This window comes from Phascolarctos cinereus, unplaced genomic scaffold (genome assembly GCF_003287225.1).
Source record: "Phascolarctos cinereus isolate Bilbo 61053 unplaced genomic scaffold, phaCin_HiC Scaffold_726;HRSCAF=1367, whole genome shotgun sequence".
Lineage (NCBI taxonomy): Eukaryota > Metazoa > Chordata > Mammalia > Diprotodontia > Phascolarctidae > Phascolarctos > Phascolarctos cinereus.
This window is the reverse complement of record NW_027556098.1, coordinates 51,995,194-52,067,282: the sequence shown is the minus strand read 5'-3', so window position 1 is coordinate 52,067,282 and position 72,089 is coordinate 51,995,194. Positions and strand designations below refer to the sequence as shown.

Sequence of the window (72,089 nt, the reverse complement as noted above, 5' to 3'; positions counted from 1 at the left end):
GTGAGGAAGGAGTGTGTTTTACCATTGAGAATTGATAGTGCAAAGACATAGCAATGAAAAGGGCCCTCTCTGGTTGGGTGCTGCCACTGTGGCTTATTACATTCCAAACTTTAGTTGGGACTCAGTTCTTCACTATTCAAACAAACTTCTTCAAGTCTTCTGGCAAGCCAGGCTAAGGATTAAGCTGCTCCATTTGTTAGTGATCATACTCTCACAGATACACAAACTCCCCCTATCCTCTATCAGTTCACAAGGGATCCAGTCCAATAAGCATTTCTTACATACCTGCTATGTGCCAGACATTGTGCTAAGTGCTGGGGATACAATCAATAAAAAGTAAGATGGTCCCTGCCCTCAAGGAATTTACAGTCTAAAAGAGGACGTGCAAAAGGAGGTAGGAAATGGGTGGGGTGAGAAATAGGGTGGGGAGTGCTGTACATCTTGAGTGAGGGCATCTTGTTCCATGAAGTTAACACCAGGCAGAGCAGCAGATGCAGAGTGGAAGGCATTGAGAAGAGTTTAGCATTTAGTACCCCACCCTCCAGCCCTCCAATCAGAGGGGAGAGGAGGCTGAGGGAGGTGGTGTCAGTCCAGGAACTGAGGATCTCCAGATTTCTGTAAGGTCCCCTCCAGTGCTGGATATAAACATTCCACAATTGCCCTTTGCTCACCCATACTCAGGAAAGACATTAAATAATAGCAGCCCATGGGCCTATGGCCCAGGCTCTGGTTCACATAAACCTATACATGTGCTTTAGCTGTTATATGCTCACATTTCAACACTTCTTCCAGGCAGAGGACAAAGTATCCAGCCCTCCCGAATTTAAATAACTTAAATTAATTACCTTAAAAAGGAGAACAAAGGAACTTATAACATCTATGGGTAATACCACTTTAGAACATAAGGTCATTTCTAAAACCTTTTAGATAAGGATGGTGGATGATTAACTTTAAATTTTAAAAAGATGAAAAATAATGGAACAACACACAAGAAAACTTGGCAAAGAGACACAACCAAGGAAAATCACTCCAAGGACCTTTAAGAAGGAAATTAGAAGGACAACAAGTAGATGAAAGAAGGCGAAAGTCTTTAAAGCAAACTCTCTTCACCATCAAGAATAGAGGAGCCACCACATTTGGACTCAAAAATTGAAGTGTTAGTTGTGGTTTTTGAGAAAGTAAAAACAACAACAATAGTTGTTTTTTTATGTGCAAAGCACTTCACGATTATTACCTCATTTGGTTCTCATAACAACTCTTGGAAGTTGGTGCTATTATTATCTCCCATTTTACAGACTGGGAAACTGAAGGAAGCAGAGATTTTTTTTTTAAAGTGACTTCACCAGAGCCATACAACTAATAAATGTCCTAGGTCAGATTTAAACTCAGCTTTTCCTGACTCCAGGCCCAGCATTCTATCCATAATTCCATCTAACCAGCATTGAAGAAAGCAAAGATGCTAAAAATGGCTGGATTGGTTCAAGTGCACACAGAAGATTCTGTGCTGGAACTAACAATTTTGAGGCTGAAAAAGGAGAAGATATTAAAGGCATGAAAGAATTCTTCCCCATTATTATTGTTAAAAAAAAAGCAACCATTAACAACTACTGACTCATATTCCTACCTTCCCACCTATTTAAAATTTTTTTGCAAAGACTGCATGAATTGAGGGCATCCTTGAGAAGTGCTTTTGAAAAATTGTATTTATGTAATATTTTAAGGTTTACAAAGCAATTTATTCATAATAACCCTGTTAAGTAAATAATCCAAGGATTATTAATTCCAGTTTACAGATGAGGACATTTGGGCTCAGGGTGGTTAAAAGACTTCTCTAGGATTACATAATAAGTGGACTAGGAGGGACAAGAACATAGATCTCCTGATAAAACACACCAGTGTTAGAAAACATAGAATTGGATATTGGATTAAATCCTTACAAGCTTCATAACTGTGGATAAGTCATTTAGCCTCAAAACTTCAGTTACCTCAACTGTAAAATAGCAGTAATGATATTTGCACTGCCTACATGTAGTACCCCCTCTGGAAACTATTCCCAATTTTCAGTCATGAGTAGAAGCCCATAGATAACACTTAGAGTTTCAAGGCATACTCTTTGTTGGCACTCCTAAAATTATAGCTCACATTCACCCACCAGTGAGCAAACCTTTAATAGTCTGTAGACCCAACTAGTTCAAAGCAAAGGCATTATGCAAATGGCAGAGTAAGAATAATAGCTATAAATCTCCCACAAACACCCAGAGTCAGTGGGAAGATGAGGCACAAACTTAAAGAATTCTGGCAGTAAGGCAGACACAAAGGAAATACATACAACCAAGGAAACTCACACCTCCATTATGGCAGGGCCCCAGTGGCTTTCTTCACCTAGTGGCTTTGGGTATTTTTATATTGTTACCCTCTGGGTATAGCATCTCTGCCAGAGAGTTCACACAGCTGAGCTCCCTGAGTCTGCTCTTTTTCACAGCTCAGTGCTTTACTGTTCAGAGCTAGCTGTCTCTTGAATTCACAGTTGGCTGTCTCATTCCTTGATGCTGTCTCTTGCTTAGAAACTCAATTGCATTTGTGCATCAATCTCTCCTTCAGAGGCTGGATGAGATGACTACTACAGGTTGGTTAGCTCCATTGCGAGATACCATGACTATTGGATGGAGAGAAGAGAAAAATCCTGTAGCCCACTGCTTCACTCTGTCATAGAAGTCATATTCCACAAAGGTGCTTCTGGCCTCAAATGCCTCCACTGTTCAATTGTCTTCAGGGCTTAGCAGTCAATTTTTAAAAGCCACTAAGCTACCTTTTAAATTTTTTTATTTATTTATTTTGACTTATCAACAATCACTTTCATGAGCTTTTGAGTTTTTAATTTTTCTACCCCTCCCTCTCCCCCTCCCCAAGATGGAATGCAATCTGATATAAGCTAGACATACACACTCCTATTAAACATATTTTCACATTAGTCATGCTGTAAGGAAGAATTAGAACCAATAGGAGGAACCACCAGAAAGAGGAAACAAAACAAAACAGAAGAAAAAAATAGCAAACAGTATGCTTCAATCTGTATAGTTCTTTCTTTGGATGTAGATAACATTTTCCATCATGGGACCTTTGGAGATGTTTTAGATCCTTGCATCTAAGAGAAGAGCTAAGTCTATCAGTGTTAGTCATAGCACAATGTGGCTGTTACTGTGTACAACTTTCTTCTGGTTCTGCTCACTTCAATGAGCATCAGTTCAGACAAGTCTTTCCAGGTGTTTCTGAAGTCTGCCTGCTCATCATTTCTTATAGCACAATAGTATATCATCACATTCATATACCACAGCCTGTTTAGCCATTCCCCAATTGATGGGCATCCTCTCAATTTCCAATTCTTTGCCACCACAAAAAGAGCTGCTATAAATATTTCTGTACATGGGGGTCCTTTTCCCATTTGTATGATCTCTTTGGGATATAGCCCTAGAAGTGCTATTGCTGGGTCAAAGGGTATGCACATTTTTATAGCCCTTTGGGCATAGTTCCCAATTGCTCTCCAAAATGGTTGGATCATTTCACAACTCCACCAAAAATGCATTAGTGTTCCAATTTTCCCATGTCTTCTCCAACACTTATCATTTTCCTGTTTTGTCATGTTGGCCAATCTGATAGGTGTGATGTGGTACCTCAGAGTTGTTTTGATTTGTATTTCTCTAATCAATAATGATCTAGAGCATTTTTTTATATGACTATAGATGACTTTAATTTCTTCCTCTGAGAACTGCCTGTTCATATCCTTTGACCATTTATCAGTTGGGGAATGACACTAAACTACATTTAAAAGCCACATAACCAATCTTTGGCCAGTCAATGCCAAATTCCCCTTCTAATTCAATCAGAGAAACATTTTTGCATTTGGTAAGGAATAACAGGGAGTGGACACAGCTCTGAATTTCATTAACTTAGATTCATTTCCTCTTTCTTCTGTCCCTTGATTTCTGCTATTACATCAAATGAGCTGGGGTAGGAGCAAACTGTCTTCCTATCTATCCCTTGCTACCCACCTAACAGAATTGTTGTGAGGAAAGCATTTTTAAATAGTAAAGCACTAGAAAAAATTAATTGCTGTTCCAACTCCACCATTAACGTGGCTAATATCTCCATTGGTACAAATTACGAAGTATCCATGCCTTCTTATTCTGTATTATCTCTTGCAAATTCTTCTACCAAAATACTAGAGGCCCTTCTCTCAGCCTCTTGACAATGGAGAGCATTGCTCTTGCTCTGTTATCAGCCCACTTCCTTTTTTATTTATACATCCCTTTGGTATCCTTTATGCTATTTCTCTTTCACAATTCTTCATCAGTAAGATGCTCCAGTCTACTCACACACCTACCATGTACCTGTTTACTTCTGAGTCATCCTCAATTTTAATTCTTTGGAGACTTTGACAGCCCATGATTTTCAGATATAGAGGATCACTGGGGGATGGTTGGTGCTAAAAAGATTAGCCTTTTTTCAGACCAATCCCTGGGCAGGATTATTTCCTTCTTTGTGTTTGCATCCCCAGTACCTACTGCAATGCCTAGCATAGAACAGGTGCTTAATAAATGCACAATGATTAACTGATTTTGAAATCCTATTGGAAAGGAGTAAGATCTAAAACAGCATATGTTGAGATATCTAAAATAACTCTAAAGATACAATCCCCTTCCCTTTTACCTCCTCCTAAAAAAACTTATTTGACTCCAAGCTATGTACTTCCTCATTATACCCAATGGAGGATGAGTAGAGATTTCTTTCCCATCATAGGAAGCTTAGACAAGGATTTTTCCCCTTGAGGCAACACCTCTAAAGAAGCCAAAGCCAGATTTGGAAAAAATGTGTGTTGTCTTTTTACATGCTTATTAAATGAATGGCTCATTCATGCCCATGAGAATGAATTCTGGTTGGAGATGGCATTATGGGACCCAGGCAGAGAGCTTGTTCCAAAGCACTAAGCAAATCACATTAGAAATCAAAGTTAATTTCTATTGGCTGGTTAGTATTTAATGTCCACATAAGATTAGATTAAATATTCAGATTAATGAAATCCTAACACCATAGAAATGAGCTGACCAGCATGTAGTTGAATGCAAACTACAAAAGCCTCATAGGCTGAGATTTATTTGCTGATCTAAAGAGCCCCATACCAGGGTTAAGTAGGGTTTAAAAGAGGCTCCTCTGCCTTGCAAGGAATTTTGTTTCACACTAACAACATAGCCCAGGTAAGTTACTATTTCACATTATTTATTTTTCAAGGGATTAACTATATTATTTCTTTTAGAGTCCAAAAAAGTATTAAAAAAAGCAATTATTTTCATGGCACAATGATTTTCTCTTTTCTCATGACAAACTCCTTTATACTATGTGCCTGGAAAAATAATTTTAAATAGTCTTTTAAAGATAATATTAAGTAACATTTATATGACACATAAGTGACTTTCATTTCCCTGTTCTTAATATAGAAATGAAATAATATATTTTCCTTTATATATAAGGACACTAGGACCATCTCACTCTCATTAGAGTAAGGCCTTGGAGATCAAAGCAAGAGTCGATCTGTGCTATTTCGCTGATGCTCTTGTGTCCAGTTACACAGAGAACTTGATTCCTGAATGCCCCAGTCTCAAATTCTATCTGAGCCACATTTTGTATGAAGTCTTCCCTAGCTGTAGATATCTTTGTGGGTTAAACCAAACCAAAACAAACAACCTAGCATCCAAACTCTGAAATTTCTGAGACTCGTCATCTGTTGGTGTGTCTTACAGTATTTAGAAGTTATGGTATTCCTAGGGATGAAACAGGCCTTTTTCTCATAGCTTTTCGAGAATGTTTCTAGGTGCTTTCTTTGCTTTTTATTTTCTGACTAGTCACTCTCTTCCCAGTTCTTTGCAATGCTAGCCACAAACCTCAGAGATTTCTCTGATAACATATCTTTTACTTCTAGCATTATGGTTATAAAATAACTGACCCCCGATACTTTGTTGCACTTGAAGTTGTGTTTTCTCAGAACTCATGCAGAACTTAAACAAGAGTGAAAGCAAGAGGTGTATAAAGCAGAATGATACAGAAAATTGTATAAAATATTCATTTACTGTCCCAAGACTGCCTTACCGCTTAAATGTGTTTATGCCTACATGCATGTAGGGATGCAAAATAAACTAGCTGCAGTAGTCAACCAATTCTTTTATTTTTCCCAGGATGACTATCACACTCTCCACATCAATTGTTCCAAACCTTCCCTCTCCTCATTGGACTTCCTGCACTAGCTGCCTCTTCTTCCCCTGTCTCTTTCAGTAGAGAACCTAGCTAGCATCCTATCTGAGAAATGGAGACCATCAGTGAAAACCACTTTATACCTCAAAACCCTTCATCATCCCTATTCTCAACTCCTTTGCTCCAGTCTCTGTAGTAACTGTTGAGCTTCTTTCCAAGTTTAACCCTCCATCACATTTACTTATAGGCACTTCCTCACTCCCTACAAGCATTAGTAGGCCTGTTATTTCACAAGACATCTAACATTTATTCTTCTGAGAAGAGCCTTTTGGGGAGTTACTTACATTTGTTGCTCCATTTCCTCACCTTCCCCTCTCTTATCAAACCTTTGCAATCTGGCTTCCATCCTTACCACTGTACTGACACTGCTCTCTCCAAGGTTACCAACAATCTTATGGCTGCTAAATCCAATTGCTTTTTCTCAGTCCTATCCTTCATTTTTCTGTAGCTTGACCATCCTTCCTGAACACTCTCCTCTTAGTTAAGAAGAGAAGTCATCTAATTGTTTTCTGTGCTGCATTCATGATTACATATCATATTACCTAGGTGCAGAGGTGGGGAACCTGCCTCCTCAAGGACACATGTGGCCTTCTAGGTCCTCAAGTTTGGCCCTTTGACTGAATCTATACTTCACAGAACAGATCCCCTTAATAAAAGAATTTGTTCTGTAAAACTTAGACTCAGTCAAAAGGCTACACCCAAGGACCTAGAAGGCCTCATGTGGACTCCAGATGGCAGGTTCCCCACCCGCTAGGGAAATGGGGAAGGTGATGGAGGTACTCTTGGTTGGCAGAGGGTACAGGAAAAATGAAGCTAAGTTTCAAGTGTTAGGCAGGAAGCAGGGACAGAGACATCCAAGAGCCCTGACCAGGATTCTTAAGGAGGACAGAAAATCACCCAGTGCCCTGAGGAGGGGCAGCCAATCAAAGAGTTCTGACCAAGACCGCCAAATCCTTCTGGTTCTCTGAACACAGATAAAAGTAGAAGCTGGTAGAAGGAACCCAGGAAAACAAAGTTAAGACCAAACAGAGCCTGACCATTCCATCTAAAAATATGGGAGTTTGCAGAACCTGACCCTTGTACTAAGTCACAATTTAGGAAATAAGCCTGGAAAAATGAATAAATACTGATGATAGAGAAATGTTTTTTAAAAAAGTGCTTACTAAGTGTTTTACATATATTATCTCATTTAAGATAATTTAAAACCATCTACAATCCTATCTTTCCTTTCACCTGCCTTTCCAGTCTAATTTCTGTAAAGCTCAGTTAGGCTACACACAGGGGCAACTGCTTTACACTTGGAGAGGTGTGGGAATGGGTAGCCACTTGTGGTGCTATATCTGAGGAAGCCACTAGGTGGCACTCCAAACCACCCAAATAATCTGTTCATAATACAAGCTGTTCAAAATCTTCGGTCCTCTGTAAAAGCCATTCAAGGAAGCTACTTGAACCCTTCATGACCCCTTATTTTTTCCTTTTAGTACCCCTCAGGTTTTTTCTGTAAGGGTATCCTTGGGCAGCTACGTGGCATAGTGGATAGAGTACTGAGTGTGGAGTCAGACTCATCATGAATTCAAATCTAGCCTCAGACATGCTCAGCTGAGTGACCCTGGGCAAGTCACTTAACCTGGTTTGCCTTAGTTTCCTCATTTGTAAAAGGAGCAGTTGAAGGAAATGATAAACCACTCTAATATCTTTTCCAAGCAAACCCCAAATGGGGTCACAAGGAGCTGGGCATGACTAAACAAAATCATTAATCCTTATTATAATTTGCTTGGCTTGTATTGCACCCATCCTACACAATCTTAATTCCTTTCCAACTTCAGTATGACCCAGAAGGTCCACTTACTTACTACAGATTGAAGAACATTTGTTGAAAAGAAATCAATCAACAAATATATATATCAAACTCCTGTTATATGCCAAGCACTGAATTAGGCACTGAAATACAAAACTAAAAATAGTCATTGCCTTTAGCAGCTCTCAGTTTAGCTGGGGGAAACAACATATATACATACATACATATAGATAGAAGGTAATTTTTGAGGGAAGGCACTAGCATTAGGAAAGATTCTATATAGAAGGTGATGTATGAGTTGAGCCTTGAAGAGAAGTAGGGATGTTAAGAGATGTAGGTGAGAATGGAGTACATTCCAAGGCCAGGGGACAGTCAGTACAAATGAATGGAGACAACATGTAGTACTGTGTATTAGAAACAGAAAGAGGGCCAGTCTGGCTAGACCACAGTGTGTGCAAAGGAGAGGAAGGTACAAAGCTAAGCTCCAACAAAATTTAAGTAAGTCATAGCGCACTTGCATTAGAAATTAAACTACCCCATCTCCCTTTACCCACTTTTCTGCCCTTGGCTTTTTACACGCAGAACTTGTGAAACCTTTGTAGGGAAGTGCACCAAGCATCCTACTGATATACAAGTCATAGGAGAAAAATCTGTTTCCCCACTATCTGCTCCCATTCTCTGTCTTCTCCTGGGATGATTTCTCTTCAAGATTCCTGGAAGATGTCCCCAGGATACTACTCCCAAAAGACTCCCCCTTTCCCCTTTCAGTATCACTCTTGTTCAGGCTGCAAAAGCAATTGCCTGCTCAGAACACATTAGCAGTATGAGTCCTAGAAGAGGCAGTGTGAAAGAGAGAGATGCAAAGCAATGCATCACACTTTTCAAAGTCCCACTGGGTGGGTGGGTGCGTGGAGGGACCTTTGAGGGAATAAGTCATTTCGACTATTGCAAATACCCAAATTAACTACAAAGGACATTTTAAGGAAGATGTTATCTGCATTCAGAGAAAGAACTAATAAACAAATGTATAGAATGATTTTTTGTATCTAATGGTAGCCATCTGTAGGGGATGAAGGGGAAGGGAAAAAAGGGTGAAAAAGAGAAATTTACGTGAAAATTTTATTATATATTTAAAAGGAATAGCAAGTTATATATAGCAGATTTGCAGTTTCATGTGCAATCATTTTCTTTTTTCATACTATGTTATGGAAATGGTTGTTTTGTTTCATAAATTAAAAATAAAAAAAAATATATTCTTTTTTTTTAAAGTCCCATTGGAGACTGTGAGCAATCACAACCCCAACAACTGCCTTTTAGGATAGCTAAACCTGTCTTTTCCCCATCTTTTGTCTCTAGTTTTTATGGAAAATACAGAAGGGAAACAGTGTGTATCTGGGTCTCCTAAGGGACTTTCACAACAGCTAATATATTCCATCTTACTCCTCATGATTCGATTCGTTTTCTGCACTAGTTAAAATAGACATTTAGGGGTGTGTTGTTGTTAAGTGTTTAACAACTAGTTCTCCAGGGGAAAATGGATGCACTTTTATGTTTAATCTGCATTGTTAACATATCCACCATCACTTTCTTAAGTCTAGAAAACCAACAGAATAATAAATCAAGCCCTGATTTGGAATATTCACTGATTTCCAAGGTACCAATGCTCACACTGAAAATTTTGGATTCTACCTCCTATCTCTTTGCTTTTCCTGAGTTTTTCCTTATGTCTGAAATGCTTTCCCTCTCACTTCTGCCTTGTAGAATATTTGCTGTTGTTGTTCATTCATTTCAGTCATGCCCAGTCTTTGTAACTCCATTTGGGGTTTTCTTAGCAAAGATATTGGAATAGTTTTGTCATTTCCTTCTCCAGCTCATTTTACAGATGAGGAAACTGAAGCAAACAAGGTTAAGTGACTTGCTTAGAGTTGCACAGTTAGTAAGTGTCTGAGGCCAGATTTGAACTCTTCCTGACTCAAGGCCTGGCAGTCTTTTTTTTTTAATTTGTTTATTTTGATTTATCAACAATCACTTCCATAAGCTTTTGACTTTTTAATTTTTCTTCCCCTCCCTCCCCAAGATGGCACACAATCTGATATAGGCTCTACTTATACATTCCTATTAAACGTGTTTTCACATTAGTCATGTTGTAAGGAAGAATTAGAACCAATAGAAAGAACCACAAGAAAGAGGAAATTAAACAAACAAAAAAAAGAGCAAATAGTATGCTTCCATCTGCATTCAAATTCCATAGTTCTTTCTCTGGATGTGGATAGCATTTTCCATCATGAGACTTTTGGAGACGTCTTAGATCCTTGCATTGCTGAAAAGGGCTAAGTCTATCAAAGTTAGTCATTGTACAGCATGGCTGTTACTGTGTAGAACATTCTCCTGGTTCAGCCCATACAAGTCTTTCCAGGTTTTTCTGAAGTCTGTCTGCTCAGCATTTCTTATAGCAAAATAGTATTCCATTACATTCATATGCCACAACTTGTTCAGCCATTCCCCAATTGAAGGGCATCCCCTCAATTTAATTCTTTGAAGGCCTGGCAGTCTTCAAAACACAGTTCAGGTGCTACCTCTTAGATGAGGGCCTTCCTTAATGCCCTAGTTATTAGTACTGACTTCCTCTTGAAATTGCTTCGTGTATACTTTAATTTTTTGTGTACATGTTGTATTCTCTCCCTTCTCCTCCCAACCCCTAGAAGACAAGCTCCTTGACAGCAGTGTTACTCGTTTTTGTTCTATGTCCCCAGTGTCTAGTACAGTTCTTTGTATTGTATTTGAATTGACTTGAAAAATGTTAGATTAGGTATGTCTGGATTCCATGAGGTAACCATTCTTCTCATTTGAGAGATTTAATGCTTTCCCTAACAGCTTCTGTAAAGTCAACGATAGAACTAAGGCATTCTACATATTGTACACTAGACTGTGAGTTATGCTCCTACCAGGGAAAAGAATGCATTTTCCTGTAACATAGTTTGGAAAATGTGTTTTGGTACCCTCTCCTCTATCTAAATGCAGAGTTCCTATCTAAGACAGTGGACCTCGTATGAAGGGAGAGGGAGATCATACTGGAGAAGAGAGGTCCTTGAATTTCAGATTAAAGAAAACAATGGCTTTTCCTAGATAATTATTACTAAGAGAAATATTGTGGAAGGAATGTTCTTTGGAAGAGAAGCACATAGGGCTACCTGTAGTCCTAAAGATCTCATTTAATAGGAGCATAGGAAAGAAAATCTTATGAGCGAGAAACATTTGTTCCTCATAGAGGTAGCAAATCTGTCCTTTGGTCACTCAAACCGAACTTACTGGATAGATGTTTAAGTCATCTTTGTATATTAATAGCTTGGAGATCACTTGGCTTAACCCCCTGATTTTACCAACAAGGAAACCAAGGTTCAGAGATATTAAATGACTTGACCAATACCATACACCTAGCTAATGGTAGAGTTAGGACCAGAACCCAGATCTCCTGATTCTCAATCTAGTACTATAATTATTTTTTCTGGTCTTTGGGCACCATAAATAAATTCACTTGCTGCAATTTAAATAGCTTATTTTCACATAGTTCATATCATACTCTCACTGTCCTTTTGCTTCCTATACTGCTTAACTAAAAGAATACCTTCACCTCCCCCCCCAAAAAAAAACTGATATAGATATGTGTCTGCTTGGAGTGGTTGAGGTATATTAGCTGAATGACTTCTTCATATACCTGCCAACTTTATGACCCATGATCTTCTTCAGGCTTTACACACAGCTTAAATCCTCATGATAAACAGACAGACAAAAGAAAGGAGAGCTTGTTAATTATAACTATTAAGGTAATTATAAAAGAGGTAATTATGCCCATTATCACCAATATTATTCAATATTATACTAGAAATACTAGCTATAGCAATAAAAGAAGAAAAAGAAATTAAGGGAATCAGAATGAGGAAGCAAAACTACCTCTTTTTTGCAGATGTTTTATGGTATACTTGGAAAATCCTAGAGATTCAACCAAAATAAATTAATTTAAACAATAATTTTATCAAAGTAGCAGAATATAAAATAAACTCATATAAATCATTAGCATTTCTACATATTTCTACATATCACCAACAAAGCCCTGCAAGAAGAGATAGTAAGAGACAGCCCATTTAAAATGACCATAGACAATATAAAAGACCTAGGAGTACACTGCCAGGCAAACCTAGGAAATATATGAACATAATTATAGAACACTTTTTATTCAAGTAAAGTAGGATTTAAATCAATGGAGAATTGTTTATGAGTGGGCTGAGCCAATATAATAAAAATGACCATTCTACCTAATCTACTTATTCAATGCCATCCCAATTAAACTATAAAAAAAAAGTATTTTATTGATCTAGTAACAGAATTCATTGGGAAGAACAAAAGATCAAGAATATCAAAGGAATTAATGGGAAAAATAATGTATAGGAAGGAAGTCTATCAGTACCAGATCTTAAATTGTATTATAAGATGGTAATTATCAAAACTATCTGGTACTGGCTAAGAAATAGAATGGTGGATCAGTGAAACAGAATAGGTATACAATACACAGTGGTAAATGATTATAGTAACCCTGTGTTTGATAAGTGTAAAGATCTAAGTTTTTGGGATAAGAACTCATTATTTGGTAAAAAATTGTTGAGAAAACTGGAAAGCAGTCTGGCTGAAACTAGGTTCAGACCAATAATTTACATCACTTACCAAGATAAGGTCAAAAAGGAAATATGACCTGGAAAGGGAGATATCATAAGTAAATTAGAAGAATGTAGAACATATCACCTGTCAGATTTATGGATAGGAGAAGAATTTGTGAATAAACAAGAGAAAGAGAGCATTGTAGCATGTAAAATGGATAACTTTGATTACATTAAATTAAAAATATTTTGTATAAGTAAAACCAATGTAGCCAAAATGGAAAGAAAAATATTGGGAAATAATTTTATAGACAGTTTCTCAGATAAAGACGTCATAGCTCAAATATATAGAGAACTAAGTCAAATTTATAAAAATGAGTCATGTGTTTTGATTTCCTTGTCAAAGGTATAAGCCAAGGTGATATATATATAGAAAATTCTTTTCACAATTTTTTTTAAATGGTGCTTGGGCTAGAACCTGTTATTGGCCAATCAATGGTAACCAAAGTAAATTGGGTTTAAGGCATGGTCCTTAAGAAAAATATCTAGGGGGCAGCTTGGCAGCAGAGTAGAGAGAGCTCTGGCCTTGGAGTCAAGAGGACCTGAATTCAAATCCAACCTCAGACACTTGACACTTACTAGTTGTGTGACCTTGGGCAAGTCACTTAACCCTGATTGCCTCACCAAAAAGCAAAAAAGAAAAAAAAAACCTAGCCCATAAATCCCAAGATATCTTGCTACATTTCAGCCATCAAAATTTAAGTTTCTTGGGGCAGAGCACCTGTAGATATGGCTGTGATATCTCATGTGGAGAGAAGAGGAGAGGAGGCAACCCACATCTTACCCAAGTACTTATTAAGCATCTACTATATGCAAAAGCATCTTGCTAAATATTAGAAATAAAAATTCAAAGCAAAAAAAAATCCCTACCTTCAAGGAGCTTATAGCCTAATTATTCAGATAATGACCCCTGCCTCAAGATATTTGTTTTTCTGTGTGGAAGCCTGACGATGCCCTTTGTGTGTATCCTCAATGGAGCTTAGCTGAAGAATATCTAACTCCCTTGCTAAGCTTGTGCTGGTCAAACCTTGGGTATTTCTCCGTGATTGGTCACGTTGCATTTCTTAGTCCTCCTTGGGCTATAATTTAATGGTCTAAATTGATGGCAAAACTTTATGATTTCATGTTACATTAAACTATATGAAATCTAGAACCCACTCATTTCCTTGCATACTTCAGCCTGGAGAGTGGATTTTAATGCTTCCTGAAAGCTGCTCCAGGACCTACTTGATTATAGACTTGGAGATGAAATTTGATTGCTATAACACTGTCAGGTGGCAACCAGGGGAAGTCTGTTCTTTCTGCTGAGTTGTTGATTGTTATAACGTCTTCTTGCCATATAACCTACTTGTTCGGAAGTATAGAGATTGGGGTGATGTTTAATGGAAGCATGGACATTCCTGTTAAATGTTTATTACTAACAAACACCTGTATCTGATGGGAAAAAAAATATGAGTCGTTTCCCATCTGATAAATGGTCAAAGAATATGAGCAAGTAGTTTTTGGAAGAAGAAATCAAAGGTATTTGTAGTCATACAGAAAATGCACTAAATCACTATTGATTAGGGAAATGCAAATTAAGACAACTTTGAGATACCATCTCATACCTATCAAATTGGCTTAAATGATAAAAGGGGGAAATGACAAATGTTAGAGAGGATGTGGAAAAATTGGGATGCTGATTCACTGTTGATGGAACTGTGAACTGATCCAACCATTTTGGAGAGTAATCTGGAATTATACCCAAAGGGTTATAAAACTGTGTATACCCTTTGACCCAGAAATATTACTATTAGGTCTGTTTCCCAAGGTGATCAGGGAAAAAGGAAAAGAACTTATATATTCTAAAATATTTATAGCAGCTTTCTTTGTAATGACAAAGAACTAGAAATTGAGGGGATGCCCATTCATCAGAGAATGGCTGCATATGATAGATTATGATAGAATACTACTATGTGGTAAGAAATGATTTTAGAAAAACATGAAAAGACTTGCATGACATACAAGTGAAATGAGCTGAACCAAGAGAACATTGTATACAGTAACAGCAATCCTGTTCAAAAAGTAACTTTGAATGAGAAATATGAACATTCAGATCAATGACAAAGGACTTATGAAGGAAGATGCTATCTACCTCCAGAGAAAGAACTGATATATGGAGGTATTTATTATATGTTTACACACACACACACACACACACACACAAAGTGTTGGCCTTCTGTAATTCAGGACTGAGAGGCAGGGAGGGAGACAATTCAGAACTCAAAATGTAACCAAAAAAATATTTTTTTTAAAAAAAGAGCCCGTATTTGAATTCCTGGCATCCCCATACATGTAAGTACATTTTAATTTGCATGAATGATTTAAGATCTGAAAGTCAGCTTGAAAAAGATATGTTCAAAATGGGTAGAAAGAGATTTTTTTAGAAATTGGAATGATCCTTTTTTTCTAGCCTTCAATAATTCCTTTTGTCTTTCCAATAGAAGTTGGTGGGAAACATGTCTGTTTTATCCAATTTAACACAAGCATTGGAAGATGCTTTCAAAAAGATCTTTATTACTTATATGGACAACTGGCGCAGCAACACAACAGCAGAACAAGCAGCTCTCCAGACCAAAGTCAATGCCGAGAATTTCTACTACGTCATCTTGTACCTCATGGTGATGATTGGTATGTTCTCTTTCATTATTGTAGCTATCCTGGTGAGCACAGTGAAATCTAAGAGACAGGAGCACTCCAATGACCCATATCACCAGTACATTGTGGATGACTGGCAACAAAAGTACAAAAGCCAAATTCTGAATCTAGAAGATACCAAGGCTACCATTCATGAAAATGTTGATGCTGCAGCATACAAAATGTCTCCTTGATGATTGAGAAAAAAGTCCACATGCAGAAGACGTGAAGCTATCATCTGCCTCTCTCTCTGTGCACATATACTCATATTTATCCATTCATGTGTACGTGAATGTGTACATGTGTGTACATTTGGTACGCATGTGTATATATATCATTCTCAGCGGATGCATATTTATACTAGTATTTTAGCTAAGCAAACGGTATGGCAATGTGTATGTGTGTGTGTGTGTATTCCAAGATAAATGAAGTGAAACAAACTGATGGCTTGTTTGAGAGAAATTAAGTTCTTTCCTCTCTGCTGAAACCTCTATAGCAAATCAAATGGTAGAAAAGGCATGGCATCTTAATCTATGTTACTCACGTTTAATGCAGTATTTTATGCTATATATACCTTTTATTCTTTAGGCACTGTAAACTTCCTGCCCAGAGCAACAATAAAGCTAAATTTTGAAGTGAAAGGTTTTGTTTTGTTTTTAAGATGCTGGGTGGGGGAATGTAAAGATGTACAAGTAGCAGTCTTTTCTCTTGGAGCATTATGTCTTCTGAGTTTGATAAGAAGTAACAGTTTAAATGAGTATTTTTTGTATCTCTTTGTGAAACCAAGATGTTAATTCTATCTGTCATTTATTAGCTGGATCCATAAGAACTCATTCATTTGCTTATCATTGTAATTAGGCTTTGCACAGATTATGTTCCCAGCTTTCCTATCTGCTTCTGGCTGACCGGTGAAGTGGCTCAGCTAGTTTTGGAGTGCTTTGGGGAGACAAACCTCTTGCTGCCTCCATCCTGTGCCAGGGTAAGGCCACGGGGAGCAGCTAAAGAGTGTGAGAAAAAGTATCCTTAATAGAGGCCAGGCTGAGGACCCTTTAGAAAGAAATGACCTGTACATAGCAGAGATTATATACAATCCTCTTTTGTTTTTTTAAGTATGTATGGTAATGTTTGCTCCCTTTCGGGCGTTTAAGTTCAGAATTAAAATAAACAGAAAAAAGCAAAATCGCAGCTGGCCCCACAAACTGCAAGAATGGCTACAGAAAATACCAGCGGGTAAGATGCAGGACGTTCCGGTTTACACCGCAGAGAACAATGCATTTAACAGATTATGCTTACTTGTGCGGCCCCCCCCCCCCCCCCCCATCAGGAACTCCTGGACGTCTGTTGGGAGATGTAGTTTTAGAGCACAAGAATTGTGGGAGCTGTAGTTTAGTTGCACTTTCCTTGCGCCACGGAAATGGCTACAGAGAGGTATGTATAGTGAGATTTCTGAATGTTGAAGGTTGGGAGGTGTTTGGGGGAGGGGTAGATTATTTATCAGAATGATCTTTTTTTTTTACCGCAAGAAAATCAGTCAGTCAACTAACACTTTTTAAGCACTGACTGTGTGCCAGGCACTGTGCTGAGCTCCGAGGATACAAAGAAAGACAAAAACTAGTCTCTACTCTCAAGACCCTCATGTTATAATGGGGGTGGGAGGTGAGAAGGGGAGGCAACATGCAAAGAACCATGCAAAATATATACAGGATAAATTGGAGATAATCAAGAGAGAGGAAAGGCATTAGCATTAAGGGGGATCAGGAAAGACTTCCTATAGAAGGGGGGATTTTAGCTGGGACTTGAAGGAAGTCAAGGAAGGCAGGAGTTTGAGTATTTTAAGCACAAGGGATAGCCAATGAAAATACATGAGTCAGGAGATGGAATGTGTTGTGGAAGGAAAGGCAAGGGGTCCGCCTTTCTGGAAAGCAGAGTGTAGAGGGGAGTAAGGTGTCAGAAAACTGGAAAGGTAAGAGCGGAGCATGTGGTAAGGGAGCCCTAAGCACAGTTAGGGTGGGAGGGTGTGTGTGTGTGTGTGTGTGTGTGTGTGTGTGTGTGTGTGAGAAGAGAGAGAGAGAGAGAAAGAGAGAAAGAGAGAGAGAGAGAGAGAAAGAGAGAGAGAGAGAGAGACAGAGAGAGAGAGAGAAAGAGAGAGAGAGAGAGAGAGAGAGAAGAGAGAGAGAGAGAGAGAGACTCTCTTAAAAAGATAGTTATTACACAAGCAGTTTTCAAACTTTTTGGTCTCTTATACCCTGAAAAATTATACAGGACCCCAAAGAACTTCTGTTTATGTGGGTTATATCAATTAATAATTGCTGTTTTAGAAATTAAAACATCTCAGTATTATTATGAAAATAATTTTGACCTGAGATCCCCTGAAAGAATTTTAGGGACTTCTAGGGAGCCCCTGAATACACTTGAAGAACCACTATTTTAGAGTGATAGGATAGAGTGGAAAGGGACTTTAGACATTGCAAAGAGGTTTCATTCTTTATTACTTGTGTCCCCAGCACCTAACTGTGTCAGGCATATAGTAGGTATTTAATAATTACTTATAGATTTACTAATTGATTGATCACATGGTTTAGCCCCATTATGTTAAAGATTAGGAAAGGAACCCAAGAGAAATGAGATGACTTGCTCAGTTACATTTAACATACTGTAAAAATTATTGGATTTGTAGTCAGAGGAAGTGAGTTCAAATCCTAGGTTAATATCACTTACTTCTCTTTCCAGGACCTCAGTTTCCTAATTTGTAAAATGAACCTGATGATCCCTAAGGTTCCTTCCAGCTCAAAATGTTATGATTTTAGACCACTTGCAAGGCTCTTTAAAATTTTTTTTTGTACACACATCTTGGCCCCACCCCCACCTCAAAAAAAAAAAGCAAGGGAAGGGAGAGCATTGACAGCAAAATTTTTGAGGGAAGGAGCACTACTACTTGTTACACACCTCTGGTGGGAATCCTGGAAAACTGTGGAGGGAGGCAGTGTGGTAGAGACAGCCATCCTAGAAATCTACCATGTAAGACTTTAAGATATACTGTCCAGAAATTTGTGCTTTAGAAATATTGTTGGAGGGTGGGTTGAGAAGAGTATGAGTGAATGAACAAAGCATAAAGATTAGCTTTCAATCAAAATTCAATAAATGTAAATTTACCATACATTAAGTGCCTAATATGTGTTAATGCCTACATTGTGCTAGTAATACAAAGGGAAAAAAATGATACATTGCATTTTCTCAAGGAGGTTGGGGGATATGCTGGGCCGAATACTATTCCTCATAAACCCATTTGGAGTTTTCTTAGCAAAGATGCTGGAGTGGTTTGCCATTTCTTTCTCCAGCTCATTTTATTGAGGAACTGAGGCAAACGGGGTTAAATGCCTTGCCCAGGGTCACAGAGTAAGTATCTGAGACCAGATTTGAACTCAGAAAGATCAGTCTTCCTGACTCCAGGCCCAACATTCTGTCCACTACACCATCTAGCTGCCCTTGAAGGATAAGATGCACATACAGAAATAAGATAGGAATGAAGACAGTGTGAATATGGCTGGCCTTGGCAATTCCATGAAAACTGAGATTCCAAGAGAAACTGACAAAGCAGAGGAAGGGACCCCTTCAGGGGGCAGAGTGATCAGAGATAGGATTTAAAACAACAACAACAAAAACCAAAACTTGCCAACCTAGAACTGTGGCTTAGATATTAAAGATAAAATTTAACAGGAATAAATATAAAGTCCCACATTTGGATTTTTAAAATCAGCTTTACAAATATAAGATGTCAGAGGCATGGAAAGAACAGTTTGCATGAAAAAAATATATGTGGGCCTTTAAGCTCAATATAAGTTAACATGGTTATATGATTGCTAGAAAAGCTAATTTCAACCAATCAGTCAGTAAACATTCATTAAGCACCTACTATGTGCCAGGCACTATGCTAAGGGCTGGGGAGAGGCAAAAGACACTCCTGTCCTCAAGGAATTTAGTCTAATGGGGTAGACAACATGCAGACAAACATATACAAAGCCAGCTAAATACAGGATAAATCTTAGGCTTGAGAAATACAATTTCCAGAATGAGGGAACTAGCCTAGTCTATTAGACCTTGTCTTATTCAGACCGAGGCTGAAGTATTACATTCAGTTATATCTGAGGAGGGACACTGATAAACTGAAGCTCTAGAATGATGAGGGAAAAGGAACCATGCCATATGAAGACCAGTTGAAAGAGCTGGGAAATGCCTAGCCTGGAAAGAAGAGTTGAGGATAGGGGAAGGACTGTCCTGAAGAATCAACTGATTAAGCATTGATTAAGCACTTACTGTGTGCTAAGTCATAATCTAGGCCCTGGAGTTACAAATGCAAAGTATAAACTAAGCCAAACTAAGTAGTTTACATTCTAATGAGGAGAAGACAACAATAAATGTGTTAGTATATAAAAGAAAATAATTAGAAACATATAATACAATATAGTTTGTGAGGGAAGGCTTCATATAGAAGGTGGTGCTTAAGCTCTCTTAGAGGAAGAGAGATTCTATGAGGCAGCAATGAAGAGGAAAAGCATTCAAGGAATAGGGGGCATGGTGCAAAGTTCACCAAGGCTAGAAAGATAGGTTGGGACCAGGTTGTGAAAGGCTTTAAAGATAAACAGAGGCATTTAGGAAGAAGGATCTCATTTCTTCTAGGTACCAGAAGGCAGAATTAGGAGTAGTGAGTAGAAAAATGGAAAAGTAGATATAGGCTAAGTGAATGCAGACCTTTTTGTTTCATTTTGGTGAGGCAATTGGGGTTACGTGACTTGCCCAGAGTCCCACAGCTAGTAAGTGTTATGTATTTGGTCCAGATTTGAACTCAGGTCCTCCTGACTCCAGGGCCAGTGCTGTAACCAGTGTGCCACCTAGCTGCCCTGAAGGAAGAACTTCTTAACAAAGATATGTAAAAATGACATAGGTTGTCCAGAAAGGTCATAGATTTCCCCTTACTTGAAGGTTTTCAAGTGGGTCTTAGAACAGATGTGTCAAACATGCCTGAAAAACTCCCAAGCAAGGGTTACAGTGTAATTGGGAGATATTTAACAAAGTAAGTAAAAATACAATATGGCATAGATAATGTTGCTTTGTGGTTTTCTTAGTCAATCTATGGATCCCTTTTTATTTGAGTATGATACCACCATTGTAGAGTAATTTTGGTCAAGTTCAGAATGGACCAGCTGACTTCTGAGGTTTGTTTCAACTCCGTGATTCTATGATAGTTATTCAGTTTGGCTGGAATATAGGGTGTGAAGGGGAAAGGAAATATTGATTTGAGCTATATTATGGAGAGCCTTGAATGGCAGATTAAGGAGTTTATGATTTATATTCAAGATAATAGAAGGTTACTGAATAAGGAAGTAACCATGGTCAGCCAGACCTGGGCAGTAGTTAGGTTATTTTGGCAGCTATGTGAACAGTGGGTTGAATTGGGAGAATATTGGAGTCAGATTGGTTAGAAGGTTTTTATAATACATAGGTGATGAGACTCAGAATGAGGGATGATCATAAGGATAGAGGATTTAGAGTTGGAAAGATGCTTAGAAATCACAAAGTCCAACCCCCTGATTTTACTGGTAAACAAGTGGAGCCCCAAAGAGGGCACACAATATATTAGTAGTAGAATTGAGACCAGAAACCAGGTCTACAGATTTTGACTTGCTTTCCACTAGGTTTCTTCCCTCCTTTGTTAAGAAATGGAGGAACCCAAGTTTTGACTTTTAGTCCTCAATGGGTAAGACTTTAGCTGTCCTTCCCAAACTAACTCTTTCTTCTCAGGGTAGTCAATCTTTGAGTAAGTTCAGGTGGCCATATGGATTCTCTTGGGTAGAATCTGAGTTGTTGTCTTTTAAGTCACAGAAAGCCTTTATTACCACAAGGGGATAATAATAAAATATTGGAGATCACAGGAGCTTTGGCAGCGTATTTGGAGAGAAAATGGTGGCGGCAAGGAAGGGATGATGGGAAACCAGTCATGTGCACTCTTTAGACAGGCCTGGTGGGTTCAAGGAGCTGTTCCCTGGGATTGAACAAGAGCGAATGGCTTTGTGCTGCTCAGGAATCAGCCTTGCTTTGCAGGCTTCCTCAGGGAAGAGGATAAATGATGTGCAGAGGACACCAAGCATGGTAGCTGTACACCATAAAATGGAGATTAAAATAGGCCCATTGCATCAGTAAATGTATTTGTAGCTGATGCCAAGCACTATCTGTCCTTTGCCTATGGTGAATACATACTGCTATACTTATTCAGACTGTCTACATGAGACAAATGTGGAGAGTCCCTTAGTAGTTAGCTGTTATATAAATATCCTGATTTGGGTTGGTTAGGTGTTTTTTTGGGGGGGGGTGTTAAAAAAAAGTAAGAAATGAGTTTGAACGCAGTGCTGCTCTGCTCAAGAAACTTCAGTGGCTTCTTTTTGCTACCAAGATAACAAAATACAAACTCTAAGATGTTTGGCTTTTGAAGCCCTTCAGTCTAGCTCTAGCCTGCCTTGTTAGAGTGATCTCACATTAATAACCCTCCCACATTCTACAGTCCAGCAAAACTGGTCTACTTGCTGATTTTAGCACATGAAATTCTATCTCCTGCCTCTTTATCCCCCATGCCCAGAATGGCTTTCTCACAGCTACCTCATGGAACCCCTCACAGCCTCCAGAGGACCTTTCTTGAATTCCCTACTTGTTGGTGCTCACCCTCTTCCCTGAAATTAATTTATATTTACTCAGCATATTGTAGATGCTTGTGTGTGGATGAGCAGATATTGTTTTTCCTCAGTAGAATATTAGCTCTTTGAGGGCAGAGACTTTCATTTTTGGCTTTTTGGTCTCACGGTCTCCCTTGCATGGTGCCTGGCACATATAGGCATGATTAAATGGCTCTTGAATCGAAGCAGTCCCACATTTGAACAATGTCCCACATTCATTTACCTTGTTGATTGCTTTTTGGTTTTAAGTTGAAACAGGTAAGTTTGGGGGGAGGGAGGAAAGGAATGCTTACTCTTAAGGAACAGAATCTTTGAAGGTCATATGGGGACATGCATAGTTTTAAGCTAAGCCCAAAGAAAGCTGAGGAGCATGTTTCAAAATTCTTGATGTCGAAAGATTTCCTACTTGGTCTAATTCTAGCCATCAGCCCATCATACATAGGCCTGTGTCCCTCAGCAGGAGCATATGTAGCTACAGCAAAATTACTGACATATTTTTAGCTTCCTTCATTCTTATTTACTGAGGGAGGGTTCTAGAAACACAACTTATGAAGCAGAGAAAATTGTAGCTGGAGGTAGTTTTCATTATTAAACCATTTTACAATCCACTCTCTCTCTTCCTCAGTTCTTCTGCTGAGCTTTTATTTAGTTTTAAAATTAGAGCTGTGATTTAATTGCTATAGGGAACTCCTGGTGAGAATGCTCCCTTAAAAGAGATCAGCAACAACTACTCTGTGGCTTATATAATCTTAGATAGTTGTTTGGAACACTGAGAAGTTAAGTGACTTGCCCAGGGTCATACAGCCTTGATGATATCTGAAGAAGGACTTTGAACCTAACCTACACACCAAGTCTCTCTATCCACTACGTCATTTTGACTATTACTGATGACTTTTACAACAGTATCTTTCCCAAAACATTTAAATCTTATGACTCCAGGTATGTGGGCCTGTAATCTTGCAAATTGAATTAAAGTAAAAATTCTTGCTCCAGGTATGTGGGCCTGTAATATTGCAAATTGAATTAAAGTAAAAATTCTTGCTCTGTAAAGAACATTGTTGTTGTTGTTCAGTTGTGTCCGACTCTTCATTATGCTGTGGACCATGCTATCCATGGGATTTTCCTGGCAAAGATACTAGACTGGTTTGCTAGTCTCATCTCCAGTGCATTAAGGCAGACGGAGGTTAAGTGACTTGCGCAGGGTCACACAGCTAGTAACTGTATGAGACTGGATTTAAATTCAGGCGCAGGGTCACACAGCTAGTAACTGTATGAGACTGGATTTAAATTCAGGTCTTCGTGACTCCAGGCCCATCACTGAGCCATCTAGATGTCTCCTAGGCAAATGAAGGTTAAGTGACTTGCCCAAGATCACACAGCTAGTAAATGTATGAGACTGGATTTAAACTCAGAGTTTCTTCCTCACAAGGAATATTAGAGGTCATTTAGACTAACTCATTTTACAGATGACAAACTGGAACTCAGAGAAATTATTCCATTTGCCCAACAGCCAGCCACAGAGTTAGTTAGTCTCAAGAATTCCTCTCTACCATCCTCGAACTTGGCCCTCCATATCTTACCTGTGAATAGATGGGCCCCTATACCCATTGTTTACTTCGTCTTCACCTTTGCTTCTGGTCTAGTTAATAAGCCATCTCCCATGGAAAGGCTTGCCTAATCCCCCTAGTTGTTAGTGGTTGTTACTCCCTCAAGATGTCATGCATATACTTATCTTTTTATTTCTCTCATTTTGTGTTCCTCAGAGTTGGGTGTCAGCTCATTGAGGTCAGGAGCTGGGTTTTGTTTTTGTTTTTAATTTTTTTCTTTATATTTCAATCCTCTCACACAGTACCTAGTAAAGTACATAGTAAGTACTTACTAGATTGGGTTTTGTACTGATTCTGTGCCTTTTGCCTTACATGATTGACTGCCTACTGTTGTCCTATGTGCTTAGCTGTGACCAAACATTTCTTTGCCCCAGTTAAGGTGTAACCCTTCCTTCCCCTTCCCCTCTCCCTCCCACCCACTAGTCCTATTAAATAGAAACTCTAAGCCTCCGGAGGAGCAAATACCATTGCAGGGCATCATTAAATCAACCACCTGCAAGTGTTTATTATGTATACCAGGCACTTTGCTAGGCACTGGGAATATGGACTCCAGGGAACCAGTAACTGCTATCAAGGCGTTTACATCCTAGTGGGAAACAATGTGTACATATGTAAGTTTATACAAAATAAACACAAGGCCTTCTTGCTGCTGCTGCTGCTGCTGCTGCTGTTATAGAGGCTCTAATAGTCAGGAGGATCAGGAAACAATATAGAGAGTGGTAAGTTTTGAGCTAAGTTTTGGAGGAAATGAGATTCTAAGAGTTGGAAGTGAGAAAGGAATACATGGGAAATAGCCAGGACAAGAGATGAGACATGGAGTGTCTTGTATGAAGAACCTATTTGCTATGGAGAGCAGAATTTTCTGACATCAAAAACACAAACAAAATGTAATATTCATGTTCAGTTTTTTCAGTTTTGTCTGACTCTGTGACTCCATTTTGGGGTTTCTTGGCACAAACACTACTAGAGTGGTTTGTCATTTCCTTCTCCAGCTCATTTTACAGATGAGGAAACTGAAGCCAACAAGGTTAAGTGACTTGCCCGTGTCACACAGCTAGTAAGTGTCTGAGGCCAGATTTGAATTCAGGAAGATTAATCTTCCTGATTCCAGGCCATCCAGCTGCCCCCCAAAATGTAATAGTAACTTGTTTTCTCATCATAGCCTTATAACCTTCACCCCAGCCAGATCACGAATTTATCTACCCTTATACAACCAGGTCTGAATATATACCTTAGGCAAATAATAACAGCCATGCTATGACATTCCCTAATTTTTGTCTTTGATTTCCAATTTTGGTTCAGAGGATCAAGCTTCATAATGTCCTTTTTGTTCCTTAGATTCCGTCCCCAAGAGTATCTGTGGGTTTCTTAACTCTCCTTAATTAGAATGAATGAGTTGAATGAATGAATGAAAAAGCATTTATTAAGCAGTTATTATGAGCTAAGCCCTGTATTAAGAACTGGAGATACAAATAAAAATGAGACATTCCCTGCTCTCAAGGAGCATGGATTTTATTTGAGAGAGAAAAAACATAAAAGAAAGTTTATATTCAGGATGGATGGAAAGTCCCAAAGTCCTAATAGTGAAGAAGCTGGATAGATGGCAAGGCCAGGAATCTTTAGCTTGATTGAGGTCAGTAAAGATACCATACTTATTACAGTGTTCCACATAAAATTTTATTTCACCATCCAAAATTGTGACAAATAGTAAAAACAATATATTTGTATGAAACACCAATGAAAATTATAGAGACAACTTATAACATATATACTAGGCATAGCCTGATGTTTTCATCTAATATGGGTCAAAATATCTACCACCACTGGAATAATATGAACCCTGATTATAAGTAAAAGGAAAGAGGACCTTCAATTCTCCTATCATGATATTTAAGTAAGTTTTTTTCCCCCAGGGTAACCAACAAGAGTGTCGGGTTTTAAAATTTCTTCCATTATCTTATCTGACTTTGCAAAGTCATGTGGAAACTTTGTTTTTTGTACCAGCTTGTTCTAAAGATAATCATAACCTTGAAAACCTGAATTATGATTTTTTGCATATGTATTTAAACTCTACGTGGCATTATAATTGAAGGTTATTACTGTTTCATCCTTGAGGGTCAAACTTTTTGGACCCAAGACCTACTTAACTTAAATTTTTTAGCCTAATGATTATTGATTATATTATTCCCAAAACACAAAAGAATAAGCAAATTCTTTTTTCTACTTTTTGTTGACACCTCTCCACATTGTTTGCTTGAATGAATGTTCTCCCTTTATATCAAGCATCACTTCTGCAAAGTACCTTGTGAATAAGCTTTTTTTTTTCTCTGAAGCTATACTTCTAGGTTGAGTTAATCCCTTCTGAGTTTATATCTTAGGCATCATTACTGTTTCTATAGTTTTTATCTTTTTAAATTTCCAATCTCATTTTTAATATCTCCTCTTTTGTGCTTATTGATTCTCTTTTATAACAAAGTGATAAAAAGTTTAATACATTAATTTGCTAATGATTCTTTGGTACCATTGGCATGATCCTTTGTTCCATATTTAGCTGATATACATTACATTCTCCATGATCCTTCAGTGAATTATCACATTTGTGGATTAGCAGTATAGGATTATTTGCAGTAAAATTTTAATCTGATTCTAATTTTCCTCTGCACACATTTTTGAGCTCATATACTATCAAAGCATAAAATGACTTTGACATTTGCTTAATCAAAATAATTAGGAAGGCAAATATGCTGCAAAGAGAATCATATAATATATTCCAAAGTTAAATTATATATATATATGGAGAGAGAGAGAGAGAGAGTAGTCTGTGCAATTTGGAATAGTCCATGCTGCTGCTGCTTCCCTTTACTGTGTTGTATTGAAGCTGTTCTTTTGATTGTAGGTTGCAAACCAGCAACAAAAATAGAGACCCTAGAAACAAGCCCAGGGACTAAAATTCACTTTATTCTGACCATGACTACTACTTTGAAAATAAGAGTTATTGTTACCTAGGAAGGAAATCCTAGGACAAGAGTTCTTAACCTTCTTGTGTGTCAGGGGTCCCTTTGACAATCTGGTGAAGCCTATTTACCCCTTCTGAGAATACTTTTTTGATATAAATATAAATGTTAGCTATTAAATGCATAAAATAAAATACATGGATTACAAAGGAAACCAATTATATTGAAATATAGTTACATGCACAAATATAGATGTGTGTGTGTGTGTGTGTGTGTGTGTGTATATATATATATGTATATATATATGTATATATATATATATATGTATATATATATAATATATATATATATATATATATATATATATATATATATACATATATACACATTATATTTGCTTTTTGTTGAAGAAATTGGAGTTAAGTGACTTGCCCAGGGTCACAGTAAGTGTCAAGTGTCTGAGGCTAGATTTGAACTCAGGTCCTCCTGACTCCAAGGCCAAAGCTCCACCTAGCTGCCCCTCATATATATTTTTTAAAAACCAAGTTCTTAGATCCTGAATAAAGAGCCCTTGTCCTAGGGGTTGAAAACAAGCTATATATTTAAAGTGCCATATTCATTCATTCCCAAAGTTGAGTCACCAATAGTCATTGGTTAAAAAGGCTAATCACAGGGGCAGCTAGGTAGTGCAGTGGATACAGCACGGGCCCTGGATTCAGGAGGACCTGAGTTCAAATCTGGCCTCAGACACATAACATTTACTAGCTTTATGACCCTGGGCAAGTCACTTAATCCCATTGCCTAACCAAAAAAAAAAAAGGCTAACCATTTAAGTCTGCACAGAAATCCAGATTTAAGAACTAGTATATAGTATAAAAATAGAGTAGGGATTTAGTTTGTTTCGTTTTTTGTATTGGTTTGTATTCCCTTAGGGATCTGGCTGAGGAGTAGTCAGTAATTTTGGGTGGGAGATAGTTAAAAACTTAAAATCGGGGAGCATGTATTTATTAGGTGTTTTAATATCTTTGGCATGTGTGTAACAAACAGAAAAAAGTTAAGCAAGAATCTTACAGTCATTGATCATAGAGCTGGATGGGACCTGAGATAATCATCTTCTACACCCTCTTTCATATAGCTGAGGAATTTAAGGCCCAGCAAAGAGAAGTAATTTACCCAAAATCACAAAGCAAGTATCAGATCAAGGATTAGAATCCAGATTTTCGAAACAAATTCTATGTCTCAATTATGATAATGGTGGTGTGTCTGAGTCCTTCCCACCTCTCTTTCCCCCACTGCTTCCTTAGGTCTTAGGAAGAACTCCGAATATGTACTGGCTTCTCAGGACAACTGTATGCATCCTTCTCTTTGGTTTTCCCATTCCTTCTAGACATTACTAAAATCAAAACATCTAAGCCTTGATAGGAGACTTGAAAAAAAAACAGCGCATAAAATACAAAACACAGCCCACAGTCAGAGATAGGAGGTGTGGAGTGAGAGGCAAATAGGAGCCACATCCTATTTCCACTTTATTATCAGAGGGCATGTAAATTTTAAGTCAAGACTGCAATGAAACCCCCTCACCTCTGCAAAGCACGTTCTTCATCAACAGCTGCAGTAAGGATCTGTCTGCATTCAGAAAGGTCAGAGCCTATCTTGGGCTTATACAATTGATACTTAACTTAAAACCTGTTCATTTCTGGCCAAGTTGTCATTGGTTCTGTTGCTGTCAGTCAGCTTCTTACACCAAGCTCTCCTAGAGAAAAAAATGCTTCCAGAACAATGTAGCATGTGTTATTTCCCTTTGCGAAATTGAGAGATCCAGCATAAATTGAGAGGGGCAGTACCTTGGTGGGACAAAGTATACAGGGGAGAGGTTTTTATGTCCTGAACCCCTTTGGCAGTCAAGTGAAGCCTATGGACCCCTTCTCAGAATAATATTTTTAAATGCATGAAATGCATAAGATTACAAAATGGGAGATTATATCGAAATACATTTATCAAATTAGTTTTTTTAAAAAAAGTTCACATGCACCAAATTAAGAACACCAAATCTTCTTGTTTAGGGGACAGGATATTAGACCTAAGAGTCAGGAAGATATGGGTTCATATCCTCCCACTTCCAGCTCTAAATTATATGATCCATGATCTTAGGCCTCTTGGTAAACTCTTTTCACTTTGTTGTGCTTATAGCCTTCCTAGGTCTCAGTTAATTTATATGGAAATTGGGGTTAATAATGCCTGTTGTATCTCCTGCAGGTGATAGTTGTGAGGCTTCCATGAGAAAATGATATTGTGTTTTGCAAACTGTGTAGTTCTATAAAACTGTAGTTATTGTTGGTAAATTAACTGTCCTTTGTTTCTCCAGATAAGTGGGATCTGCCTTCTTTTCCTTTCTCTGCTTCCTTTGTTCTCTCCTGGTGACCTCTAGCCAGGAGCAGTTTCACAACTGATCCAAAATGCAGGAGCCCTCTTCCAAGGTAAGGAGAATTTTGAACCTTCAGAAACTTGGACTTGTGCTTTAGACTTAATGTCTGTGCTAGCAGAACACGAAAAAACTTGTAATAAAAATCTAAACCACAGGGTTTTCACTGTGCAGAATAGGTTAACACTGGCCCTAGTGCAAACTTAGTAACTTGAATTGGCAACTAGAAAAACCTGGAAAGCTTGTAACTAGTTATTACTGTGTAGATCAATTGACTGGTGTCTATTATATCACCAATTAAAAAAAAATAAGCAAAAAGGTTGTGGGAAGAGAAGAAATTCTTATGAAGATAATGGTTCTCAAAGAAAGGTGATTAATCAATGTGGTGCCATATAGAACAAGGTATATTAGACAAGACCCAAATTATATGGTCCATTTAAATAGGAGTAATAAGGGACCATGTAGAAATATTTTCCCGGGCACTAGGTGGCACAGTGGATAGAGCTATGGCCTTAGAGTCGGGAGGACCTGAGTTCAAATCCAGCCTCAAACATTTAACACTTACTAGCTGTGTGACCCTGGGCAAGTCACTTAACCCCAATTGCCTCAAGAAAAAGCAAAAAAAAACCCCAAAAAACAAAAAAAGATTTCCCCCCTCAGTACCACCTATGTGGATAAGATCACTTTTAAACATGGGAGTGTTATGTCTCTAGCAGCTAAGCCAGGAGATCTCTGTGTGCCTATTGAGATGCCATGTTAATACATCAGGGAATTGACTATTCTGGAAACAGTCTTCTCATCCAGTAAACATTTTTAAATTGAAAGTAGATGGTATTGTCAGATTAGATCTTTCCCCCCCTTTTTGTAGGAAATAAAAGTGAAGTCCTGAACATGTAACAAGGGCAGGATCATCCTATTCTTAAAAGTTGCATTTTGAGAATGGTCATATTTCACTGTCTCCTTGAAATAAAGCTCATAGTGTTAGGTTGTATAGTTCATATGTGGTAGAAAAAACATTTAATGGAGCTTATTTCGATCCATACCTAAAAAAGAATTCCCTTTGATATCCTGACAAATAAACATCCAGCATTTGCTTAATGGCCTCCAGTGATGGGGAACCCAATGGCTCCCGCAGCTAATGAGGCATCATATTGTAGTTGTTAAGAGTAATGTGCATATGTATAGTCAAGAAGACCCAAATTCTGATCCAGATTTATTCGATTAATAGCTGTGTAACCCTGGAGAAATACCTTCTCTGAGCCTCAGTTTCCTTACCTTTAACTGAGGGCATTGTAATCAATGGCCTCTAAAGTTCTTTCTGATTTTAAAACTATGATCTTGTGTTTCCTAAGGCAGCTATTTGAAGCACTTAATGATTGAGCTCTAATTTGTTAGGAAGCTTTATCTTATGTCAAGCCTAAATCTACTACTTTATCTTCTCCCCATTGCTCCTAGTTCTGTCTCTAGGGCCAAGCAGAATAAGTCAGATCCCCCTTCACATAACAGCTCTTCATGTACTTGAAGGTAATTGTCATATCCTACTATCTCTGCTCTTCTACGGGATGAACATCCCCATTTCTTTCAAGTGTTTTCCCTTATGTTTATGATGTTGGTATCTAACCAGCATTTAGGGTTTAGAAGATATAATTCCTTAGGAAATAGTAATATTCTATGTCAATGTCTGTAATTATATCTTTCTTGTTTTTTAGAATCAGTAACTTCTTTAAATAGGTCAAATCGGAGTCTCCTAATTAATGAACCTATCATTTTTATTATATCTTACTTTTTCTAAACAGACAACAAATTCAGAAAGGACTCCCACAGACAGTCCTGTCAGTTAAAATGTAATCAGTTTTGCTTTTAGTAATGTCATTTAGTATTTGCCATGTCTAAGACCTCTTGACTCTGAGTTATCTTGTGATTCTACTGGTAAATGGACCTTCCAATGAAGAAACTTCCCTCTACCAATGTAGACTGGCATCTATTCTGCAACTTATAGTCTTAGAGAGTTGTCTGGGGTTATTGCTAGGTTAAGTAGTTTGGCCAGGGTCACACAGACAACATGAGACAAGACCTGAGCCCAGGCATTTCCAATTTTTAGGCCAGCTCTCTGTCCACTACTTTTTGCTTCTTTTCTCAACTTTCTTCTTGAGCAAAGCATTCATGATGTATAGTCATGAGGCTTCCTTGGTATCCAGTAAAGACAATCAGTTCCCGCAAGGAGATAGAAGAGGTAAGAAACTGTCTTAGCTACCAAATAGTTGACCTTATTGCCAATTACAAAGGAAAACTAGAGGTTACAACAGTTTAGAAGATAAACTCATTTGTAAAATATTAGGAAGGAGGAGAATGAAATATTTTGAGCATTATTACCTCATGAGACAACAAGAAGGAAAATCAAGTTCATCGAAAAGCTTAGTGAGACACTCATTTAAAACAGATCATCTCAGCGTTTAAGGATGGACCTTAAGTGCAACAGTCTCCTGTGAACAATGGAAAAGATGTGTCAAATTTCTGTAACAACTATTTTCTCTATCAGTAACAGTGGATTCATTGTATTTAGAATCTTACTCCTCAGTGTGCAGCATGAGAAAGGACTGTCAGTAAAGAAAACAAAAGATGGAAAGAGCTGGATAAAACCAAGGCTATAGAGAACGCTAGACTTGAAGTGACACAATTTTGAAAGCACTGACAGATCAATTCTTAACGCATCTGAAAAAGTGGAGGATAACAAATAATTGGGAAAATTCTAGGACTTCATTATTATTATGGAAAGAAGACATTCAAGCCAATATCGATAACTGATTTTCCATAGTCTCCTTTCCTTTTCTATAAAATCTTTGAAAATAATATATGGACTATAAAGTCCATATCCAGAGTTTCTTAAAATATGTACCAAAAGGATATCCAGGTTATTTTCCTATACTGGAATTCCATGGTATTGAATATTGCTTTAAGTAAGTGGTATTTGAAAGTTATACGTTATATTGTTACACAGAAATGATATTTATTGTAATGGCAATTGACATGTACTTGAAATGTTTATCATAAGGTGTGTTTTTATAGAATGGGAATGGTTCACAGTCAAAAGATAGGAAACTGTCTTATCAAAAGGGGCCATTTACCCTGAGACTTTTATGGGGGTAGGGGGGTTAACTTTGTTGAAGAGAAAAATGATTGGGATGAGGATAGGAATGCTGATGTTTCTAATTAGGATGTAAATATATTTGAATGAAAACCTACATAAAATGTTCAAAAGCATTGTTTAAATCTTAATATAGAATCATAAAATGTTGGAAATGGAAAGAACTTTAGAGATTATTTAGTCTAACCACCTCATTTTAGAGATGAGAAAAGAGGTCCAGGGAGGGAATTAGAAATCAATAGGTAGTGGGTTTCTTTTCACTAGAGGTTTTCAAGCAAAAGCTAGACGATCAATTGTTAGTTCAATATGCTCAGTGTTGACTGGTTTGGGCATGATTTTGACTAGATGGCATCTTAGGTCCCTTCCAGCTCTGAGATTCTCTGCTTCTATGAAAGGTCTAAGGTGCATCAACCAGACTAAACCAGTCTCTAACCTGTGGATGGCTGGAGCTGAACAAAGCAGGCTAGAGAGAGGAGAGTCAGGAATTAAACAGAAGTTTAATTTCAAAGTAAGAAAAATGCTTGTAAGTGGATGTCCTCCTGAGGAGGGCTTATGGCTTATGGAAAGGGTAGGATTTTTAAGCATGAAAACCACAAAAAGGCAGAACTCACACAGTCATTTTTAGGTCTTGAGTAAATAGTTCCCACAGCAAACCCACCCATGCAATTTTGGGGGATAATACAGGTGTTCTTAGGTCCTGTGGGAGTCGTTGAGCCTCGTGATTGTCTCAGGCCTTAAGGGTCATTGAGCCTTGTTATTATTCAGTGGGCTACAGAACCAGAGTTAGCATGGTAGAAACAGGAGCACAGCTCCTGGTTTGGTTCATTTTGTGCTTACGAGCATGGGAATTGTTCAAAGTGTAGGGAGATATGATCGATCACTTTCTGCTGCAGTATGTCAGCTGCAGTTCTAGCTCTCAGGTCAGGATCCACTGGGAAATAGGGCTAAATAGTTAAAATAATAAATCCCAGTTCTGTGGCTTTGCTGTGTCTGAGATCATCCAGAGGGTTAGTGCAAAGAATTGTTATTATGCCATGCTCAGGGCACAGCTTGCTTGCTGTGCCTTAGCGCTGGAAAACAGGGTGTCTCCTAATATTTTGACAGGTGCAATGTGAAATTTCAGAAGGAAGAAATTACATTCTTCTGGGAGATTATGAGGACTAGGGAAGGAAGTTGGGCATTTGAGGATGGGAGGCAGCAGTAGGAGGTGGAACATGAGGAATGGTATGAGCAAAGATATAGAGAAGAAGGAAAACAGGCTAAGATGGAGGACAGGGAGCATTTCAGTTTGGCTAAAACCAAAAGGTGCTTGGAAAGGTAGATTGGAGTCAGACTGAAGACTGCCTTGAATCAATCTAAGTTTATACTTTGTTTAATAGGCCATGGGAGCCACACATTTTTTGAGTAGAAGATGAAGTAATTTGAATACTGCATTAAGAAAATCATGTAAGCCATAGTGAAGGATTGAGCAGAGAGGGTATGGAGTATGAAAAGGAAGACCAGTTTGAAGGCTGTAACCTGGATGATAAGTAAGGAGAGCTTGAACTCCAACAGTGAGAGGAGGAGCTGGATTTGAGAGATATTACAGAGACAGGATCTGTAGGACTTTGCAACTGGTTGGCTATTGGGAATGAAAGAGAGAAAGAGTCAAAGATGATTCTCAGGTTATGAGTCTGGGTCATTGGGGAGATGGTGCTGTTACCAACAGAAATGGAAGATTAGAGGGCAATTGATGCTGATTTCCAGGGAGAAGATGAGAGCTCCATTGATTGTTTGAAGTTGTCGAATTGATGAGGATGATTTAGATTTGTTCTGCTTGGCTTCAATGTGTTGAACTAGAATTACTGAGAAACAGATTTTGGCTTGATATAAAGAAAACATCTTAGCAATTAGAGTTATTTTTTTTTAAATCCTGCTTTAGGAGGTAGTGAGTTCTTTTTCTAAATAGATATCTTCAGAGGAAGACTGTATGATTACTTAATTGGGGTTGTTGTAGACAGAATTTTTATTCAAATTGAACTAGATCCTTCCAGCTATGACATTTTCTGTGACTTTCTTACAACTATCTAGTGTCAGGGACATATTTTTTTACCGCTCTCATTTTATAAGTGAAATTTCCCTTGAACTATTATTACATAAGTGTAGGATTTTACTGTAAAACCAACTCTTTATTATCTCTCTTATAACACACAATGATCAAGGGTGCCCTAGGATTGGAAAGTTTGGATAATTGAAATCCATAAGTAAATCTCCAGACCTCATTTTAGTCAGTTGTATAAATCTCTTCAATTAGATGATTTTTCTCTCATCATTTAACAAATAGCTTAATTGACACCTAAATGATGCAGTGGATAGAGTGCAGGACTTGGAGGTAAGAAGACCTAATTTCAAATCCTGTGTTAGATATTTGCTAGCTGTGTGACCTTGGCCAAGTCACTTACTTGCTTTGCCTCAATTTCTTCATCTGTAAAATGGAGATAATCATAGCACCTACCTCACTGGGTTTCTGTGAAGACCAAACAAGTATGTAAAGTACTTAGGAAACCTTAAAGCTTTATGTAAATGCTAACTATTATTATTCTGTTTATCCTCAAGTGGAAATATTAATAAGCAACTGAGTCATAGGGTAATTAGTAAATTTACGAGTTGTATTCTTAGTACATTTAAAGACCGTCTAATCCAACATTCTCTTTTTACAGACTAGGAACTGAATTTCAGACTGATGACTTGCCTTCTCCCCCCTATCCCGACCCCTAGTAGCAATGCTGGGTTTTGAACCCCAGATCCTCTGAGCCAGAATCCAGCATGATTTCCACTGTTCTACATAGTCCAGTACTTGATTTCACATGTAAGGCCAGAGGAATGAAAATAACGTGTCCAAAAATCACAAAGGTAGTCAGTGGCAGAGCCATGATTCTAGTGTGTGACAAACTTTTTTTTTTCCTCTAGGTAGCATCACATATACTGTGGTGCTTCCAAAGAATGTATAGCATAAACCGAATGGTCAATGCTTGAGTAAACACAGGTTGGCTATATTAATAATTGTGCATATGTGAGTATTAGGTGGTCATATATGAGGCAGACAGCAGGGATGAACTGAGGGATGTGCAAGGAACCAGTCATAGTGATCAAAAGAAATGCCAAGTTGACAACTATCAAAACAGCTCAAAAATGACTTCTATCTTCTTTAAGGCTTGGGAAAACTTTCCTCTTCTGATCTATATTTTGATCGCAAAATCTATAATTCTTTGCTTGGCATTTGCTGGAGCCAAAATGTGGCAGAGGAAAAGACTGGAAGCACAAAGGCAACAAAAATTGGAGGGCACACAGAAAAAAATGATGGAGAAGAAAGATGAATGACGTGTCTCACAAAGGTACTTTGGACTTGTCTGCTGTGTAATGCATATGGCCAGTAAATGTATTTGGAATAGACTTGAAAGTTAGTTGCTAAAAACCTTTCTACCAAATTGCCACTTGATCTTTGGCAAGGTCTTTATGCTCTTAGGGGAGCTGCTCTTGTTTCTTCATATTTAAAGTGGGTTTTTAGTCTACTCTGCATCCTCGAAATACTAAGAAAAAAATATGTGTATTATAACATTTTATAGGTATCTCTAGAAACAAGCTTCCCCTATACAAGCCATTTTAGATTTATTCAGATTAAAAAGAAAATGACTCAAACAGCAATTTTTGTGGAGTGAGCTCTGGAAATACATTTTGAGTTCTTTTCTTCCAAGCTAGAGAATAATGTTCTGTTGAAGTTCTTCCAAGCTGGAATTCTGTTGCAACAGTATTTAGTAAACATTTGTTAAGTGCCTACTATGTTAAAATTATAGAGGGAGCTGTAGCATAGTAGATAGAGAATTGAAATTCTCCTTCCTTCCTCATTGAGTTCAAAGTCTCACAGTCTTTGTCTTCACCACAACTCCTGCCCTGTTAATAGGGAACTTCAACATACATATTGATGCTCCCTCAACTACCATAACTTCCCAGTTCCTCAATCTACTCAGTTTCCATGATCTACTCCTGCATACCACCTCAGCTACACAGACATGATCATACCCCTGATTTTTACCATCACTCACAAGTATTTTAGCTTCATATTCATGAACTCTGAAATTCCTTTATCTGATCAAATCTTTTTTCATTCCGTATTTCCCTATGCCTTATGATCCGTAACTCTATTCTTCATCCCACCATCATGTCCAGTCCCTTCATTCTTCAGTTTTTTCCTAGGCTATCACTCTTGCACTGTCTACACTTTCTTCTTTTTGCTATCTTGATCTCTTGGTGAATCAGTTAAAATCTACAATATTATTTCACTCAAATCCTTTGCCTCCTTTCCATGTCATCAATCAAGTCCTGCTACACCCTGACCCTGCATGACCCCTGCCATCTTCCTTCTTCGCTCCTGTTTATGTGCTGCTGAACAGAGCTGGAGGAAATCATGGAACTGTGCTGACTGGGTCCTCTACAACTTAATGCCAAATAATGCCAACTGGGCTCTTACTGCAGCAAGGCAATCTTTTATGTCTCTGTAATCAACTTGCTATCCCACTTATGACAGTGGCTATTCCAAACTTTTTCATCCTTTGTTTAGCATTCCCTCCCTCTCAATTGAGATCCTTGTCCCATAATTTCCTGAAAAAACAAATTGAAGTGATGTTCTGAGAGCTCTCTCTTCTCCCTGTCTCCTTATCTCACTCAGATATTGTCCCTCATAATCTCTCCCTTCACTCCTCTCTCTTGTGAAGAGGTGGCGTTTCATGCCAGGGCAAATCCTTTTCATATGTCCTTGATCCCACCATTATCTCATCTGCTCCAGCGGATTGCCCCCCACTATCATCCCACTCTGTCTCCAATCTTCAATTGCTCCCTGTCTACTGGCTCCTTCCCTGTTATCTACAAACAAGCCCATGTCTCTCCCAACCTTAATTTAGTTCTATTTGTGGATCCTTGATCCTACTATTTGATACTACTTTCCCCATTAGCTGTCTTTTAAATCTCTTCCTCTTCTCAGATAAATTCCTTGAGAAAACTGTCTACCCTAAGTGCCTCAATTTCATAGCTTCTCACTCTTTTGTAAATCCTCTGCAATTGGGCTTCCAACTCCATCGTTCAACTGAAACTATTTTGTCTGCAGCTAGTAGTGATCTCTTAATTATCATATCCAGTGGCCTTTTTTCAATCTTCATCTTCTTGATCTCTTTGTAGCCTTTGGTATAGTCAATCACTTTCCTCTAGGTTTTTGTTACACTGTTTTTTCTGGGTTCTCCTCTTACCTAACTGCTCCCTCTCAGTCTTCTTTACTGGATTTTCATCCAGGTATTGTTCACTATGTGTGTCCTCCAAAGTTCTGTTCTGAGCCCTCTTCTCCTTCTATACAATATTGTTTGGCGATCTCATCAGCTCCCAAGGATTCAGTTATATCTATGTAGATATATCCAAATCTATACATCCAGATCTAGTTGCTCTCTCTAGCTCATATTCTGCATCACTAGCTACATTTTGGATATCTCAACCTGGATGTTCCAGAGGCATCTCAAACTCAGCATGTCCAAAATAGAATTCACCTTCCCCTGCAAAAACAAAACAAAACAAACAAACAAAAAAAACCCAAACCCTCCTTCCTATTACTGTTGAGGGATGACTATCCTTCTAGTCACCTAGACTCACAACCCTAATGTCATCCTCAATCCCTCACTTGCACTTACCTCATATCCAATCTATTGTCAAATCTTGTTTTTACCTTCTTAACATCTCTAATTTTCCATTCACTCCCTAATCTAGGTCTTCATCACCTCTCTCTTAGGCTAATGAGTTCCTTCCCCATTCCAATCTACTCTTCACTCAGCTACCAGTGATTTTTTTTTTGTTTTAGGCAATTGGGTTAAGTGACTTGCCCAGGTTCACACAGCTAGTAAGTGTCAAGTGTTTGGTCTGAGACTGGATTTGAACTCAGGTCCTCCTGACTTCAGGGTTGGTGCTCTATCCACTGTGCCACCTAGCTGCCCCCCAGTGATATTCTTAAAGTGCAAGTCTGTCCATGTCACCTCCCCCCTACTCGATAAATTCCAATGTCTCCTTGTTATTTCCAAGATAAAATATAAAATATTTTGTTTGGCATTTAAAGCCCTTCGCGGTCTGTCACTTTTTTCCAGTCTTTTTATACTTTACTTTTCTCTACAGACTATATATGATTCATTCACTCTAACCTCCCTGCCATTCCTCATGCACATCACTCTATTTAATGCTATATAATCCCAACTGGGCTCTTACTGCAGCAAGGCCATCCTTTTATGTCTCTGCAATCAATTTACTATCCCACTTACCACAGTGGCTATTCTAAACCTTTTCATTCTTTGTTTAGCATTCCCTCCCTCTCAATTGAGTACTTTGTCCCATAATTTCCTGAAAAAAAAATTGAAGTGATGTTCTGAGAGCTCTCTCTTCTCTCTGTCTCCTTATCTCACTCAGATGTTGTCCGTCATAATCTCACCCTTCACTCCTCTCTCTTGTGAAGAGGTGGCTTTCATTTCCTGACTCTGCATTTGCATTGGCTTTCCCTCCAGCCTGGAATGCTCTCCCTCCTCAGCACTGACTCCTTGATTCTCTGGCTTCTTTCAAGACTAACTTCAAATTTAACCTTCTCTAGGGGAGGTCTCTCCTGGTCTCATCCCCTCAACCTCTAGCCCCACTGCTTGTGCCTTCTCTCTGAGATCACCCTCAACTTAAGGAGTGTGTATCTTGTGTTTAGCATTTTGTTTCATTAGATTGTGAGCTCCTTGAGAAGAGCACTTAACCTTTCTGTGCCCCAGGTCATTCTCTAAGTTTGTAAATTGCAGAGCAGAGTGGTGATCTGATTTGGTAGGGTGAGTTTTCCTTTATTGGTAGAAGTTTCCTTATCAATGAAATCAGATGAAAAAAATTGTGCCCTACTATATCCTCATACTGGGGATACAAAAATGAATCTAGTATCCTAGTCAGCCACCTATATTAATTACCTCTTAATGACATTTATTTTTGTCCCTCCCATCATAACGAAATGTTATCTCCATCTCCTGACTTAAAAAAAAATCTGCTTAAAATTATTAACTGTTTTAGTGTCATAAGTCCAGTTGGAAGAACTTGAAATACAGATTGTGAGAAGAGGCTATCATAGAGGTACTGTGTACTTGTGTTCAAGATATAATTTTATCTTGCAGTCTCTCTTTAGCCAAAAGGAGGAATTACCAACAGGCGTGGGAATATTAAAACTTAAGATTTAGTCAACAAACCTCAAAAGTTAAAGAGCAAGAAAAGTAAAGAGAAGTTTTAATTGTAAAAACACTGGCTTCAAGATGGCAGGTTTTGGTTATTTTATGTTTCTCCTACAGCTTTTTCAAAGATTAGCTAATAATGTTTTAAATAAATGGAAAATTTTTGAAGAATTTGTAAAGAAAATAATCCCTATCTGCCAACAGATATACTTAAAGTTTTGTTTGTTAGATGTTTTAAGGGACTGAATCTTAGGTGTAGAGCAGAATGTGGAAAATGATAGTGATTATTTCTCCAAATACTGACCAGTGTTTTTAAAAATTTTCTTTCTAGATTCTGCAAACTGTCTGGTGATTTGGATAGACTCCAATTCTAGGAGTTCGGTGTGTCAAGGGGCTATATCCCTGCCTGTAACTTTAACTTGAAGCAATGTGTAAGTTTGCATATACTTTATCAGGAATTGGCATCTAATTTACATATTAAAATGGTTTTCTCAATTTCTTGTCTGTGAACTTCTGAATACTTAGAAATTGTCATGGGCTTTAGAACTTGGAGGGTCATTCAAGCCTAACATCCTCATTAAAGCTTTTTTTAAAAAAAATTATATCAGTATAGTTTGTTTTTATCTCACCTTCATTTGGGAATATATCCTTCCCCTCTCCTCTTTCCATTGAGACATCCCTTATGATAATTTTTTTTAAAAAGTGGAGAAGGGAATAGCTTAACAAAGCTAGTGTTTCTGAATTCCCAACAGATAATAATCTTTAGGATTCAGGAATGAGAAACTGGAATTCTCACTAATTCTCTGAAATTACCAAATTCCTGAAATCCTAAATTAGTTTTCATTTTTTATAACATTTTATGTGTTTTTACATAACAAGTGAGCATAATAATAGACAGTGAATCATTTTTCTGTGAACAAGGCTATACTACAAGTTTTAGAAGTTTTCTTTAAAAAGAAATAATATATAGTGAATCCTCAACTTTCACTGGAATAAAATTCCTAGAAAATGTCATGAAAGTAAAAAAAATGTGAATATTGATAAATTTAATCTATAGGAAATATGTTGGTAGATTTCTGTGACCACCAAAATCTGTAATATTTTACTAGAGATTGCTGAAAATACAATTTTCTGCATATAATTCTTTATAACAAAGCACTAGTTCTGACAATATGCACTTTTCCTAACAGTAATCATGATATAACTTATAAATGCAGGGGAGAAGAGACAGAACACAGAGAGGGAAGGGATGGGATGTCAGAAGAACCCTGAGGTTAAAAAAGGGAAAGAGGCAACAGCTGACATCTCTAATCTCTTTTTTTGGTTCTGGCTCACTGAACTGTTCCCACTAAAAAGCACGCACCTCAGGGTGGGTTCCCAAGGCCTAGTCAGTGCTCAGAACTCCCATCAGGGGCTCTGCTGTCTGGAGGCCAGACAGGGGACCACTGCAGCATCCTGCCATGCTGGTAGGCCAGGATGCTTGAAAGCCCAATGGCATGGGCAGTGAGGGGAGGTGAGATGCTCAATTGGTCACTGGAAGGCAAACTTAGCTGCTTTTCCATTTTTTCAATTCCCTCATCATGAGCTTGAAAGGTGAGTTTAGCACTTTCTGGAGCAGATTCACAATCACTTTTACAAATACTTCCCTCCTTTTTGCAGATATAAACTTGTACATCATTGTGTGTTTCCTTTTTTTTCTCTACTGTATATAACTGAATGTGCTCAGCGGCCAACATGAAAGTGAAAAAAAAGTTATTAATACAATCAAGCAAATGCTTGAAGTTAAACTCAAAGGAATGTTGAAGATTGTAATAATAAATTTATGGCTTATTATCATTACAAACTAATATATTGTTACAGTGATTTAAATCATATCTAGCAATGAGTTGGCTGATTTCCTTTATTTTTCTCAATATACTTTCAGTATTCTTCATGCTTTACTCATCAGTATGGATATTGAAAAAAAATTGCTTAGTAAATAAGAAATATTATGTAGTGATCCAGTACACATCACAGGGGTTAAGGGACGTGGCCCTCCATCTGGAAAATATGCATAAAATTTTTTGACCCTCTCTTTGTACCAACCAGAGAAGAAGTCTGATTTTTTTTTCTTTTTCTTTCATGGGATGTTTACAGTACCTTATTGTAAAATTTGGGTTAAGGCTCTGTGTCATCTGCTGGCCCTCACATGTCATCTGCGGCTTCTGCAGACTCCCCAAAAATTCCCATTTAATTTCTTATGCTGACCCATGATTTATCAAGATCACGAAAGTCACAATGTGGAAAGGATAAGTGTATAATAGTTTTTAACAGAAAACTATTCTACAGCAAGTGTTCAAACACTGGAAAATGCCAGCAAACATTACTGAGTAGTTTTTGAATAACACTAATATTCAAGTCTCCCAACAAGATTAACCACACTTTACAGAAGCACATGTTGAAAATGCCAATTTAAGGGGCAGCTAAGTGGCGCAATGGATAGAGCAACGGCCCTGAAGTCAGGAGGACCTGAGTTCAAATCCAGCTTCAGACCAAACACTTGACACTTACTAGCTGTGTGACCCTGGGCAAGTCACTTAACCCCAATTGCCTAAAAAAAAAATGCCAATTTAAGCCACTGCAGGGCTGGTCACCATGAACAGCGTGGGAGAGGCCTGCACAGACATGAAGCCAAGTATGATCAATGCTTGTTCCTCAAGGGCACTGACCTCTTCAAGCACTACCAGCAGTGCATGCAGAAAGCAATCAAGGAGAAAGAAATTCCTGTAGAAGGGCTGGAGTTCATGGACCATAGCAAAGTCTGAAAGCTCTTCTTGACCTTGACAGCAGCCTCCAAGATGACCTTTTCAACTACAAACATTAAGACATCAAAAAGACTGTTCTCTGAAGATGACCACTGATTTTACAAGCTTTTTAGAGGAGGATTCCCTTAAATTTCTTTACAAAAGGGTCATATAGACCTTTATTATTTGGTTTCAGTTGATGGATGACACCTAGCTGGTGTGGCATCTTGCAGTACCAAACATGGCATAAGAAAACAATTCTTCAGATGATCAGAATGTTACTTGGTCTGCTGCACTTATAATGTAGTTTGCGTACAAATATACCTGTACTCCTGAATCAGGATGGCTAGGTTGTCCTGAATGCTGAACTCACATTGCTAAATATTAGATAAAGTTGTTTTGTTTTGTTTTTTCCTGGAAGCACACCTCTGACGCTGTGGGAGTGACTCCAGCATTTTAAATGGCAACCATTTCGTTTGGATAAACGCTGAATAATGGTTAAAGGTGTGGAGTTAGCCAAAAAGAGATCCGCCTTTAAGAGACCACTGTCTGCTTTTAAGAAGAGGATTCAGATGGAATAAAAAAAGCAGGAAGTTCTTGAAGGCTTCTAAGAAACCATTTTGAGCTCCCAAAGTTTGGTAGTTAGCACTCGAATTAAGGTGACTCCTCATTTTCTCTAAATCTTGTCAATTTAGCTTTGAAGGTACAAAAATATGCAGAAATCTGATTTTCCTGATTTTCAGGCTGTCTCATAATAGTAATAGTGACTATTAAAAAAGTGATCTGATGGAAAAAGCACCTCCCACAGCTGAGCTATAGACTATCTGGGATGTGTTGGCAGAAGAGGGTTATTTACAAGGCCTCTTGAATACCATGATACTTGCATAAGGTTAATTGGGAAAAAAGGAATAGAACGCTTTGCCTTATTTGCCTTATGTGTCCAGCACATTTGAAATCACAGAGATGGAATAACTGCACTTTGGAAAAAAAAAAGAAAATGCCAACTTAAGGACTCTGCTTCCAAAAACTTGCTATTTCTTATAATAAAACTGATAGGATTTCTATAAAGTATACCATACATATAAACTTATTTATTTGCAATAATGACTCATCATTAGCAACAGACAGAGCTATAAGCACACACTTATAAGATGGTGACTTAGAAGATTAGATCATGACAACTTCTCTCCTTCTGTCACGGTTCTCAAAAAATGTTGACTTTATCCTCTGACATTAAAGTATCTTTCTTTCCCACTCTTGCTTTTGGATTCCTTTGAGCCAATAATATCTCCACGTTGATGGTTAACCTTTAATTCCCACAAGAGAATTCTCATACTTTCCCCCAATTTCTTAAATAATTTCTCTCGGGATCAAGAAAAAATATAAATTTCTGAAGAAATGCTGAGAAGGAATTCCCACACGGAAATGCTAAGCAAAACGAACCTACTAATCAGCTGAGTCTGACAGTATATTCAGTGCTCCATACCTGTAGGCCTCCCTACCTTTGCAAAGAAGGGAGAACCATTTGGAACTGCACTGATCATTACCATTGCATGGTATTCAAGGGAGTATTTTAGTTATTCTTTCTATTTATACATTATTTTTATAATTTATATATGTTGTTTCCCTAGTTCTGCTTGCTTCATTCTGCATCAGTTCATGTAACTCTTCCCATGTGTGAATAGTTCATATTTTCCCTTTCTTATAGTAAAATAAGTTCTGTGTTCATATGCCAAAATTTGTTTGGCCATTCCTCCAATCTTTGGACAGAATCTACTTTGTTTCCAGTTTACCATTACAAAATGTATTGCTGTAAATATTTTGGTCAATCTAGAACCTTTCTTTCCCTGAACTCTTTGCAAGTATGTGGCGATTGCTGTAATCTCTAAGTCAAAGGGCACGTTCATTTTAGTAATTTTCTTAGCATTAGTCTAAATCCAACCCCTTCATTTTATAGATGTGGAAATTAAGCCCACCCAAGGAGATAAAGTTATCCAGGTAGAAAGGAGGAATCAAAATCAGTCTTTTGATTTTAAATGATGATGATGATTATGATGATGATGATGATGATAAATATTTATGTAGTGCATATTTAGGGTTAGGGTTATATGGCCTATAGAATCATCGATTTAGAGCTAGAATATCCCATTGTTCAAATCCATTGTTTTATAGATAAGAAAATTGAGACTCAAAGAAATTAAATGATTTGCTTAATGGTCTCATTCCTAGCAAATGTTAGAGGCAAGATTTAAATCTAGCTCTTAATCTTGATTCCAGATCTAGTGGTTATACTGTAGCATAGTTGTCTAATCTAAAGAACCCCTTACTATCAGGAGAAGTGGTATTGGAAAACCTAAGCCTTCTAAAATATTCTTCAGACTTTAAAAAATTTCCATCTTTTTTCCCCCTCATCTGTAAAATATAGTTAAATACCTTCTTTGCTTATTTCACATTGGGAGGATCGAAAGGGGACATACACACACACACACACACACACACACACACATACATATATAGTCATTTGAAAGTAAAGCACAGTGTAAATATAAAGTATGATAGAAGCATTTTTAGCACAAAATACTATTCATTGTCTATCATGGGAAAGAAAGAAGAAATTGTATCTGCAAGCTGGTTGGAAGAACTGTATTGACTCTGATGCAGATCAATGTTTGATAAATGTTTTCTCTCAGCTTTGTGAGTGTACTGCAATGAGATAGAGTGCTAGATTTGGAGTCAGGAAGACCTTGGTTATATTCCCCCCCTGATGCTTGGTAGTTCTATGATCATGGAAAATCCACCTATTCTTTCTCAACCTCAGGCAGCTAAGACTACAGATTATAGATGGGTTGCTATCTGCCTCAGTGGAGGGAATTCCTACACTAACAAGAACATATTGGCATGTGCTGCAGCAGCTATTGAAGTAGCCTGGAAGATGGAACCACGGAGCTTTTAACTACCCAAGAGACTGACTGGCAACTGGTAGAATGTCTATTATCTCCCAACAACAGTAACTAGATATATTCAAGCACAGCAGTGCATTCTGTTGCCTGGGCTTCGTATTATGTATTTTAGCTGCCTAGAGGTTACTGCCTTCCTTCCAGCCTCTCAGCTGAGTTTCTGTCACCAGGCGGGATGTTGAGAAGTGGGACCCTTGGAAGCTCTTGTCTTCGGCTCCACACGTTGAATCATGGGCACCTTTATTTGCCCCTCAAATATGCTGCTCGCTCCTCTACCCTCTCTTCTTTCTTCATCCGTTTTGTGAACTCAACAAATGACTCACCAGCTACGTAAGTGACATGGCCATCTGATGTTTTGTGCAGAGGCAACAGCACAAACAAGCTCATTAGTGACAACACCAACACAGCTGGAGGTGATCAGGCACCAGATTGGGCATTCACCTCTCAAACCTTACCCAGAAGCACAGCCTCTTGCTGTAGAATTCACCTACCATCAACTCCCACGTAACTTGCTTTACTTGAATCGTAGCTTCCTTGATTGACAATTACTCAGCAATATCTGTGGCCCTGCAAGGTGGTGAGTGTGTGACTGAGGTAATGCTAAGGCATCAGAGCCACTAAACTGGGGGATACTGCTTTCTCTTTCTCTGTATTTGGAAGTATATAATTAAGGAGTCAGCATGATAGAGTAGAAAGAATGCTGGATTTGGAGTGAAGCCCTGGGTTCAAATCCCAGGATTTCCCTTATCTGTAAAATGAATGAGTTTGAGTAAATGGTCTCTCTTTCCATTTCTACATCTATGATCCTTTAATCAGTCAGTCAGTAAACATTAAGTACCTACTGTGTGTCAGGCACAATACTAGATACAGAGGATTCAAGGTAAAAAATGAAATAGTTCCTGTCTTCAAGGAGCTTATATACTGTAGGGGAGAAAACATGTATGAGTGTATATAAAATAAAAACAAAGTAATTTGCAGTGGAGAAAGGTTAGGAGATGGAGATGTGGAACCAGTATCTGGGGAAATCAAATCCATCCTTGTGGAATTTCAGGTGGTGCCTGAACAATAAGACAGCTAATTTGCCTGGACCTTAGAGGTTATGAAAGGGAGTAATGTAAAATGTGGTTGGGAAGGAGCCAGGTTATCAAGGTGTCTAAATGTCAAATGGAGGAATTTGTCATTGATCCTAGAGGTGATAGAGCAATAAGTAATTATAAGAATAGCAAATGCACATATTATTCTGTATTGTTACCAAAAATATAATAGTTTAGCTTATACAGAATGCAAAGTGGTAATGCTAAAGGATTGTGAGCTATTATTACAGCCTCTCTGCTGAGAATTCTTTTTTTTAATCTATTCATATACAGGCTTAACCTGTTGCAGATGATCCTCAAAAGTAGTCCCAAGACAAAGCAGTTTGTTTTAATCAGTGAATATAAAAAGGTTATGTTTATACTTATGTGCAAAGGGGAAAAAAATCTCTCTCAAAAAATAAGGTCCCTCTTTTATTTTCTTAAAGGGTACAGTGGACTTTAAAAAGAACAACCACTTGGATCAGTGGAATAGGTTAGGTACTCAAGACATAGTAGTCAATAGTTATAGTAATCTACTGTTTGATAAATCGAAAGATTCCAACTTCTGGGATGAGAACTCACTATCTGACAAAAACTGTTGGGAAAACTGGAAAAGAGTATGGCAGAAACTAGGCATAGACTAACATCTCATATACCAAAATAAGGTCAAAATGGGTACATGATTTAGACATAAAGGGTGAAACTATAAGCAAATTAGGAGAGTAAAGACAGTTTGCCTGTCAGATCTATGGAGAAGGTAAGAATTTATGACCAAACAAGAGATAGAGAACATTATGATATGCAAAATGAATAATTTTGCTTACATGAAATTAAAAAGTTTTTGCACAAACAAAGCCAATGCAACCAAGATTAGAAGGGAAGCAGAAAGCTGGGAAACAATATTTACAGCCAGTGTCCCTGATAAAGGCCTCATTTCTAAAATGTATAGCGAACTGAGTCAAATCTATAAGAATATAAGTCATTCCTCAATTGATAAATGGTCAAGGGATGTGAACAGGCAGTTTTTATATGAACAAATTAAAGCTATTTATAGTCATATGAAAAAATGCTCTAAATCACTCTTGATTAGAGAAATGCAAATTAAAACAACACATCACACCTATCAGATTGGCTAACGTGACAAAACAGGAAAATAATAAATGTTGGAGAAAATATGGGAAAATTGGAACACTAACGCATTGTTGGTAGAGTTGTGAAATGATCCAACCATTTTGGAGAGCAATTTGGAACTATACCCAAAAGGCTATAAAACTGTGCATAACCTTTGATCTAGCAATACCACTACTGGGTCTGTATCCCAAAGAGATCATAAAAAAGGGAAAAGGACCCACATGTACAAACATATTTATAGCAGCTCTTTTTGTGGTGGCAAAGAATTGGAAATTGAGGGGATGTCCATCCACTGGGGAATGGCTGAACAAATTGTGGTATATGAATGTAATGGAAGACTATTGTTCCACAAGAAATGGTGAACAGGTGGACTTCAGAAAAATCTGGAAAACTTGTATGAACTGATGCTGAGTGAAGTGAGTACAACTAGAACACTTTACACAGTAATAGCAACATTGTGTGATGACTGACTTGTTAGACTTAGCTCTTCTGTGCAATGCAATGATCTAAGACAATTCCAAAAGACTCATGATGGAAAATGCTAGCCACATCCAGAGAAAGAACTGTGGAGTCTGAATGCAGATTGAAGCATGCTATTTTTCCTTTTTTTTTCCTTTCTCATGGTTTTCCCTTTTGTTCTGATTATTCCTTCACAACATGACTAATGTGGGAAATATGTTTAATATGATCATATATGTATAGCCTGTATCAGATTGCATGCCATCTTAGGAGGTGGCAGGGGAGGGAGGAAATTTAGAACTCAAACTCTTATAAAAGCAAATGCTGAAAACTAAAAACAAATTAATTAATTAAAAAGAGAAACCAACCACTAAATTAAGATGCCATTAAATCTGGAACTATCTTCCTTCTGTTGCAGCCTGAATTAGTAGACACATTGTTTCCTAATGTGGGGATTTCTGTGCCTGACATTTTGTTTATGCATAAAACTTCATTTGCTTTGCTGACATGCAACACTTATCTCATAAGACTTCTTGTGAGCCAACCAAGCACTTTCATAAAATTTCCAAGTTGGAAAAGATCTCGGGAGCCACCTGGTCCAGCTCACACCAGAACCAGAATTTCCCCTGCAACATGCCTAACAAAGGGGCAGCTTGGTGGCACAGTGGATAGAGCACCAGCCCTGAAGTCAGGAGAACCTGAGTTCAAATCCGGCCTCAAACCAAACACTTGACACTTACTAGCTGTGTGACCTTGGGCAAGTCACTTAACCCAACTGCCTAAAAACAAAAGCAAAAAGAAAAAACATGCCTAAGGAGGGTGCCATTGCATAATGCCTGCAGTGCAGAAAAACCCACTCTCCAAGCAGGCCATTCCATCTTTGGATAGCTATAACTCAGGAAATTTTCCCTTATATCAAACCTAAATTCATCTCTTTACAACTGATCAAACTTAGTTTTTTATCTTTGCAGTCAAGCAGGGCAAGTTTAGTCCTGATACTATTTGATAGTCCTTCAATTACTTAGATATTTCTCATTCCCCAATCTCTTGCCCCCAGCCCCTAGTCTTCTTTAGGCAAAATATCACCATTGTCTTTGACTGATCCTTACATGGCAAGAACTCAAAGCCTCAAACCATCTGGGCCTTTGCACCAACCATCCTCATTTCTGGACTGCACTTCCTCCTCACCTCCACCTCACAGAATCCCTCCCTTCAAGCTGCAGTTCAAGGACCACCTTGAACAAGAATCTTTTACCAATACAACTGTTAGTTACCTCCTTTCCTAACTACCTTGTGATTAACTTACCTTATACTTTGTATTCATTCTGAGCACACATGCACACCCAAGTACATGCACGCATGCGTGCGCGCGCGCACACACACACACACACACACACACACACACAGAGTTTCCTTTGATAGAATATAAGGTCTGTGAAAGCCATAATTTTTTTTCACTTTTTTGTCTTTGTATTCCAGGTGTTTATAGAACAGTGACAATCACATAGTAGATGATTAACACATAATTGTTGATTGACTATTTGATCCTGGGTGCCATTTTAGATACTTGCTAATCAATTTGTACTTTCTGAAATGTGGCACCCAGAACTGAACACAATATTCTAGATATTGTCTAATCAGGATTGAACAGGGCAGGATTATCGCCACCATCATCCTAAATGATATGCCTCTGAATCCAGTCTAATGTTGTATCTACTTTCTTGTCTGCTCTGTCACATTGGTTGACTCTTGGCCATGTATATTCTGACATCATTCCATTGAAATTGCTCTTCTCACTATTACTAATGATCTCTTACATGACAAATCTAATGGCCATTTTTTGGTCTTTATCCTTCTTGTTCTCTGTCCCATTTGACACTGCTGACTACCTTGTTTTGAATTCTCTCTAATCTCTGGGTTTTTGTGACACTTCTCTCTTTTCATTCTTCTACCTTTTGGAATACTTAGTCTCCTTTGCAAGATCTTTACCCCAATATGCCCTCTAATTTCAGGTATATACCCTCCAGTCCTCTTAGTCCCTCTGTACTAGCCTTTCACATAACTGAATTTACACCAGAATTCTTAGTTATCTCTGTACTGACTGAATAGTTGCTGTTTGCCCTTAATTCTCAAAGAGTACCGTGACACCAGGGAGGTGATGCCATGATATGCAAGTGAATTGGGTTTAAGTGAGGGAGGACTGTGCAAAGTCACCAGCCTCTCCTTGGGAGCCATTTGGGTCCAGTGGCCAGATATGAATCAGGAAGACTGGAGATGGCCCAGGATGTAGCAGAGGTCCTTGGCCTTTTCCAGCTAAGGTCTTTACTAGGTCTCAGTTGACTGAGGCAGCACCCATTCAGTGATTAAGGATTAAAATACCCAGAGAAAAAAATATGGAGTCTGAATGCAGATGGAAGGGTGCTATTTATTCTCATTTTCCTTTGTTGTTTTGTTGCTTCATTCTCGTGGTTCCTCTCATTAGTTCTAATTGTTCTTTACATCGTGACTAATGGGAAAATGTGTTTAGCACTGAATGTATGTGTAGAGCTTACATCAGATTGTATAGTGTCTAGGGGGGAAGAAGTGGGAGGGGGAGAAAATTTAAAACTCAAAATCTGATGGAAGTGAATGTTGAAAACTAAAAATAAATTAATTAATTAAAGAAAAAAGAAAAAAATGAGGCAAAGAATGGCCTCTTTAAAAAAAAAATAGATCTGGGAGGGGAAGACCCTCAGGGTTTCTGGCCAAAACAGAAACAATTGTTATTTACATTCATTCTGAGCCAATCAGGGCCCAAACAGTGACCAAGTGGGGCTTGGTGTGCAGCAAGGGTGATTTGGGGTTAAGGCTGGTCTTAAACAAAAAAGTGTCAGAGATTAAAATTTACATTTCCTTTGGGCAGCTCACCAGCAGGTTAGGATGTGATACTCTATGTGGAGAAAGAAAGAAAGAAAGAAAGAAAGAAAGAAAGAAAGAAAGAAAGAAAGAAAGAAAGAAAGAAAGAAAGAAAGAAAGAAAGAAAGAAAGAAAGAAAGAAAGAAAGAAAGGAAGGAAGGAAGGAAGGAAGGAGGAAGGAAGGAAGGAAGGAAGGAAGGAAGGAAGGAAGGAAGGAAGGAAGGAAGGAAGGAAGAAAGAAAGAAAGGAAAGAAACTAGTAAAAGTTGACTGTATGTGAATTTATTTCTTCTTTACTCCAGTGAACTTACCACACTTGCTTGATTGTAGAGATTTAAAGTTACAGTAGTCAGGCAACCAAACATTCTCATTCCTTTTTTTCCCTCTCTTGTTGAAGTATTGAATTGATTTAATGACATGTTTGTGATGATGCCACCACCAAGCTGACAGAGCTCTACCAGTATTAGCAGTCTATTAGAATGTGAGGTTTGTGCCCAAATGGCCCAGGGCAATGTAGAAGATAAAAAGAGAGCAAAGAATCTAGCTGTTAAAGAATGTCCTTGCAGTGGAGGAGTGCACCGGCTTGCTGGGGAGATTTCCTTCATGAGCATTTACCCAGATAGTAGTTTTCCCATCTTCGAACTTTGTTAATGACTGTTTTCCATTTGGTTGGTGTCACCCTCTCCATTCCTTTCCCAATCAAGTCACTGAAAAGTATATGCTGGTAAGAACAAATGTTGTCAATGGACCACAAACAAAATTCCTTCCTGTTGTTGATGATAAACCATTTCAGAGAAGACCAGGCAGTATCTAAAGGATTTAGGTAATTGTAAGGGGATGGAAGAGGAAGAAGCTCATGGCCATTAGCTCTGGCTATCTCAGGACAACATGAAATGCTGGTTAAATTAATAACTGATGAAGTATAAGGTTGAACTTCTTTGTCCTCTCTGACTTCATTCTGCATTCTTTCATTTATCTGTTTTTTGTCTCTGACCACAATGACACATTTTCCATAGGCTTTTTTCACCACACTGCAGAATTCAAGGAAGACACCCTCTTCCTGTCTGTTACATAGCTCATCTCTCAGGAACATTCGATATTTCCAAGGAACCCATCCTAGACTGCTTCCAGCATGTACAACACTCCATGTTGGGTTATGTGTGAAATTTTCATCACCCAGGCTTTCTCCTGTGACAAGATGTTCAGGGATATCTGTTTCCCCTAAAAAGATGGTTTTAAATCCATCAGATTGTAGGCTTCTTAGACTTTTTATATACTGGAGACATTGCCTCCTCACAATGCTGTCAAAAGTATTCCTGTGAATGACATGTCTTAAGAGACGATTTGCAAAGAGAAGCATGGTGGTTTCTTAAGTGTTTGAGAAAGCTTGGTGGTTACATCTGCAGAGACTTGGCAAGTGTGGGGTTATGATGACCTCATAATGGCCTTTATTACTGCTGAGACATTTCTAAGAATCACACACCATTGTTTTCAGAGTTTCAATAGAATGTCTCCCCACTTGGATATCCCCTGAGCATTTTATTTTATATTTTTATTTTTTGGTTAGGCAGTGGGGTTAAGTGACTTGCCCAGGGTCACACAGCTAGTAAGTGTTATGTGTCTGAGGCTGAATTTGAACTCAGGTCCTCCTGAATCCAGGGCTGGTGCTCTATCCATTGCGCCACCTAGCTGCCCCTCCCCTAAGCATTTTAAACTCAACATGTCCGAAACCAAACTTATCTTTCTTCCAAATCCCTGCTTCTCTTAAGTTTATTATGGAGAAGGCCTGTGGTACTACTGTTTACCCTGACTGCCTTGTTTGAAACTTGGGCATCATTATCTGCCTTAATAACTTAGTTACCATGTTCTGTCAGTCCAGCCTCTAACATCTCTCACATCTAGCCTTTCCTATCTGCTCTCCCTGCCACCCACTCAGTGCAGGCCATCATCACCACCCCACATCTATTGTTGTTGTAATTCCCTAGTAAATTTTCTTGTCTCTACTCACTGTTCCTTTTTATCCTTCATATCACTCTCAAAATAAACTTATGCATAAATTCATATCTATACATGTCACTCCTAAAAAGAAAAGAAAAGCCTACCTATTTAGGATGTGGTAGGGTGCCATATCCAAAATGACTTCGATATGAAAACAAAAGACATAAAATAAATATTCAGGTCAGGTAGGTTCCAGAGTAATCTTTAGTGGGTACTAAATTTTGCTAAGCAAAAGTGTTTTGCTTAGGGATCTCTACAATAAATATTAGAGGAATTGCCTCCTCACAATGCTCTCAAAATGATTCTTATGAATGACATCTTAAAAGATGAATTGAAAAGCAAAATATAATAATTTCACCACCACAAAGGAAGAAGACACCAGTGTATCTTTCTATTCTTATTTATATTACTCCCCTTCCTATACTCTGTACTCCAAGTAAACTTAAATACTGCACTACTTAACTACTGGGATGGCTAGATAGTGAAGTGGATAGAGTGCTGAGCCTAGAAGACTCATCCAGCATCAGACACATACTAGCTGTGTGACCCTGGGCAAGTCACTTAACCCTGTTCACCTTAGTTTTCTCATCTGTAAAATGACCTGGAGAAGGAAATGGCAAACCACTCTAGTATCTTTGCCAAGAAAACTTCAAAATAGGGTCATAAAGAGTGAGACATGACTGAAAACATGACTAAACAAAAAAAAATCACTCAACTAGTTCTGAACCTAATCTCCTTACCAGTATAATTCTGTCAAAAGAAGCAAGCATGGTTAGTCAAACATTGAGCTGATGAAGTCAAGTTGGTGTTTTGTGATCACTACTTCATTTTCTAGATATTCAATGGTCACTCCTCTAATAGTACATTGTAGAATTTTACCAGGAGTCAAAGTTAAGCTCATTGTCATATAATTTTCAGACTCCTCCTTTTTCTCTCCCTTTATAAAAAACCATGACTTTTGCCCTTCTCCAATTCTATGGTATCTCTCCCATACTCAACAGTTTGTTTCAGACATCACTGACAGTGATTTAGCAATAACATCATCTATTTCTTTTGAAACCTCACAGTACTATTTGGTCATACTTAGTGACCTGAACTCATAAAGGATGATCACCTATCATCGCCTTACTTATGTTGAGCTTCAACTCCCAGCCTGAATAACATCATTTATGTTTTTCCTTATTTCTCTGAATTCCTCACATTCATCACTTCTTATGGTATAAATAGTTTCCATGTTATATTTCATAATTTTTTGTCCAGCCTTTCCCTAGTCAATGGGTATCCTTTTTGTTTCTTTTTTCTTTTTTGCTAACACAAATAGCTGCCCGAGATTTCTGTTAATCTTTAATGCTGCTTTCTAGATTTGTCCTGGAGTATAATTTGTGACCAATTAAATCATCATAGTTGGATCATAATCATCTGGTTGACAAGTCCTGCAAGGGAGGTTCTTTATTATGTCTTTGATACATGCCTTATCAACAGGCAAACTTATGTACTGTTCTGAAGGCAACATATAATTGCTTTAGTATTGCTTAACAGGAAATTACTAACAGTCCGTAATGTCTCTTCTTCCTCTGACCCTTACTGGTGATAACTCACCTGAGAGCACCTGTACATCCACATTATCATTCCTTAGAATACAAAGAGCTACTTCCTCCTCATAAGGTCAAGCTTTCTTCTCTTTGGGAAGAGCCTCAGAGCTTTTACTTAGCTTTAAGGGCGAAGTGGTTACCTTTTATGACACTGGGGAAAGGAGTAATTTCTAGCTCAATACAAATGACCAAATATATTGAAAATGACTTCTATATATTGAGGACATAATGGTAACCTTAGAGACATGAGTATTCTGTCAGTCAAGAACAAACCCCAAAACCTGAAAAAAGAATTTTGTCATTTGGCCAAAGAGAGAGAGTAGGAAAAAGGTGTGTCTCCCCTCTCAAGTCTCTGTGAGGTGACATTATATATCTACCAAGGACAGACGGCTGGGTGGCAAGCAAGTAGTGTTTAGGCAGTTTCCAGAAAAGGGCAACTTTCAGGTAAGGTTGCTTGAGACGTGTATCAGCAGGTAGGAATAAACATTCAATAAAATTTGGGCAAAGCCAAAACACAAGCTATTGGGGAACCCACAACATAAGCCCTTTGGGTGGATCCAAAATCTGGGTGGGCAGACACAAAACAATACCTGGATAGGATCTAAGTATTCTTTACAGTGGTCTCTGGCTTCCCTAGAGGGTTTCTGAAGTCAGCATGACCTCTACAGTAAGCCTTGGGTTAGATAATTTCCAGCCACATAAAGCTAGGTTCAAGTAATATTAATAAGTAATAGATTATTTTCCCCACAATGCCTATAAATAGGATGAAACTAGGTTATTTTGACCCAAGGCCTTTCTAGATCCTACCAGATGTAAGAAGTAAGAGAAAGCCACACATAGAGTGAGAGAGCAAGATAGACAGCATTGCCATTACTGCTTTTTCCTTTATCCATCAGAAGGGCCAAAAAGGAAAATAAAAATCAGCACTGCTTTCCTACCTGCTAGGAAGATAACCAAGAGAAATCAAGCAAAAAAGAGAGACTTTTCAGAAGACCAGCATATCTTTCAGCCATACTCACTTACTTCGAGCCTAGTCAGGTAATGTGCAATTATTATCTTTTTTCCTAGGGTCTCGACAACCTATTCTTCAGCACCTCCTGAGGGTAGTTCTATGCTAGACCCGAGGTCCGGAGCTAGTCCCTACCTTCCAATGGATAACCCAGTTTTGAATCAGTGAGGTCCAATCCGATTAACAATAGAAAACTACCATGTCCATCTATGACTTTTTGCTATCTGCTTTTTCAAAACTTCTTGTTCTGCCTGAAGCTGAGCAGAGAAGGATCAAGTTATTATCCCCTTCTGTCAGCTGACAATTATATCACCAAGAATGGCTAACCATGGGCAGCTAGGTGGCACAGTGGATAGAGCTCCAGCCTTGGAGTCAGGGGGAACTCAGTTCAAATCTGGCCTCAGACACATTACACTCACTAGCTGTGTGACCTTGGGCAAGTCACTTAACTGATTGCCTCATCAAAAAGCAAAAAAAAAAAAAGAAAGAAAGAATGGCTAAGCATACAGGCTCAGTGCTATGGCATAGACAACTCTTTGACTCCAAGTTGAGGGGAAGGTGCCAAACAGCAAGGGGAGAGGGAGTTTCCTTATTCAGAAGTTTCCCATAAAAATGAAATAGGAAGAGTTGCTGCTGGTACTAGGCAACTAGGGTGCTTACCCTTCTATCCCCTCAGGGGATCCTCTCAGCCTTGGATACACCCTCTCCCCTTCCTCCCCCCTCCCCCCTTCCTTGTCTCTATATAGAGAAGCTAGGCATTTTTCTTGTGCTCTTTTACTTTTTACATACACCTCTACCTCAAAGCCCTGAGGAAAATTTCTTAAAGTTTAAATTTGGTTCACATCTAATGTCTCCTGGGAGCAGGGTGAGGGAGGGGGTGTAAAGAGGTACTCAATGTACAATATAGATCCAGTATAGGACAACTATTTTATTTCCTCTACACAAGAAAGGCTAAAAACACAAAGACTTACAGGTACACATTGACAGAAGAGTTAACAAGCCTCTAACTTCTCTCATATTCTTCCAGGAGGCTGAAATTTAACATCTTGAGATTAAAACATGATGCAGTTTGGGGGACTGCTGAATAAACAATTTACACTTCATCTTGACTCTGCACTGTCTGAACAACTCCTTCAAGGTCCATGCCTTCTTTCTGGTAAGCCTAGATAGGAGTGGAATGTTTCCCCTTGTCCATGCTCATCCTCTCTGATGCAGAAATTCTCCTGATGCCAGGATGCCAGTCAGCTCTTAGAGGGACCTTGGATCTTTGGGCATCTCCAGCTACCAATATTGCCTGCAGGGTTGCCTGCATCTCAAAAGCACTGCTCAATCGCAAGGTAAAGAATATAAAACAAAAGAGGCATCCAGGGATCAGAAGTCCAGGTATAAGTTTGTTTAAGGTAGCAGAAGTGACATCTGCCATGTGATTCCAAGTTCACTATTTCTGCTGGATGGGGAGGGGTAGTTCATTTTCCACCCCTCATGGGAAGCCCAGGTAGGCAAAGCTACTTGTCACACATTGGTTCAAAGGAAAAGAGACAGAGAGGGCTTTATTTACTTATTTTTTGGCTAGGCAATGGGGTGAAGTGACTTGCCCGAGGGTCACACAGCTAGTTAGAGTTATGTGTCTGAGGCTAGATTTGAACTCAGGTCTTCCTGAATCCAGAGCCAGTGCTCTATTCACTGCACTACTTAGCTGCCCACCAAAGACGGCTTTTTAAAAGTATGTTGAGTAGGTCACTTCTCCTCGCTGTCTGACACATCTTTGAAACAGTGTTCCCCCTACTTCAGTCAGCCATCGTGGAGTGGAGGACAAAGCAACCCTACCCCTACTTCCTTTCCCCAACATTTGTTTAATCATTGCAAATTAACAATCCTTTAGCTTGAGGTCATATTTTCCCAGAAATGACCAATGTTCAGGTTCAGCACAGGTTAGCACATTGGAGTGTGCTAAATAATGCTTGTCTCTGACTTCTTGGTAATCTTTGAGTTTAGGGTTGTTTCTCTAAGCTGTCGTTTCCCTGCTTTGGTCCTGGGCTTACCTGGATTTGCTCCAGGACATCACTATTGTCAAATTCTGAAATAAATCAAAGCCATGAGTTGAGGAACAAAGCATCTTTAATTGAGATAACAGGGTGGCAAACCTGCCACCCTAGGGTATGTCCCAAGACTGCAGAGCGCATTGGATTTATCAGTTACAAAATCAAATAATTATATGTGTCATATATAAGAATTAGGTTCAGAATTTTCTAACTTTTTAGTTTGTATTTGAATATTCCAAATATATCAACATGACGATTTGTTAACCCACATCACAAGGTGAATATAGGTGATAAATTGAAGTTCCTTCCCTTTCTTGAACTTGAATTTGAGGTGCTGAATGAAATAGATGAACACCAGAAATTAATGATGGTGGAGTCTATGCCAATTTAAAAGGCATCTTTTAGCCTTAGCCCACATAACTATGTTGTCAGATAGCAAATTCATAACTAAAAGGGAAAATTCTACAAATCATATTCTCATAGATTGTTTTCAGATTTTCCTTTCAACTTGTTGGTAGTGTCTGAATATGTAGTTGAGATATGGATAGGAGTAGCAAAGAATATGGAAAAATGTAAATTCTCTGGTCTAGAATTTTCTAATTTGATGTTCTTATCAGAGCTACAAGATTTGAGCTACCTTTCAATACCTGACCTGGTTATTGACAAAGCAAACTTGAATTGGATTAAGATCTAATCTGTAAGAGATTTTAATAGAAAGAGGAATATCTTCAGGTGACCTGAACTGGAGAAGCAAATCTGCTAAGAAGCTGATCCTTTCCCTTTTTTACTTCTTCCCTATGTTCCTCTCTTCTGTGTTCGGTTCTGTTCTGCTTGCTTGTTGAAAACTGCTTCCACCACGCTTTTGTCAATGTGTTCATCAATTTCTCTCTCTCTTTTCCCCATATTATTGAGTGTCATAGCAGTTAGTGATTCAATGAGAAGACTCTGCCTTTTCAGAATCAGAGGGGGGAATGACAGAAAAATTGATAATATAATTGTTAATAACAGAAAATTGTTAATACCAAATGTTACTTGCCACTCCCTTGATGATTTTAGCAATGCCAGGATTTCAGAAATGTTCTTATATTCCATATATGTCCTTACATATACAAATATCCTTAAGATATGTATTCTTGATTAGGTTGAGCTGAACCCCCCTCCCCTAAGAGATTTTACCTTGTAAAGGAACCTAGCTTAAGCTGGATCTCAGTTTCTTCTTCCTTGCCCTCTTCCATTGGAATTCATGGCTTGAAGGATAAAACAGCCAGAATGAAGTGGTTTTCCTTGCCTGGATTGCCAAAAGCCACTGGGGTCTCCTGACTGGGGCTTGCTACCTTATACTTCCTCCTCTCCCCTCTCCTCTTAAAGGTATAAGAAGCTTTTGCATGGGTCTTGTAGTTGGGAAATCCATTGGGCTTTGTACTTATGTGACATCTCCCAGAGTGTCAGGTTTACTACCCTGTTATCTCAATTAAACATGCTTTATCCCTCAACTCATAGCTTTGATTTATTTCAGGATGACAAATTCATACTTAATAAGCTATTTTTGGTGTTTTTATCTTGGAGCTTTTTTTCTTTTCAGCTTGATTGTGAGATCTGGATAATAAATATCTTCCAAGCGCTTTTCATTCTGGAGGATATTGCTGGCCAGCAAAAAGAAGAATATAATGCCATATATACTAAAGATGGTGAGAATATACCAAGTGGCACTTGTCCCATCAGGAAATTTCAAGCTTCTGGTGGAGTTAGTATGGTTCTTTCCTTCTATGAAATTCTTAGTCAAATGCTGCGGTACAGTGTTGGCTTGAGTCTTGTTTGAAGGTATTTGAGGGATCCACTCAATCACTAGGAAAGATAGAGACTGAAATGAGATTATTTCTTTGGCTATAGTTTAATGCCTTCTATATCAACAATCCCTTGTGTGGAATGTTTGGTGCATTTTCTTTAGGGGGATCAATAAGCAGAAAAAGGGTGTGTGTGTGTGTGTGTGTGTGTGTGTGTGTGTGTGTGTGTGTGTATTTCCTTAGGTGTAAACTGAGTCATTGCCTACTTATGGATTCTCCTGTCTTTAGGCCTGTCTCCAGTGGCACCAACTTAGACTGATGTCACACCTCATAGATTAATGGAGGAAAAACATAATTTTAGTTTCAACTTACTTAATTAGCAAGAGTCACTTCTCCTATTTTGATTCTGTGTAGATTTTCCCACAGAAATTTTCAGAGGAAAATTATTGTCCAGATGACAAATTATCTAGCAGACACAAATGTTATCAGAACAATGTTTTCAAATGAGCCAGTAAGACTTTGAGCAATATTAAAAACGGTATAGTCAGTATACAGTATTATAAAGAAGTATTCAAAGGTAGAAATATACATGCTGGACAGATTATAGACTAATTGCTCAAAACCTATAGTGAAAATAGTAGATTCTCAATAAATGATTGTTAGGTTAACTTCATGTTTATAAACACAAACAAAAAAACTTGATGTTGGACTCAGGTAAACCAGAATTACTATATTGGGGATGACGTGCCGTAAAGCTCTGCACTCTTACACTGCCAATAAAGCTAATCATGTGCCTATTTAATGAGACAAGATGTGGAATAAATAACTTTTCACACATGCAGTTGGCCAGTGAAAATCTTCCTCCCTCTAAAAAGCAACAACCGACCAACCCTTGAAATTACAGTGAGTTTCCCACAAGACCACTATGGTGAGTAAAAAGATTGGAAGTCCAAAATAATGAAAAGGGAAAGACAAAAAAAGTTTAATTGTTTATTGCTTGCTGCATGTTTTTGTTTCCAAAAGTCTATAATTATCTTAGGACATACGTGATGTTTATTTAACCTTTTCTGACTCATAGAATGAGAACAATTCTAGGAGACACATCAGCCTTCTCAACATAAACAGAGGTGCTTTATACACTGAATTCTAATTTTAAAAACAGGTCATTCTTAACATGAGAAGTCATCTCTATGCTGATAGTAATATAGAGTAATTATCTTTCTTTGCTTAAAAGACAAATATCAGTTCAAACACAAGTTCATAGGATTTACAGCCAGAAGGAACCTTAAAAATCTTTTTGGCCAGTGTGCTTGAGATGCAGAGACTTATCCAGGGTCACACAAGTCATTAGAAGCAAAGATGGGATTCAAACCCAGGCCTTCTGATTTAGTTCTTCTATACCTTCGGCTACACGATGTACTAAATTCTAAACTAATACTATGTAGTACATGGGAGATAACTTACAACTTGCTCCTTATGTCACACACTATTTATAATACATATGGATGAAATGTTGTTGATAATAACAGTGTATGTAATGAAAAAATGTAATCAATGTCCCTTTAAGATACAAGTAAGAACATTTACATTCCACGTCTGAATATTTTCCTTTAGCCAGCTTTTCTTTTGAAGTTGAGGATGAGCAATAATAGAAAGACAAGCAGATTAAAAAGTGATTTGTTCTTTTCTCTTATGAATAATTGCATTTATACCACACAGTTTCCTAAGCAAGAAATAACATAATACTCCTAGAATCAGTTCATCAAGTGACTAGATGCATTTTGCATAATCAGAGGCCTCAAAGCTAAATACTGTTCATTCTACAACAGGAAAACAGCTTTCCCATTCTGGGTCTGAACTAAGTCAGAAACGAAAAATAATGTTAGAACCTACTTGTCTCAAGCCATCCCATGTCTCATCCTCAGGTTTCAGTGAAGGGAAGCTGTCCTTAATATAAGGGTGCCAGACTTTATAACCAGGATGTTTCCCGAAATTCCTCATGCCAACACCTGTCTACAGGTGTGGCAAAGACAGGACAGGAAACTCCAAAGAGTCAGACATAATGCCACTGGTGTCTTCACAAGGAAGGAAACCAGGACAGCACATCTGAACAAAGCCTGAGGAGGAAGGGAAGAAGGAAGGAATTAAAGAAAGGAGGAAGGAAGGTGAGTACAGAGCACTGGCTTCTGAATCAAAGGACTGAGGTTTATATCACATGTCCCAGCAAAGCTCAGGATTGCTAGGGAAAGATGTTTGCATTGAATATGGAGTTTGGTAGGCAGGGAGAAGTTCATCCTGCAGAATACTCTAAAGACCAACTCTAAGATGGAGCCAGTGTCCCACTCTCTACAGCCTCATTTACCTCAGACTACACACATGCTTAGCTTTCCCCTATTCTAGGACGCATGACCTTGACCTGATATATTCTCACTCTCATTTGCTCTCTGTCTTCTCAAATGTCTGATTTCTAAAGTTATCTCTATTCACTTCTTTACCACCCACCCATTTCTGAATTTCTTATAAACTACAGTAGTTTGGCACTATTGACCACCTTCTCCTCCTCTCAACTGAGAATTATAAGATCATTTAGTCCAATGTCCTAATCTATAAGTCAGGAAAATAAGTCATAGAGAGCTGAAATTGTTTATACAAGGTCATACAGCTAGAAAGTAGCAGAGCTGGGATGTCAACCTATGCCCTTTGGTGCCACTTACCTCCTCACTGTAACACACTGCTTCCATGATGTCTATTTTTATGATTCTCTCTCTCTCTCCCTCTCTCTCTCTCTCTCTCTCTTTGTGCAATGCAATTAGGATTAAGTGACTTGCCCAAGGTCACACAGCTAGTAAGTGTCTAGTGTCTGGTCTGATACCAGATTTGAACTCTGGGCCTCCTGATTCCAGGGCAGGTGCTCTATCCACTGCACCTCCTAGCTGCCCCCCCCCCCCGTGATTCTCCTCTTGCTTCAGTCTGCTTCTTTATTGTTCTTCATCACCTGCTTGTTAAGCAGAGGTGTTCTCTGAGGTCAGTCCTCTTTTTTTTATCTGTCTCTATACTTTATCCTCCATTAATCCTATCCACTCCCACGGTTTCAGTTTAATTATCATTTTATGCAGATGTCTATCTCACATATAGATTTCCTTCCCAGAGTTCAACTTCCATATTTCCAGCTGCTACTAGAAATTTCTGCCTAGATTTTCCCATCAGTACCTCAACCTCAGTTGGTTCAGAACTGAACTCATCATCTTCTCTGACTTATCTCTTAAGTCATTTTAAGCTCCCTTGGTACACCATCCTGATTACATACTTGAAAACTTCCAGCAGGTCTTCATTGTCAACAAAACTGATGATCAAAGTCTCCACAATCTGGCTCTGATCAACTTTTCCAGTCATCTCTTCCCAGGCATGTGCTCTATAGACCAGCTACATTGGACTTCACCCCATCTTATCCTACTCTCTTCTGTATTCATGCTTTTGTTCAATCTCAATCAGTCCTCATTCCTGGAATGGACTGCTTTGCCATTGCCATATACTGAAGTCTTTCTATTTCCTCAAGGCCCAGCTTCTGACAACACAGATTTTAGAGGTAGCCTGTTATAGTGAGCATTGTGAGGGACATGGAATCTTCAAAACCTGGCTTTGGATACTGCTTCTGACACTTACTGTCCATGCGACCTTGAGCAAGTCATACAACTCACTCTCTCTCAACCTCAATTTCTTTATCTACAAGGTGGGAATAATAATAGTAACTACCTCCTACAGGGTTAGAGGCAGTTTGGTGGCACGGTGGATAGATTGCTGGGACTGCAGTCAGGAAGACCTGAGTTCAAATCCAGCCTCAGACACTTACTAAGCTTTATGACTCTGGGCAAGTCACTTAACTCTGTTTCCCTCAGTTTCTTCATCTATAAAATGAGCAAACCACTCCAATACCTTTGCCAAGAAAACCCCAAATAGGGTCATGAAGAGTTGAGCATGACTGAAATAACTGACAACAAAACCCACAGATCAAATGAGATAATTTAGGTAAAGTGATCTACAAACCTTAAAACACTATATAAATATTAGCTATTACTAGCTCTATCACTTCAGTCAAGTGATTTAACATTTCTGGGCCTCAGTTTCCTTATCTGTAAAATAAAGGGGTTGGACCCAATGAGGTCCCTTCCAGATCTATGATCTTATGAACTTTACCATTATCCCTCCAGTTGAAAGTGATGTCTTACCTTCAAATTGCTTGTTATTTTACTTGGGTTTTGCCTTTTTAAAAGCTAAGATTTTTATCCTTTGTCTTGAGTATGATTTTAAGCAACTTGGATCATAGATTTCAAGCTAAAAGTTTATTTGGAGGTCATCTAGCCAAGGCCTTTTGTTTTCAACAGATGAAGAAAGTGAGGTCAAGAAGTTAATTGGCTTATTCAGTGGGGTCACACAGACAGTAAGGGTCAGAGATGGGATCTGAAATCAGGTCCTCTGATCACAAATCCAGTTTTCTTTCAACTATAGAACACTGCCTTGAAGTCTACTGTAATTAATTTTTTTTTCATAGCACCTGGACTTTCTTTGTTCTTATCATAATCACCTTATAACACAATTGACTTTCATCATCCTGATCAACCTCCTCTGAACAATCTTTAGCTTATCCATGTCATTCTTAAATGGTGGCACTCAGAACAGAATAAGTCAGTCAGTACAGCGGGACTGTTACCTACCATCCTGCTCCCAGAAATAGTGACTCTCAGCGCAGCCTGGATCACATTAGCCTTTGGAATAGCAGCAGTTCTGGCTCAGTGTCAGATGGTTCAACAGCAGAAAGTAATGATTTTATCAGCAGAGAAGTAGCATTACCTTCTGCTATGCTTCTGCAACCTAAGGACTGTGTGACTTTTCCATCTGATTTGCAACTGAAACCTTTTCTGTATGACTCCCCATTAGAATGTGAGCTCCTTAAGAGCAGAGACTGTCCTATTCTTCTACTTGCATAGTACTTTGCACATAGTAAGCACTTAATAAATGCTGTATTAATTCATTCATTAATCCAGGTCCCTCCACTCATTTGCTAGTGCCAATTCAACTTAGGTCCTTCTATATCACAGCCTTGGATGTGGTAGAGCAAAGCTATTATTGAGGCAAGGAGGTCAGCTAGGTGGACTTGTAGTCAGAACTGACTTCAAATCTGGCCTCTGGCACTTACGAGCTATGTAACCCTGGGCAAGTTACTTAACTTCTATATGCCTCAGTTTCTTTATCTGCAAAATGGTGATAATGATAGCACCTGTGTCTCATGGCTGTTGTGAGGCTAAAATGAGAAAATTTGTAATGTGCTTTGCAAATCTCATAGCTCTACATAAGTGCTAGCTACTATTAATTTCTCTGTTGGAAACCTACCTATAGTTTGTAGTATCCCCAAGTGAGCCCCAAATGAAGGGCTAGTTGTCCCTTATGTAATCTTATACACTACAAACATACAACCCTACAACACTAGAGTCCAGCTTATTCCCTTCTTTTATTTTCATTTAAAAAAATGTTTTATAGAAATCTCTTGTTTTTTATAACAGTCACTTCATTTATATACCCTTCAACACTGAACCTTCCCTCCATCATTAAGCAAAACCAAGTACAACTAATGTTGCATTTAACATTCTGAACCTGTAGTCCCTCACCTGTATTGAAAAGAAGGAAACACATATCATCATCTCTTCTCTGGGACCAAAATTGATTGATCATTGTAAGAATTTTAATTCAGCTATCTTTTATCATTATTTTCATTCATACTGTTATTGTCATTGTTTATCTCTTACTTTGTTCCCGCTTTCTTCATTCCATATCAGTTCATATAAATCTTTCAGTGTTTCTCTGAATTACCCATATTAGCATTTTCTCATGGTGAGGTGGTATTCCATTGCATTCATATGCCGTAATATGTTTAGTTACTCCCTTGTCAGTGGTTACCCACTTTTCCACCCCACTGTATCCTCAGGTTTATCCTCACCTAATTTCTAGTAGTAATTATTCAATATTTGCTGTACTTCATTCTCTTTTATGACCCTCCCATGTTTCCTGATAATTTCCTCTCACTTAGCCCTTTGCAGTCACAAAGCTTCATTCAGAAATCTCTATTCTCATTCCAAGAGAAGCATCTATAACTTCCTATTACTCTTCACCCCATGCTTCCTCTGAGTGCAATCACATTTCCTGCTTGTGGAGTTAAGTTGACAGCATTAAGGTCTAATACAAACAATTTCTTAGAGTAGAGCATATGGAAACATATATAATGGAAAATAGTTGATGATTCAGATTGTATCACTAACTACCATTCTTTCAATTCCTACACTGACTACAAATTTACTGAGTCATATCAGCTGTGGCTGTTTTTCAAATTTCTAAAAAATATTCTGTATGCGCATGGACCAGGTCCAATTCTGGTGACCTGATCCAAGACAGTCAGTTTCTCTATCTCAATGCCTATCTCAACACATACCCGGCACGTAGTAGGCATTATATACAAGCTTATTCCCTTCCCCTTTTTTGGCTAATTGCCCTTACCTGAAATACTCCAGGAAAATCTTTAAATCAGGAGTTCTTAGCCTGGGATCTGTGAACTTGTTATTTAAAAAAAATCACTGTATTTCAATATGATTTCTTTCCTTCACATTTCTATGTACTTTATGTATTTAGAAACATTATTCTTAGAAGGTTAGGCTTTACCAGACTGTTAAAGCAGCCTATGACACACCCAAAAAGTTTAAGAATTCCTGCTCTAAACATAGTCATTTTATATCTTGTGTCTAGGTTTTTCCAAATGTGGATGATAGGGGTCCCCAGTTCCTGAACAAATACCTAAGATACTAACTGTATCTTATGTATGGGACTGTTGTATTTCACCCTACAGAGAAGCAAATGGCACAAAGGATTCATTTATCTCATAAACAGAGAAAAACACATAAAGTAGTCAAATAACTTATTACTCTCTTCTGCTGCCTCCAGGCCCTCCACATCACCTAAAGGAAGGGACTTGAATAAATGGTTACTATTGGGGAAGCACTCTGACATTCCGGTGAAATCTTTTTCACACATTCAGGATCTTATACACACACACACACACGCACACACACAGAGTCCCTTTCAAACTCATAGTGTCACCCTGGGGGTTTAGACAACCCCCAGAGGGTAAATATCACTTTGGGAGATGCTAAATAATCAAATCCTCTTCCATTAGGCCTACATTATAACATAACTAACCAATTTTCTTCTTAAAGTAGAATTCTGCATTCAGGAACCGTGTGAACCTTTCTCTTCTTTATCCAAGGAATATAATCATCAGAAACTCATCAGAAAATCTTTTTCTAGGAGGTCTAGTGGTCAAACTCTTGAACTCATAAACTCTTAAGTTTAGAGCTACCCATAAGGCAATTTCCAAGGCTGCCCAGGAAATTTCATTTCTCTAAGTTAGAAGACTAGATTCTAGGATAATGCTGCTCAGAGAATTCAAAATTCTTACTCTTCCACACAGGAGTTGAGGTCTATCTACCAGGATAGATTTTTAATCAGTGGAACTAGTTTCAAATCTCCCAACTTAGCATACGTTCAACTTTGGGCAAGTCATTTAATCTCTCTGAATGTCAATTTCCTTAAGAAGGTCAAGAAATATTAATAAACCTGTGATCTTACGATTAATTGAGCTCTAAGTTCCCTTCTAACTTTCAATCACCCTCTCAGGCCTTGTGCCAGCAATTCTGCTTCCATTTGCTCCGGCCAGGTCACCTTCAACTGTTGTGTTTGTGTTGGGGGAATGCTAGAGAAGAAGGATGGAGAGAGGAGGAAGTAAGATATCCCCTCTACTCCACCTTGATGAACTCTGAAAGAAGACACAAGGGGAAAAGGCAAAGAGGAAGTCCTAAGCTGACTATCAAAGACAATGGAGAGAGACAGCTAATTTTCAGCCAGCTATTCATCAGGAGGCAGCTGCAGTCTCTGAAACCCAATCAGTCGCTAGTGGATTTGCTTATATTCCACGAGGAAGTACCCTGCAGTTATTGCAGAAAATGATTCACATCTTGTTATTTCACTGGGTTGATTGGAAAATTGCTCAAATTACCATTCTCCCTCTTTACACTCTTCTGAGAGTCCAAAACGCACTCCCTCCTCCCAGATGCTAGGGTTAAGATAAATATTGCCTCCTCCACTGAAGGTCAAACATTTAGAGCAAGATATCAAAATTATCTTCTTGTATAATGACTACAGAAGCCCCACAACAGATTAGCTGGATTTCTAGTCTGGTTGTCTTCACCCTTTAAATTAACACTGCTCCCAGCATTTTAGAAACAAAAAATAGCTTTCTTCTACTCATCCTTATTAATCTGGGAAAAGGAGGAGACCTGTGGTTTCACTAATATGTTATCATTTTCAGTCGTGCCTATCTCTTCATGACTGTATTTGGCATTTTCTTAGCAAAGACACTGGAGTGGCTTGCCATTTCTTTCTCCAGCTAATTGTACAGATGAGGAAACTGAGACAAATAGGGTTAAGTGACTTGCCCAGGGTCACATATCTATGAAGTGTCTGAGGCCATTTTAACTCACGAAGATAAATCTTTCTGACTCTAGGCCTAGCACTCCATCACTTCACCACCTAGTTGCCCACTGGTATAGGGAATTCCTATATAAGATAACCCCTTCTACCTATGCAGGCCAGCAACTTCTCTGCAACTTAGACTTTTAGAGAATGGCTTGGGACAGTGCAAGGTTAAATGTCTTGTCAAATAGACAATATTTATTAGAGGTCATAGACACCTACACCTTCCTGGCTCTGAGGCCAGTTCTCTCTCCACTATGACAAAATGTCTCTCAGTCTTCCAAAGCAATAGTAGCAAATTTACTTTATTATTTTTCTTTGTCCATATTATTTTTCCTAAAGCAAGCAGCAGCTAAAAACTCTGGGACATATCAATTTATTAGTGTCAGAAGGGACCTTAATGATCATTTGATATAACTTCCTCTTTTTATAAATGAGGAAATTGAAATCCAAAGAGATGAAATTAATTGCCCTGAATCATACAACAGGTTGATAGAAGAAGCAGGTCTCGAAGTTAGGTCTGCTGACCCCTTGGATTTCTTTCCATAGAAAGTTTTCCTTTCACATTATCACACCATGGGTGATTCAATGATCTTGAAGCAGATGGACTTAAGCGAGTAAGAGTAGTTCTTTCTACTGAGTTGTTTGGGTTTTTTTAGTTATTGTTTTTTGCTTTTTTTTTTTTGTAGGAGGTGGTGGTTATGGTATTCAGGGAGGACTAGCCTCTCTGGTGTGAGGGATTTTTGAGTCCTTTTCAGGGCTGCTCATCGACCTTTGGGATCTAACTGGTCACCCAACTCTCACCTGTGGTTCCAAGAAGCTATAGCATGTGCAGCAGCCACAACCCCAGGTAAACCGTCTCAGTAGAGGGGCTAAATCAGATTGAGGGTAACTGACATTCCTCAAACTCATCAGTGCACAAGCATGTGAAGACTTCTGCAGCAGAATGGTCGGATGAGAACAATTTGTTCCAAAGTCATGAAGGTGACTGAAGCAGTCACTATGGAGTGCTTAGAGCATGGTCAGACATCAAAGAGATCGTGGTCATCCACTGCATGCTGGGCCATCACCATTTGTCTTGACTTTTGTCCTGCCACTGGACTTTGGTGAGTGTGGATGAGAGAGTGAGGCTGAAGACTGGGCAACTCTGCTTCATTTGAAGCCAATTATTGGGCAAGTCAAGACATCACCTGTGATGTCATTGGTCTTCTTCAAAAACAAGGACAAACAATAACAATGGGGTGGGGGTGGTGTTAATGAATCATTGCTCATCATTTCTGAGAAAAAGTTATCATAGCTAAAAATCATTTCTATTTCTAGTTTACTAATGATTAAGGTGTTTGATTGATTTGCTTAATCCCTAATATCTACCTTTAGAATCTGGAGAATACCCCACAAAACCCTTTATTACAAAATATTTCTAGGGGTTGAGCCATTAAGTTAATTAGAGAAGGCTTTGGGGCTCTTGGAGCTAATGGCAACATCAAACAAATTGACATTCTAAACTCTAGGGATTAAAGTGATAGAAATATGGATTTCTTTTGATTGGTTACTTATTTTCCCTGGCACAGATTTTGGCAAAAGTTTTCAGCTAAATCTTACCTTTGGTTTCTAGATCTGTCCTCTTCCAGGGCAAATATTTATTCACTCAGTAATGTGATAACATTAAAATTGGTAAAGTTTTTTTGTTTGATTACATAAAATGAAAGCAGCTGCCCAGGGTAATTTGTATAATCCAGTCCAGCTGTCAAGGAAGAAAACCCAAAGTGAAAAGACAAATGATAAGAGAGCATTCTGACAATGTGACTACAAAAAGATTCAAGAGAAGAGTTGACACCAGAAATATACTGTCCAGGTGGAAAAGACAAAAGGTGATGGATTCACTATGTACTAACTTGGATTGAGAAATTTGTTCCTGTGATCCTGCTGTGGATAAGAAGAATGTTAAAGAAGGGTAGCTAGGTGGCTCAGTAGATGGAGCACTGGCCCTGAGGTCAGGAGGACCTGAGTTCAAATCTGGCCTCAAACCAAACACTTGACATTTACTAGCTGTGTGACCCTGGGCAAGTTACTTAACCCCAATTGCCTTAAAAAAAAAAAAAAGAACGTTAAGGGTTGTGAGGCCCTTCCTGAGGGGAGGCCTGTTCTGTAACTTGAGAGCATCCTAAAGTCCATTTATTTCCCCTTATATTGAAATACCATAAAACTTCTTAACTTGTACCAAAAGAATTGCTTTTGTCTCCCTTATCCTGTGTCCCCTCTGTCCTTAATCTTTAACCTGTGTCCTCCCTGGCCTGTTCTTAATCTTTAACCACCATAAAACCCTAAAACTGCATTGTCATCCTGAACATCTGTTGACTGTATAGCTTTCTGTCTATGTAGGCCTAGTCTCCCCCAAATATTAGTACCTTTCACTCAACCACATTGCTAAAGTAAAGGTCCATGTGCTTTCACGTTAATAAAGCTCTCCAATGGCTAAAAGAGAAGTCTAAGTGAATTCTTTCACACCCAAACCACTCTCCCGACTCTGACCTCAACAACCAAAAAAAGAAACATTCCCACGGTCACCTAAAGAGCATGTGTATAGTGTGTAGGGCCATGGGACTTCAGTTCAAAACTATAGAACATGAAACTAGGCCCAAGTCATTCAATATTGTAGATGTGTTAAAGAGCTATAAACTGCTTTGAGCCTATGTTCAATCCATGGACCAAATGCTAGCAAGTATCTGGAAGGAGAGTTAACTAGCACTGATGATTGTTATTGTATGACTGTCAGAGCAGAGCAGAGGAGGCTGGAAAATGAACAATGTGTTACAGAGCAACAACTGACAGCTATGGAGGCAACAGTGAGGCAGAGCACCATTAGGAGAAGATAAAGCTGCAGGCAAAAAGAGCAACTGACGCTGGCATGAAAGAATACAAATTGGCCTTCCTTTTTTTCTGGGAGTTCTCTAAGTACTGTGATGTATAAAAAGTTCCAGAGACGTAATTTCTGGGTAATTAATCATTTTATTATCTATTGCTAGTAGATAATTAATTATTAATGAAATTATTATTAATGGAATAATTAATAATTAATGAGATTGGTGATTTGGCTGTCTCTCCTGAACCAAAGATCCCTCATGGAACCCATGAACATGGGTGTTCCTAAGGGTGGCAATCAACTCTGATTGGTTAACAATTAATGAGAAGAATGAATATTATAATGAGAGGTAGACCTATGCTAATGAGGGTCTGGGAAGGATGTGACTTTGATCACTCTTGCTCCCAGATAACCCTGGCCTCGGCAATCTAACCTTCACTTCTTAAACTGTGAGTCTGAATACCATATGGGTTCTTAAAAATTTTGGCAACAGTAAAAGGTTTCTGAATGTGCAATGACCAAAAATTGATTCAAAATCAAACACCAGGTATTTCTGGCAGTGCTTGCTCATGTTGCATTGTGCAATTTCACTATACCCTTGGTTCTGAACACAAAGCATGCACACTTTGCACTTCTGCATGTTGGCATTCCATGCAATGCCAGTGCTGTCAAAACTCAAAAAGAAGTCACAAACGGAAAAAAGTTTAAGAAGCTCTGATTCAGACAAAATATCTCTCCCCCAAGCATCTCCCAAGGCCAAGTAGAACATAATGGATTCCTCCACTTGACTGAACAAGAGTGAGGAGAAAATTATCCTTTCTCATTATCAGCAATGTCTTTCAGATGCTGGCTTGACCTAGTAGAGAATGAGGCTATAGGAAGGGAAAAAATCCCTGTATCTCCCCAATAATGTGTTATTTAATAATCATTTCTCTCAGCACTTTACATGTCTTGGGGCAGCAGAGAAGGTGACTCTCCTTATGGATCACCATGAGAGTTTCTCATGACTCTATACAGATTCAGATGTAAGTCCTTTGCTATGTAAATAAAATTGATCTGTGCATTGAAGTTATATGACCCTGAGAGCTCATAAGGGGAACTGACGGTTTCTCTTGAGGAATCCAGACACTGGAGTTTCCATGTTCAATGTGGGTGGCAAAAAGGAACCAAACAACTGAAAGTTGCTCAGTGTATGCACTGGAACTTCATTGTAACAGGGAGCATCTGATATAAGGGTTATATAAAATTTCAGGGACAATTTAAAACCAAACTGTAGAAATAGGTAAAAGATTCTAGGGAGAAGGGATGTATTTGTGGGATTTTCATCCTTTT

General features: G+C 38.4%; 4 protein-coding genes across 9 annotated transcripts; 2 read left to right on the top strand and 2 right to left on the bottom strand.

Moving 5' to 3' along the window:
- The first annotated feature begins 15,311 nt into the window (after positions 1–15,311).
- Positions 15,312–15,683, top strand: KCNE2 (potassium voltage-gated channel subfamily E regulatory subunit 2). The gene has a single exon (XM_020995968.1). It carries the CDS (start codon positions 15,312–15,314, stop codon positions 15,681–15,683), a length of 372 nt encoding a protein of 123 aa, XP_020851627.1.
- A 1,157-nt stretch (positions 15,684–16,840) lies between these two features.
- On the top strand, positions 16,841–70,000 carry SMIM11 (small integral membrane protein 11). Of its 6 annotated transcripts, none has more exons than XR_013482858.1 (9): positions 16,841–16,917; positions 29,141–29,252; positions 35,535–35,716; positions 39,930–40,029; positions 55,382–55,523; positions 56,522–56,650; positions 59,119–59,224; positions 61,246–61,485; positions 68,584–70,000. XR_013482858.1 is itself a non-coding variant. In XM_020995970.2 (5 exons), exons 3-4 carry the CDS (start codon positions 30,710–30,712, stop codon positions 35,700–35,702), a joined length of 180 nt encoding a protein of 59 aa, XP_020851629.1. In that variant the 5' UTR covers positions 16,841–16,917; positions 29,141–29,252; positions 30,653–30,709; the 3' UTR covers positions 35,703–35,716; positions 39,930–40,093. The 6 variants fall into 6 exon arrangements, 2 of the variants coding, with proteins under 2 accessions (XP_020851629.1, XP_020851628.1); XR_013482857.1 differs by having other exon boundaries at positions 59,119–59,280; XR_013482856.1 differs by having other exon boundaries at positions 59,119–60,248.
- Positions 51,497–52,387, bottom strand: CUNH21orf140 (chromosome unknown C21orf140 homolog). Its single transcript, XM_020995967.2, has one exon. The coding sequence runs from the start codon at positions 52,253–52,255 to the stop codon at positions 51,497–51,499; it is 759 nt and encodes a 252-aa protein (XP_020851626.1). The 5' UTR covers positions 52,256–52,387.
- Positions 59,092–62,061, bottom strand: SMIM34 (small integral membrane protein 34). Its single transcript, XM_078146124.1, has 3 exons — positions 62,035–62,061; positions 61,214–61,333; positions 59,092–59,397 (listed from the first exon to the last, which is right to left on the bottom strand). Exons 1-3 carry the CDS (start codon positions 62,059–62,061, stop codon positions 59,092–59,094), a joined length of 453 nt encoding a protein of 150 aa, XP_078002250.1.
- Positions 70,001–72,089: the final 2,089 nt, after the last annotated feature.

What these genes read in the sequence shown, in the direction of transcription:
- KCNE2 (XM_020995968.1), top strand. Translation starts at nt 15,312, where the DNA reads ATGTCTGTTTTATCCAATTTAACACAAGCATTGGAAGATGCTTTCAAA.
- SMIM11 (XM_020995969.2), top strand. Translation starts at nt 29,232, where the DNA reads ATGCAGGAGCCCTCTTCCAAG. An exon ending in TGCAGGAGCCCTCTTCCAAG is followed by an intron (nt 29,253 to 35,534) that starts GTAAGGAGAATT and finishes ATCTTCTTTAAG; the next exon opens with GCTTGGGAAAACTTTCCTCT.
- CUNH21orf140 (XM_020995967.2), bottom strand. Translation starts at nt 52,255, where the DNA reads ATGCTTCTCTTTGCAAATCGTCTCTTAAGACATGTCATTCACAGGAAT.
- SMIM34 (XM_078146124.1), bottom strand. Translation starts at nt 62,061, where the DNA reads ATGGAAGCAGTGTGTTACAGTGAGGAG. An exon ending in CAGTGTGTTACAGTGAGGAG is followed by an intron (nt 61,334 to 62,034) that starts GTAAGTGGCACC and finishes CCACACCTGTAG; the next exon opens with ACAGGTGTTGGCATGAGGAA. An exon ending in CATGGGATGGCTTGAGACAA is followed by an intron (nt 59,398 to 61,213) that starts GTAGGTTCTAAC and finishes ATCTCATTTCAG; the next exon opens with TCTCTATCTTTCCTAGTGAT.